The sequence below is a fragment of the Salarias fasciatus genome (genome assembly GCF_902148845.1).
Source record: "Salarias fasciatus chromosome 23 unlocalized genomic scaffold, fSalaFa1.1 super_scaffold_20, whole genome shotgun sequence".
In the NCBI taxonomy this organism is placed as follows: Eukaryota; Metazoa; Chordata; class Actinopteri; order Blenniiformes; family Blenniidae; genus Salarias; species Salarias fasciatus.
The window spans coordinates 4998205-5070134 of NW_021941230.1; the positions used below are offsets into that span (position 1 = coordinate 4998205).

General features: G+C 35.9%; 3 protein-coding genes across 3 annotated transcripts; 2 read left to right on the forward strand and 1 right to left on the reverse strand.

Moving 5' to 3' along the window:
• Positions 1-2825: 2825 nt before the first annotated feature.
• On the forward strand, positions 2826-22590 carry gckr (glucokinase (hexokinase 4) regulator). The gene is made up of 19 exons (XM_030085726.1): positions 2826-2846; positions 4607-4756; positions 6957-7025; positions 7098-7166; positions 7787-7860; positions 7949-8015; positions 9689-9742; positions 9821-9915; positions 11755-11860; positions 11949-12067; positions 12728-12826; positions 14992-15089; positions 15224-15300; positions 15400-15496; positions 15577-15680; positions 16822-16890; positions 17197-17340; positions 20355-20474; positions 22471-22590. Exons 1-19 carry the CDS (start codon positions 2826-2828, stop codon positions 22588-22590), a joined length of 1752 nt encoding a protein of 583 aa, XP_029941586.1.
• Positions 22591-27792: 5202 nt separating this feature from the next.
• Positions 27793-42174, reverse strand: rp1l1a (rp1 like 1a). The gene is made up of 7 exons (XM_030085727.1): positions 41950-42174; positions 40043-40369; positions 38848-39091; positions 33467-37467; positions 32452-33297; positions 30296-30910; positions 27793-28135 (listed from the first exon to the last, which is right to left on the reverse strand). The coding sequence occupies exons 1-7, from the start codon at positions 42172-42174 to the stop codon at positions 27821-27823; spliced, it is 6573 nt and encodes a 2190-aa protein (XP_029941587.1). The 3' UTR covers positions 27793-27820.
• Positions 42175-54483: 12309 nt separating this feature from the next.
• Positions 54484-58360, forward strand: c23h8orf74 (chromosome 23 C8orf74 homolog). Its single transcript, XM_030085728.1, has 5 exons — positions 54484-54531; positions 54633-54816; positions 56486-56700; positions 57969-58109; positions 58166-58360. The coding sequence occupies exons 1-5, from the start codon at positions 54484-54486 to the stop codon at positions 58358-58360; spliced, it is 783 nt and encodes a 260-aa protein (XP_029941588.1).
• The last annotated feature ends 13570 nt before the right edge of the window (positions 58361-71930 follow it).

The following is a 71930-nucleotide window of genomic DNA, read 5'->3' on the forward strand; positions in this document are numbered from 1 at the left end:
CTTTTTTTGTCTTCCTTTTTGTATTTTAATGGCTATTTTTGGGGGGTTCTTGTAAACAACTTATATTTGTGTCGTTTTGGTGTTCATTTTATTCATTTAAATGTCTCTTTCCCTTTATTTTTGCATTTTTTGTGAAAACAAATCATCTGAAATGTAGTTATCTCTCATCATAATTTAAATGTTTCCTTTCCACGACTGTTTTTTAATCCTACTGTCCCATTTTTGTATTTTTTTATGGTCATTTTGGGAATTTTTCTCGTCTTTATGGTTGTTTTGTGTTGTTTTTTTTTTTTTTTTTTGTTCACTTTTGTCTTTAAGTATTTATTTCTTTGTCATTCTGGTTATATTGCATTTCTTCACCATCACTTTTGTTTTAGTTCACCTATAGTGATGATTTACTCTTTTTATTTGTATTTAATCTGTCTCGCTATACAGTTTTATATCTTTTTTTAATGTTTTTTTGTTTGTTTGTTTTTTTACAGTTTTTTATAGTTTTGTAGTTTTTTGTGATCATTTTCTTAGTTTATGGACCAGTTTTGACAATCTTTATTCACATTTCTGTCTTAATAATGTTCGAACGTTCATGTTTCTTCGCTCTCTGGGATTATTTTGTGTATTTTTATCTTTCTGTGGCACATTTTTATTCATTTTTAACTGTTTTCAGAGCCCGAGATCCCACCGATTCTGAGCGTGAAAATATTGACAGGGCAGCAGATTGTGGAGTCTAATATGTCTCTCACTGCTTGGAGGAACGCCAGTGGAGAACATGCATCACCCGAGCCCATTATTCATGAAACCAGACATCTGCGGTGCCGTTTGAGCGTTAATGTCTGAGTCAGAGCTGAGCGTGACGGAGAGCGGCGCTCCGTCGTGACTCCGTTATCTGGAGGTGGTGTCGCATCGTGCCGGATTCCAACTGAAGAGATCGAAGAAAGTGTCTTTACACTGCAAAAAAATGCAGAAATTCAAAATCTCACCAAGTTCATTGGTCTTGTTTTCAGTCAAAAAGTCTCACCTCACTTGATTTCAGATCAATTTAAGACAGAGAGACTTATTTCTTGATGTAAAATTCCTCTATCCAGATCTCTTTTTGTCATTTTTTTCATGTACTGTTGAGATCTTGTATTTTTGCCACATTTTTTACAGTGTATGTTGTTTATCTTGTGTTTAATCAACAATTATTGAACATTTTCTTCCATTTCTACACCAAAACCTTTATTTTGACACTTATTTTTCCGCGTTTCCTTCCAAAAGTCTCATTTTTGCAGGCGTAAATCCACTTTTTATCCTCCAAAAGTGTCACTTCAATAAATAAACTCAACTAAATTCAGATATTTGGAACTTTAATTTTCTTATACTGCAAAAAATCAACATCTTACCAAGGCGATTCATCTTGTTTTCGGTCAAAAAGTCCCGTCTCACTTGATTTCAGATCAATTTAAGACTCAATTCAAAAACTTATGTCTTCATTTAAAATTCTTTTATCAAGATCTTTTCAGTAAAATGTACTTATAGCTCATTTAATTAGTTTTAATGCAGCCATTTTTGCAGTGTATTATTTGTATCAACATGTTTTTTTTTGTGATGTCAGTGTTTAACTAGGATCTTACTTGTTTTGTCGGACGTTTTCTACATTTAGAGCCTTGTTAAGTTCTCTCATCCATAGTTTAAACTAGTTCTGCACTGTAAAAACTGCAAAAATTCAAAATCGTCCCAAGTTCATTGGTCTTGTTTTCAGTCAAAAAGTCTTGTCGCACTTGATTTCAGATCAATTTAAGATCATTTCACTAGTTGCAGGAGTCATTTTCTTTCATTTAGTGTTGATATCTCGCATTTAGTCCACAGTTTTTTTACAGTGTATGTGGTTTTTCTTGCGTTTAATCAACAGTTGTTGAACATTTCCTTACATTTCTACATGAAAACCTTTATTTCGACACTTATTTTCTTCCAAACGTCCCATTTTTTCAGCCATAAATCCACTTTTTATACTCCCAAAGTGTCGATCCATTAAATAAACTCAACAAAATTCAGATATTTGGAACTTTACTTTTATTACACTGCAAAACATCAGCATCTTACCAAGTTGATTCATCTTGTTGTCAGTCAAAAAGTCTCATCTCACTTGATTTCAGATCAATTTAAGACAGAGAGACTTATTTCTATCTTCTCAGGCCGCACGGTGGCGCGGTGGTTAGCGCTCTTGCCTCACAGCAAGAAGGTCCTGGGTTCAAATACCGGCCGGGGCTCGGGGCCTTTCTGTGTGGAGTTTGCATGTTCTCCCCGTGTGTGCGTGGGTTCCCTCCGGGTACTCCGGCTTCCTCCCACGGTCCAAAAACATGCATGGTAGGTTAATTGATCACCCTAAATTGCCCCTAGGTATGAATGTGTGAGTGAATGGTTGTTTGTCTATATATGTCAGCCCTGCGACAGACTGGCGAACTGTCCAGGGCGTACCCCGCCTTCGCCCACAGCAGCTGGGATCAGCTCCAGCCACCCGCGACCCCGAAAGGGATGAAGCGGCGGAAAATGAATGAATGAAAAAGACTTATTTCTTGATTCAGAATTCTATCAATTTCTATTCCAGTAAAATGTACTTAAGAGTAATTTTGTTTAGTCTTGATATCTTGTATTTTGGGAGACCATTTTTTGCAGTGCTGAGCTGGGATGAAGACATAAATCAGCATTTCACAGGTGTTTTTGTCGCCATGTGATCCTCTGGTCTCAAAGGTCTGGAAGTGACCTTTGACACCTCTTGTTAGAACACATGTGTTTCAAAAAGCTGCGCTCGGCAGTTTCCAGGCAGGGAGAAGGACGCCCGTGTCACCATGGCGGGATCGCAGTGGGAGGTAGGTGCAAGAAATCTGAGGCGGCGGCGAGTCGGTAACAGAAAGATATCTGCAAAGCTGGGAAATGCAAGTTTTATGAAGTTGTTGCAATGCTTTATGGGAGTTTTTAACCACGTGAAAACGGGTCGTTTGCTGTTTAACTTGGTCAGTTTAGTACAATGCATGAATCCAGATGTCTGAATGTAGAGCGGCTTTGCTAGAAGGCCTCTGTTCTAGGTTCTGGGTTTTGGCTTCTAGGTTTTGGGTTCTTGGTTTTCAGATCTAGGGTTTGGGTTCTTAGTTTTGGGTTCTAGGGTTGTAGGTTCTCAGTTCTTGGTTTTGGGTTCTTGGTTTTGGGTTCTTGGTTCTTGGTTTTGGGTTCTTGGTTCTTGGTTTTGGGTTCTTGATTTTGGGATGTAGGGTTTTAGGTTCTCAGTTTTGGGTTCTCGGTTTTGGGTTTTGGGTTCTTGGATCTTGGTTTTGGGTTCTCGGTTTTGGGATCTAGGGTTTTAGGTTCTCAGTTTTGGGTTCTAGGGTTTTAGGTTCTCACTTCTTTTTTTTTGGGTTCTCAGTTTTGGGTTATGGGTTTTGGGTTCTCGGTTTTGAGTTCTCAGTTTTAGGTTCTTGGTTTTGTGTTCTCGGGTTTGAGCTTTTGGATCTTGGTTTTGGGTTCTCGGTTTTTGGGATCTAGGGTTTTAGGTTCTCGGTTTTGAGTTCTTGGATCTTGGTTTTGGGTTCTCAGTTTTAGGTTATGGATTTTGGGTTCTCGGTTTTGAGTTTTCAGTTTTGGGTTCCTGGTTTTTGGGTTCTAGTTTTAGGTTCTTGGTTTTGGGTTCTTGGTTCTCGGTTTTACTTTTATCACTTTTAGGTTTTGGGTTCTTGGTTTTGGGTTCTTGGTTCTTGGTTTTGGTTTTTCACTTTTAGGTTTTGGGTTCTCAGTTTTGGGTTTCTTGGTTTTGGGTTCCCAGTTTTAGGTTTTGGATTCTGGGTTCTTGGTGGGTTTGGGTTTTGGTTTTTGGTTCTGGGTTTTGGGTTCTCTGAACCACCCTGAAGCTTTATTAGATAGACATTTTACACACTAGTCTTAAAAGAGCAACTTTAATTCCTGCGTTTGCTCAGTTTACTACAAAAACTTTCTTTCTTTTTGGCATATTTATGGATATTTTATTCTAGATGTAGGTCATTTCATTCTCTAAACCAGTGTCAAACCCAAATGTTTACCATGACCTGTAAAATAGCGCCGTATGAACCATTCAATTTACATTTTTAAAACTTCTCTTTGTTGTAGCGTAGCGTTTGTATGACAGAACTGTTTATAATTTCCTGAAATCAAACAATTCCGACTGGAAATTTTCTGCAAATTTCAACATGAAGCCTATTGTATTGGTGCTAATTACTGTCAAATTTCTTCTGAAGCTGTTGCATTATGGGTATTTTTACACCCAGAGAGCATGGCTTTGAGGCTAGCTTGCTAGTCCTAAGGTTGCTAGCTTTCATGGCATCATCACTGAGAAATTTGTTAAAAATCAGAGTTTTCTTTGACATTTTTAAAAGTTTTCTTGGCGGTTTGGCTGGCCGGATTGAAGCCTCTGCTGGGGCCAGTTTTTGGCCCACGTGCCTTATGTTTGACACCCCCGATCTCGACCGATTTATTATTTTTTTTATTTATTTATTTATTTTTAATAGAATAAAGCCAGTTTTTTGCTGTGACACTGCTGAAACGTTGCTTGTTATTGAACGGAGAAAACACTCTCAAAAGCAGCCACAACCGGGCGTTTCAGTCCCCAGATTTCGAGCCGTCCCTCCCGGTCTCGGAGAAGTCCAACCCCCTGACCCGGGATCTGGACCGGGCCTCGCCCGGACGCATCGTCCAGATGCTGCAGGCCTGCGACGCCCAGATGTTCCAGGAGGATTCAGGCGGAATCTACCAGGTACAAAATCCCCCTTGAGGACCTCTAATGGAAAAACACTGCAAAAAATGAAAGTCATAGCAAATTTTTTAGTTTTGAGTGAAAATGTCTCATTTTACTTTATTTAAGATAGATTCACTTCAAAATTATCTTTCATCAAGATAGAAAGACTTGATTTAAGAGAAGTTCTCTGAAATCAAGATGATTTTCACCTGTTCTATTGGCAGAATTTTTTTGTTGAGATACTTTTACTTTGAAATGAGTAAAAAAAAGAATCTGCCAATACTAAAAGTGAAAATTGTCTTGATTAAAGAGAAATATATATATATATATATATATATATATATATATATATATATGTATATATATATATATATATATATATATATATATATATATATATATATATATATATATATATATATATATATATATATACTGTATATATACCGTATTGGCCCGAATATAAGACGGTGTTTTTTTCCAGAAATTGCATCCTCAAAAGTGGGGTCGTATTATAATCGCGGACTTACGTTAGATGGTCAGTACACATCTGCGCCGCTAGATGGAGGCAAAATATCACTGACCAGAGAGCGAGTGGAGTGACAAGATCAAATGATCTGTTGAAAAATCACGGATCATCTGGAACAACGGGGCTCGAACGCTGGACAACTGAGCAAACAACAGAGGCGAAGTTATGATACCAACTTTAAACTGATGGTGATCAACGCAGCAGAGTCATCAAACTACTGCCAAGCCGCCAGGAGATCTGGTGGAGCAGAGCCTCGTTCTTATTGGAGAGCACAGAAAAAACGGCTACAGATGCTGACGCTATGAGAAAAGCTTTCCGTGGTCCCAAGAGTAGACGCTTCAGAGAGACTGATAGAAGGGTGAGTGAATACGTCTCTGAAAGACGGAAAGACGGAATGTCCACCACCAGAGCCTGATTCAGCTGAAGGAACTGGACAGTTATTTACATCATTTATGCAGTTTTGACCCCTTGAGCCTTCTTATTTGTTGCTTATTTTGAGAAAGAGAATACATTTTTTTATTCAATACTGTATTAATATTTTTTTTCATTTTATATCTTGTGAAATGTTATCTCAGTTGTGAGTTTTTGAGTTTAAATAATTGTATATTAAAAAGTTGTTTTATGAGTGACCTTATTGTCTTCAGCTTTTTTTTTTTTTTTTTTAACAAAATAATCTTTGAAAAATAGGGGTCGTGTTATAATCGGAGTCGTCTTATATTCGGGCCAATACGGTATATATATATATATATATATATATATATATATATATATATATATATATATATTGTAGCGACCGCGGGGGTCGCTAGGGGCGCTAGAGAGCCGCTGCCCCAGAACTGTGTGTGAAGCCGCAAAGGCTTATGGGACACGGGACTGAGTTCGGGGGCCGTTCCGGGCCATTTGTGTGTGTTTTGTGGTTTATTTGTGTTTCTTTTCATTATGGTTGTTTTGCTTACTGTTATGTGCTGTTTGTGTCCTTTTATTTGCACATGTGTCGGACCGTGGGTCAAGGGGGTTACCTGGGGAGTGACCTGGGGCCTACAGGCCGCCATGATGTTGTCTCAGTGTTGGTGTGTGAAATGCTCCCTGTGCTTAGTTGTTATAACAGTAAAGCTGGGTTGAGCAACAGAGCAATCTCCGCCTCATCTTCTTGCCTGAACTTGCCGCTCGAACGCCACAATATATATATATATACTGTGAAATAAGTTTAAAAAAATCGCCAATTTTCACTTGTTCTATTTGCAGATTTTTTTTCTTAAATGAAGATACTTTCACATTGAAACAAGAGAAAAACCAATCCAAAGCCAATACACCAAGTGGAAATTGTCGATTTTTTAACTCATTTCAAAGTAAAAGTATCTTAATTCAAGAAAACAAATCTTCCATTTTAACAGGTCTAAATTATATATATTTTATTCATTTCAAATTAAAAGTATCTTACTTTAAGTAAAAAAAAATCCACCAATAGAAGAAGTGAAAACTGTCTTGATTTCAGAGAACTTCTCTAAAATCAATTCTTTCTATCTTGATTAAATCAAATTTTTGAGTGAATTTATCTTGAATCAAATAAAATGAGACATTTTCACTCACAACCAGTTTTAAAAACTTGCTCAGATTTTGATTTTTTTACAGTGTAAATCCCCTTTAAGTGCCTCTCATCTTTATTTACTGACTGATTCTAATCTGTAGAGGCTTCTGAGTGAAGGCGTGGTGAAAACAGTAATGGAGGTCGCCAAGAGGGTGGAGATCATATTAAAGGTATTTTATTTTAACGATTTATTTTTACATATTTATTCATATTTGGCGAACAAAAAAAATTTTTTTTTCTAGGGTCCAGAGGAGGGCGCCATCGTGCTGAGCGGCTGCGGAACTTCTGGCCGCCTGGCGTTCCTTGCAGCGGTAATAGTTGCCCTACGAAAATTAACCAATCAGATTAGAGGAAAATTGAGTTCCTGGATGTTCTTTTGTTGTCAGTCGGTTTTTATTTTATTTGTATTTTTTTTTATCACTGTTTTTATTTTTTTTAGCATTAATTTTAATTTAATTTTAATTTTAATTGATTGTCATCAATGTTTTTACTTACTTTCTATTTTTTTTCTTTTATTTGCATTTTTTATTTTACATTTTTTACAGTTTTTTATTTATTAGTTTTTATTTTATTTGTATCTTTTTATTTAATTTTACTACTATTTTTATTTTCTTTACTTTTTATTTGTTTTTTATTTTTATTACAGTTTTTATTTTTTTTTAGCTTTTATTTTGTTTGTTTTTTTTAATTTAATGTCATCACTGTTTTTACTTACTTTTCAATTTAAAATGTTTTAAATTTTAGTTGTATTTTTTTATTACAATTTATGATTATTTTAGTTTTTATTTTATTTTTATCTTTTTATTTATCTTTACTACTGTTTTTATTTATTTTTTAGTTTTTATTTTATTTGTATTTGTATTTTTTTTTTTTTAAATCAACCAATCAGATTAGAGGGAAATTGATTTCCTGGATGTTCTTTTGTTGTCAGTCGGCGTTCAACCGGGAGCTGCGGCGGCTGGACCGCCAGCCGGTTTATTCCTACGTCATCGCCGGGGGAGACAGGTTGGTTTGTGAGGGTGGTGTCGATTCGGTTTGAGTGAAATTTTTTTTTAAATGTGGGTTTTTTTCAGTTGGGTTCTTGATTCTTCAGGGCTCTGTTTACGTCCCAAGAAGCTCCTGAGGACGACGCTGGGCTGGGCGTGGCCGGTCTGGAGAAGGTCAGGACAAAGCAGTGGAAAACAGTAATAAAAAAATAAAAAATAAATAAAATAAAATAAGAATAAATACGTATTACAATAAATACAAACAGTAATAAAATAAATAGAAAATAAAATAAGATAATAAATAAGCACACAATAAAAACTAATAAATATAAACAGTAATAAAAAGAAATGGAAAAAAAGATAAAATAAAAACAAATAAATAAAAACAGTAATGAAAATAAAAATAAAAAATACACATAAAATAAAAATACAAATAAAAACAGTAATAAAAATAAAAATTACAAATACAAAAAAATTACATATAAATCAACACAGTAATAAAAAAAAGAAAAAAACAAATAATTTAAAATAAAAAATATGAATAAAATAACTAAAAAAATAAAACAGGATTAAAAATCAATCAAATAAAAAATACAAATAAAATCAAAAATAAAAACAGTAATAAAAATAAATACAAATAAAACATACAAATAAACTAAAACTTATAAATGAAAACAGTACTGAAAATAGATAAAAATACAAAATACAAATGAAATAAAAACTAAAAAAACCAATAAAAACAGTAATGCACATAAAAATAAAAACTACAAATAAAATAAAAAAACTGATAAATAAAAATAAAAAAATTACAAATTTTTTTTTTTGTTTCAAATGCCATTTTTCAAAAAAAAAAAATTGACATTTATTTTGAAGGGCTTTCAGGCTCTTAATTTGACAGCAAGGTCGCCTACACCGCAGCGAACACTGGTCTGAAATCATGACCTCTGACTTTTTTAAATGTTGAAGAAATACCAATTTTGCAGGGTATACCAGTCATTCTTAACAAACAATGACTTTTATTTTGAAGGATTTTTTTTCTAATATTTTGAAAGTATGTCAATCCCAACCCTGGCCATTCCTTCACACCCATTTAAAAGGTTTTAATTGTCAATTTTAATCAACAATGGCTTTTATTTTGAAGAAATTTGGGGATTTTACATTGAAAGCCAGCTAACCCCTAGCCTAGTTTCCACTCAAATATCCAGTTTTTATGTTTTTTTCTGTCATTTTGAATAAGAAAGGGCTTTTATTTTGAAGAAATTTGGGGATTTTGTGTTGAAAGCCAGCTATACCCCTAGCCTAGCTTCCGCTCAAATATACATTTTTTTGGTTTTTACTTTCAGTTTTAATTAACAAGGACTTTTATTTTGAAGGAATTTTCTGATTTTTATCTTGAGAGCCAGCTCATTTTTAGGTTACTGTCATTTTTTGTCAATAAGAACTTTTATTTTGAAGAGATCTGGGGAGTTTATATTGAATACCAGCTAACGCTTAGCTTAGTTTCCACTTAAATATCCAATTTTTAGGTTTTTACTATCAGTTTTAATCAACAAGGACTTTCATTTTGAAGAGATACAGGGATTTTACATTGAAAGCCAGCTAATCCCGACCTAGCTTCCACTTATTTAAATATTGTTTTTAATCAAAAAGGACTTTTATTTTGAAAAAAATTGTTTTTAAAGGTAGGCAAACTGGTTTGATTGACAGCTGCTAACAGCTGAATGTGCAGTCTATTTCCATATATGGTCATGACGGTCACATGACTCTGTGAGACAGTAGTGAAAAAACAAAACAAAAAACCTTTCCTATCTTTTCTAACCCTAACCCATTGTCTTGTTTTTCTGCAGGTCTGTGAGGGAAAGAAGCAGGTTTTGTTCATCGGTATCTCCTGTGGCTTGTCTGTAAGTAAACCCGACTCCCATGATGCCTTGCTGCGTTGATTTAAGATCGTTAAAGTGTTTTCTTGCCGGTTCCTCCAGGCGCCGTTTGTCGCCGGTCAACTGGACTTCTGTCTGCGGCGCCCGGAGGTCTACACCCCCGTCCTCATAGGATTCAACCCGGCAACTCAAGCAAGGCACGTTTAAAACTATAGAGTGTAAAGGAAAGATGGGCGGAGCCAGCGTGACGTCACCCAAAGACTATATAAAAGATGGGCGGAGCTAAAGTGATGTCATCCATAGACTGTTTATAAAAGATGGGTGGAGCTTACGTGACGTCATCCATAGACTGTATATAAAAGATGGGCGGAGCTAACGTGATGTCACCCGCAAAAGATGGGTGGAGCTAACGTGACATCATCCATAGACTATATAAAAGATTGGCGGAACTAATGTGACATCACCCTTAAAAGATGGGCAGAGCTAACGTGATGTCATCCATAGACTGTATGAAATATGGGCGGAGCTAACGTGATGTCACCCGCAAAAGATGGGTGGAGCTAACGTGATGTCACCCGCAAAAGATGGGTGGAGCTAACGTGACATCATCCATAGACTATATAAAAGATTGGCGGAGCTAATGTGACATCACCCTTAAAAGATGGGCGGAGCTAACATGACATCATCCATAGACTATATAAAAAGGTGCATTCATGATGGCAAAGCCAGAGGCAGACGGAGCTAGACGAAGCAGACGGCGCAGCCGTGGGGCGGAGTTATAAGTCTGCCTCCAACTCGGACAAAGCTATGTTCTCCATGTTCGTGTTTCTCATGACTCCCACAGTGAGGGGTGTCCGGGGTGTCAATGCCCCCCCGCCTGTGCCTCCTTGCCCCCCCTAGCTGTCAGAGGGTAATTTATTTTTTCTTATTAAAAACAAAAGAATTTCTTTCGTGTGTCACATTGTGTTAATTCATATTCAGTTAACTGAAATAAATAAAATGTAAAAAAATCAATAATTTTAAGTTACGTTTCGACTTCTGTCATGTGAAGCGTGCGTGCTGCTGCAAGTGCAGACCAGGCGTCAAGGGGGGGGGGGGGGGGGGGGGGGCAGACTGCCTCGCCCCCTCAGTCAAAATATAGCATTTCATTAAAAAAAATTAAGTTTTCAGTCTATTATGTCCTTAAAAAACAACAGCGAACTCGGCTGGTTGGGTCAAATCAATATGAAGTGTTGTGCTGTTCAAAATTCAAAAAAAGAGGAGACTCCAGCTCTGCTGAAGGTGAGAGCTGCTTATTTTATCATTTGTTTTTTTACTATTTGTGCTTTTTAGCAGTGTGGTTAATGATCATACGTTGTTGGACATGGTAGAACAGGCCTCTGATCTGTGGATGCTGTTTTAGTGTTGCTCCGTTACTTTTTTGCCACCAATGCGTGGCCCCCCCCCCCCCCAACACACACACACACACACACACACACACTGGGCTGGAGCCGGGACAGGGTGTTTATTTATGCAAATAAAGCCTGTTGTCATCAAACTGATGACGAGTGGGCTCGGGTCCAATCCCCTGCCTGTATGAAACAGAGAGGTGGGCCAGGTAGCCGCGGTGAGTTGCTCTCGAGCAGCTCACGCGGCTACCTCTGTGACCGATCTCGTTTGGGTCTCGCGAGTTTTCGATGCCCTCCGTAGGTCCTACGTATCAGTGACGCCGGGCCAAATCTGGGCGGGGCGGCTCAAAAGTCTTAAAGGTCTGCCTCTGGCTTTCTCATGTCGAACGCACCTAAAGATTGGCAGAACTAATGTGGCATCACCCTTTAAAGATGGGCGGAGCTAACGTGACATCATCACTAGACTGTATATAAAAGATGGGCGGAGCTTACGTGACGTCATCATAGACTGTACATAAAAGTGTTCCAGCTTTTCTCCAGTTCACCATCATCTTCACTTTTTACCAGTGTAGGCTGGAGCTTGACAAAATCGCAGGATGTCACTTCTTCTTCTTCTTGATTGGTGTGGTTAACGGTTGGATTCCTCAGGAGTGATCCCATCCCCGGGTGCTCCTTCACGTTCCTCAGCGTTGTGCGGCGGCTGCAGGAGCGAGCCGAGACTCGAGACGCCTTCCTGCTCAACCCGGCCGTCGGGGTAACCCACACACTCCGCTCTTACATCCCCGCCCTCCACTCCTATCAGTGTCAAACTCTTGAGTGTGTGTGTGTGTGTGTGCGCTCAGCCGGAAGCCGTCAGCGGCTCGTCCCGGATGAAGGGAGGCAGCGCCACCAAGATCCTCCTGGAGGCGGTCCTGTCGGCCGCGCACGCCGCCGCCTTCTCGCATCAACCCGTCACCTTCGAGTAAGACGATCGAGACGAAACCTGCCACAAATTTCACCAAGTCTGAACCACAAATAGCTCAAAAAACATGGATTCAGAGACGTTTCATTGTAAGATGCATGACGGTGGCGTGCAGATGGCGTGATTTCACACCGCCGTGAGGCGTTTCTAAGTGCTTCCCTGTGTTCGCTGACTTGGTCATGTTACTGCTTGCACACATGTCTACTCAATCTTCACTGGTTCTATCGGCACATTTTTGAACTTATTTCAAAGTAAAAGCATCTTAACATCAATGAAAAAAAATTAGTAGATCAAGTCAAAATTGTAGATTTCTTTATTTATTTCAAAGTAAAATTTATATATATATAAAAAAAAATCAGACAGTAGATCAAGTCAAAATTGTAGATTTTTTTTTTATTTATTTCAAAGTAAAAGTATCTTAATTTAAGGAAAGAAATCCGCCAATCGAAGAAATAAAAACTGTCTTAATTCAAGTAAAATGAGACATTTTCACAAAAAACAAGTTTAAAAAAACTTGATGAGAGGCTGTGTGTACCTGTGAAATAATTTGAAGTTCTTAATGTTTTGTAATTTTCTGACTCTTATCTTGCATGCGAACCTGGGGAATTCTTTGTTTTCTGGCAGATTGTAGTGAAATTAAATCAATTTGTGTTGTGACAGAGGCGTCCTGCAGCACATGAGGACATATGAGGAAGCTTTCCAGAGGACGTACACCCACAGCGAGGAGATCGCCGCCCTGGTGGAGGCCGCCGGACACAGGTAGAGGAAACACAATGAGAATTTACACTGGAAAAAAAAAAATCACTTAAAAATTATATTTCAGAAAGATAAAAGAAAGTTCAGAGAAGTTCTAAAAAAGCAAGACAATTTTCACTTGTTTCACTGTTAAATAATTGTTTTTTTTCTTAAATGAAGGCTTTTACTTTGAAATAAGTAAAAACAAAATCAGCCAATAGGAGAAGTGAAAATTTGAATTTTTTGATTTTTATTTCAAAGTAAAAGTATATTAATTGAAGAAAAACTTCCACCAATAGAACAAGTGGAAACTGCAGATTCCTCTTACTAATTTCAAAGTAAAAGTATCTTAATTTGAGAAAAATATCTGCAAAAAAAAAGTGAAAATTGTAGATTGTTTTTCACTTATTTCAAAGTAAAAGTATCTTAATTTAAGGATATACATCCACCAAAAGAAGAGGTGAAATTTGTGTATTTTTTAATTTTGTTTCAAAGTAAAAATTATTTTAATTCAATTGAAAAAAAAACAGCCAGTAGAACAAGTAAAAATTGTCCATTTTTTAAAATTTATTTCAAAGTAAAAGTATTTCAATTTAGGAAAAAAAGTTCTGCCAGTAGAACAAGTGAAAATTTTAGATTTTTATTAAATTATTTCAAAGTAAAAGTATCTGAATTTAAGGAAACACATCTGACAATAGAACAAGTAAAAATTGTAGTTTTTTTTTACTTATTTCAAAGTAAAAGTATCTTAATTGAAGAAAAACTTCCACCAATAAAACAATTGAAAATTGCAGATTCTTCTTACTAATTTCAAAGTAACAGTATCTTAATTTAAGAAAAAAAAATCAGCCAAAGAAACAAGTGAAAATTGTAGATTGTTTTTCACTTTTTTCAAAGTAAAAGTCTCTTAATTTCAGGAAAAATGTCCACCAAAAGAAGAGGTGAATTTGTGTATTTTTTAGATTTATTTCAAAGTAAAAATTATTTTTATTTAATGAAAAAAAAAAAAACAGCCAGTAGAACAAGTAAAAACTGTAAATTCTTTTAAAATTTATTTCAAAGTAAAAGTATTTCAGTTTAGGAAAAAAAGTTCTGCCAATAGAACAAGTGAAAATTGTAGTTTTTTTTTACTTATTTCAAAGTAAAAGTGTCTTAATTTAAGGAAAAACAACTGACAATAGAACAAGTAAAAATTGTAGTTTTTTTTTACTTATTTCAAAGTAAAAGTATCTTAATTGAAGTTAAAACTTCCACCAATAGAACAATTGAAAATTGCAGATTCTTCTTACTAATTTCAAAGTAAAAGTATCTTAATTTGAGAAAAATATCAGCCAAAAAAACAAGTGAAAATTGTAGATTGTTTTTCACTTTTTTCACAGTAAAAGTATCTTAATTTAAGGAAAAACATCCACCAAAAGAACAGGTGAAATTTGTACATTTTTTTTCATTTATTTCAAAGTAAAAGTATTTCAATTTAGGAAAAAATATCTGCCAGTAGAACAAGTGAAAATTGTAGTTTTTTTTTTACTTATTTCAAAGTAAAAGTGTCTTAATGTAAGGAAAAACATCTGACAATAGAACAAGTAAAAATTGTAGTTTTTTTTTACTTATTTCAAAGTAAAAGTATCTTAATTGACGTCAAAACTTCCACCAATAGAACAAGTGAAAATTGCAGATTCTTCTTACTAATTTCAAAGTAAAAGTATCTTAATTTGAGAAAAATATCAGCCAAAAAAACAAGTGAAAATTGTAGATTGTTTTTCACTTTTTTCACAGTAAAAGTATCTTAATTTAAGGAAAAACATCCACCAAAAGAACAGGTGAAATTTGTACATTTTTTTCATTTATTTCAAAGTAAAAGTATTTCAATTTAGGAAAAAATATCTGCCAGTAGAACAAGTGAAATTTGTAGATTTTTATTAAATTATTTCAAAGTAAAAGTATCTGAATTTAACGGAAACCATCTGCCAATAGAACAAGTGAAAAGTGTATTGATTTCAGATTTCATAATTTTCAAGTGAATTTATCTTAAATCACGTAAAATGAGACATTTTCACTCAAAACAAATTCAAAAAACTTGCTCAGATTTTGAATTTTTGCAGTGTATACATAAATCAGTCGGATCAGTGTGTGTGTGTGTGTGTGTGTGTGTGTGTGTGTGTGTGTGTGTGTGTGTGTGTGTGTTGCAGTCTGCGGTGCGGTGGCACAGTGTGTTACCTGGGCTGGGGCTCCCAGGCTCTGCTGGGACTGATTGACGCCAGCGAGTGCAACCCCACGTTCGGAGCAGGTGAACGGATGGAAAATCAACAAATCCAATGTATGGATGAGGATTGTTGACTGTGTGTGTGTGTGTGTGTGTGTGTGTGTGTGTGTGTGTGTGTGTGTGTGTGTGTGTGTGTGTGTGTGCGTGCGTGTGTGTAGACTACAAGGACATCCGAGGCTTCATTAACGGAGGCTACAGCAGCCTGAACAACAACGAGGGTCCTTTAAGTGATCTGGTGTGTGTGAACTCAAACGAAGCTTCATGAATCAAAGATTTATTATTGTTTTTTTTTTTTTTAATAAACGCTAAAATCAAAAATTAAAATTAAAATCAGGGTCCCGAGTTTCTCATCTCGCACGAGGATTTCCTCCGCCTCGTCCTCCCCGGCCTCACGGACCGGGACACGGTCGTCCTGCTCTACTCGGACGCCGGTGAGACCGCCTCCACTTCCTGTTCGGTTCTCGGTTCTCGTCGGGTTGCTGATGAATTCCCTCCATCCGTCCATCCATAGACAACCTCAGCCAGGTGGTGGCGACGGCGAGGAGGGTGAGGGAGAAGACGCGGGGAGTCCACGCCGTTTGGCATCACGCCGAGGGCAATGAATCGGAAGAGCAGGTGAAGTGTCTTTAATCCATGAAGCTTCATGAACCACTGTCTTTATTTCATGAAGCTTCATGAACCACTGTCTTTATTTCAAGAAGCTTCATGAACCACTGTCTTTATTTTATGAAGCTTCATGAACCACTGTCTTCATTTCATGAAGCTTCATGAACCACCGTCTTTACTTTCTGAAGCCACTAGATGGCACTATCTGTTCAAGAAATGTTTGAGAGCTCACTTCATTGTCAGTCCTTAGAACAAACAGTGCCATCTAGTGGCTTGATAAAATAAAGACAGTGGTTCATGAAGCTTCACAAACCACTGTCTTCATGTCATGAAGCTTCTTGAACCTCTTCAAGAAATGTTCAAGAAAATAAAGACAGTGGTTCATGAAGCTTCATTTGCACATCACTGGTGTTGTCCTCCAGCCTCTATCTTAGAACCTAGTGTGCCATCTAGTGGCTTCACACTGCAATAAGTCACAAACTTAACAAGTTTTTTAAGCTTGTTTTGAGTGAAAGTGTCTCATTTTACTTGATTTAAGATAAATTCACTTCTACATTATTTTTCGTCAAGATAGACTTTATTTAAGAGAAGTTCTCTGAAATCAAGGCAGTTTTACCTTCTTCTATTGGCAGATTTTTCTCTTAAATTGAGTTAGATGTACTTTGAAATATCCATAAAAAACTGCCATTAGAACAAGTAAAAATTGTCTTGATTTCAGAGACCTTTTAAATCAAGTTTTTCTATCTTGATGAAATATAATTTTAAGTAAAGTTATCTGAAATCTCATAAAATTTGACTTTTTTTTTTAACTGAAATCTAGTTTAAAAAAAAAAAACTTGTTGAGATTTTGATGTTTTTGCAGTGCAGAAAATGAAGAGTGGTTCGTGAAGCTTCATGAACCACTGTCTTTACTTTCTGAAGCCACTAGATGGTGCTATCTGTTCTAGAAATATTTGAAAAAAAATCTCTCTCTGTCTTTCATTGATTCGAAATCAAGTGAGATGAAACTTTTTGACTGAAAACAAGACAATTGAATTTGGGGAGATTTCGAATTTTTGCAGTTTTTACAGTGCAGAAAATAAAGCCAGTGGTTCATGGAGCTTCATGAAGCTCATCACTGCTAAACACTCACACCTGCTGCCCCCTGCAGGACGCCGTGCACCAGCTGTGTTTATCCACACTGAGCATCGCCTGGCCTCCACACAGCTCGCTCCACATGGTGACACACACACCACACACACACACACACACACACACACACACACACACACACACACACACACACACACACACACACACACACACGCACACACACACTTCCATGACTCACCAGTGCATGATTAATGACTGTTTTGCCTCATTTGCTCTGCCGCCCTCTTTCCTCACAAATAAACTCCAACAGTCAGGAAATAATTCAAACTATTGATTTTTTTTTTCTAGTTTTCTTGCAGATCTTGTTTTGAGATGACAGGCTGTGTTTAGATATTTCTCTCTCTCTCTCTCTCTCTGTCTCTCTCTCTATCAGCAGTGGGAGCTGTCCACCAAGCTGGTGCTGAACGCCGTCAGCACCGGCGCTCACGTCTTAAAGGGGAAGGTCTTCCGCAACTACATGGTGGACGTGCAGGTGACCAACAGCAAGCTGTACGGCCGAGCGGCCCGGCTGCTGCAGGTGGAGACTACCGCACTTCACTGGCTCTTTATTTGTTTGTTTGTTTGTTTATTTATTTATTTATTTATTTATTTATTTATTTATTTATTTACAAACTTACTTTCTTTTTCACTCACTCACTCACTCACTCACTCACTCACTCACTCACTCACTCACTCACTCACTCTTTCATTCATTCAAGTCATTCATTCACTTAGTCTTTCATTCACTCACTCACTCACTCACTCACTCTTTCATTCAGTCAGTCATTCATTCACTTACTTACTCTTTCATTCACTCACTCACTCACTTACTCTTTCCTTCATTCAGTCAGACATTCATTCACTTACTTACTCTTTCATTCACTCACTCACTCACTCACTTACTCTTTCCTTCATTCAGTCAGACATTCATTCACTTACTTACTCTTTCATTCACTCACTCACTCACTTACTCTTTCATTCATTCAGTCATTCATTCACTTACTCTTTCATTCACTCACTCACTCACTTACTCTTTCATTCATTCAGTCAGTCATCCATTCACTTACTCTTTCATTCACTCACTCACTCACTTACTCTTTCATTCATTCAGTCAGTCATCCATTCACTTACTCTTTCATTCACTCACTCACTCACTTACTCTTTCATTCATTCGGTCATTCATTCACTTACTCTTTCATTCACTCACTCACTCACTTACTCTTTCATTCATTCAGTCAGTCATCCATTCACTTACTCTTTCATTCACTCACTCACTCACTTACTCTTTCATTCATTCGGTCATTCATTCACTTACTCTTTCATTCACTCACTCACTCACTTACTCTTTCATTCATTCAGTCAGTCATCCATTCACTTACTCTTTCATTCACTCACTCACTCACTCATTCTTTTACTTACTGTTTCACTCACTCACTCTCTCACTTACTTACTCTTTCAGTCATTCAGTCAGTCATTCACTTACTCTTTCATTCACTCACTCACTCACTCACTCACCCACTCACTGTTTTACTTACTTACTGTTTCACTCACTCACTCTCTCACTCACTTACTCTTTCATTCATTCTTTCAGTCATTCATTCCCTTACCCTTTCATTCACTCACTTATTTATTCATTTATTTTCTTATTTATTTATTCTTTTGTGGCTTTTGAGTATGTAGAAATCAGCACTCTTTGGTTTTCTTTCTCATTAAAATGACAGTTTTCTCTACTCTGCAAAAAATCTAAATCTGAGCAACTTTTTTAAACTTGTTTTTAGTGAAATGTCTCATTTTACTGGATTCAAGATAAATTCACTTAAAAATTATATTTCAGCAAAAAAAGACTTGATTTAAGAGAAGTTCTCTGAAATCGCAAAAAAATTCACTTGTTCTATCGGTATTGGTATCTATTTTTTTTTTTACTTATTTCACAATATCTTCATTTGGGGAAAAAAAATCTGCCAATAGAACAAGTTAAAATTGTAGATTTTTTTTATTTATTTCAAAGTAAAAGCATCAAAATTTAAGTGCAGAAATCTGCCAACAGCTCAAGTGAAAATGGTAGATTTTTGACTGATTTCAAATTAAAAGCATCTTAATTTAAGTAAAAAAAATCTGAGAATTTAACAAGTGAAAACTGTCTTAATTTATTAGAACTTCAATTAAATCAAGCCTTATGTCCTTCTGAAATATCATTTTTAAGTTAATTTATCTTAAGTCAAGTAAAAAGAGACATTTTCTCTCAAAACAAGTAAAAAAAAAAATGCTCAGATTTGGATTTTTTACAGTGTATGTTCCCTGATAAAGTGGACAGACGTACAAAACGCAATGCTTTCATTTCATTTACTTATAAAAAACAGAAAAAAACTGTAATCTATACTCACAACATAAATCATAGTTTACCTCTTCAGTTCAGTTTTCTACTCAAAACAAGCGGAGCTGCGTGTTTTGAAGGATTTATTTCTCATATATGACTGTAAATATTACTTTTTTTCTTTTATTTTAATATTTGTATGTTTTTCTTTGTTACTTTTCAAACCATAATTGGCCGATTACCAGTGAAAAGAGTGGTGGCGTCAGGAGACATTCTGAAGCTGAGTGTGGTTCTTCCGCCATCTAGTGGCGATTTACCGGTAGTGCACCTCAGAAAGTCAGAATCTGGTCAAGTTGTTTTATAATTATGGTTTTGAGTGAAAATGTCTCATTTTAATGGATTTAAGATAAATTCACTTAAAAATTATATTTCACTTATGAATCACTTCTTCTATTTGCAGAAATTTTTCCTAAATTGAGATGCTTTTACTTTGAAATAAGTACAAAAAAATCTGCAATTTTCACTTGTTACTATTGGCAGATTTTTTTTTTTTTATTGAGATACTTTTACTGTGAAATAAATTTACAATTTTCACATGTTATATTGGTAGATATTTTTTATTGAATTGAGGTACTTTTACTTTGAAATAACAAAAAAAAAAGCTGCATTTTTTACTTGTTTTATTGGTTGATATTATTTTTCTTAGATTAGGGTACTTTTACTTTGAAATAAATAAAAAAATCTGCCAATTTTACTTGTTGTATTGGTTGATATTTTTTATTAAATTGAGATACTTTTACTTGGAAATGAGATCTACGAAATCTACGCTTTTTATTATTTGGCAGATTTTGTTTTCCTTAAATTCAAATAGTTTTACTTTGAAATAAGTAAAAAAAAAAAATCTACCAATTTCAATTTTCATATTGATAGATATTTGTTTTCAATTAATATACTTTTACTTTGAAAAAGGAAAAACAATCTATAATTTTTACTGCTCTATTGGCAGTTTTTTTTTTACTTATTTCAAAGTAAAAGTGTCTCAATTTAAGAAAATAAAATCCACCAATACAAGAAGGTAAAACTGTCTTGATTCCAGAGAACTTCTCTTCAATCAAGTCTTCTCTTAAATCAGAAGGCAAATATCTGTAATTTAAACTTAAGATTATTATTATTTTTTTTTTTTTAATTAAATTGTGCGCATTAAGTTAAATAAACTAGAATTCTTGATTTTCTTCCAGATTCTCTCTGGTTTTCCTGAATCTCGATGTGAAGACGCTTTACTGAAGGTCATCCACCGAGTGGACGGCGTCTCCGGAGACATCGCCGTCCACACAGCCGCCGCCAGGAGCCGGGAGAAGGTCTGCACTGTAAAAAAATCCACATCTGAAAAAGTTTTTTAAAACTTGCTCTGAGTGAAAATGTCTCATTTTATTGCATTAAGATAAATTCACTTAGAAATTATATTTCATGAAGATAGAAAAACTTGATTTAAGAGAAGTTTAAGAGAAGTTTCTGCAGTTAAGATGCTTTTACTTTGAAATAACTTTTTTTAAGAATCTACAATTTTCACTTCTTTTATTGACAGATTGTTTTTACTGTAATTAAGATGGTTTTACTTTGACGTAAGTTAAAAATCTATGATTTTCACTTTTCTATTGGCAGATTATTTTCTCGAATAAAATACTTGTACTTTGAAACAAAAACAAAATCTACAATTTTTACTTGTTCTAATGGTTGATTTGTTTTCTTAAAATAGGACACTTTCACTTTGAAACAAGTAAAAAAATCTACAAGTTTCAGTTATACTTTTGACAGATTTTTTTTTCTTAAATTAAGAGTTTTTTTTACTCTGAAATAAGTAAAGACAATCTACAAATTCAAGTTGTTTTATTGGCAGATTTTTTTTACTTGAATTAAGATACTTTTACTTTGAAATAAGTAAAAAAAATACAATTCCCACTTTTTATATTATCAGATTGTTTTCCCTCTAATATACTTTTACTTTGAAATAACAAAAAATCTGCAATTTTCACGTGTTCTTTTCACAATGTTTTTTTTCTTTAATTAAGATACTTTTACTTAGAAATAAGTAAAAAAAGTAAAATTTTCACTTGTTCTTTTGCCAGAGTTATTTATTTATTTATTTATTTATTTATTTATTTATTTATTTATTTATTTATTTTTGCTTAAATTAATATTTTTAACAAGAATTAAAAAAATGTAAATTTTTCACCTGGTCTATTGGCAGATTTTTTTTCTTTAATTAAGGCACTTTTACTTTGAAATAAGTAGAGGAAAACTACAATTTTCAGTAATACTTTTGGCAGATTATTTTTCTTAAATTAAGATTTTTTTTCCCTCTAATTAATATACTTTTACTTTGAAATAACAAAAAAATCTGCAATTTTCACTTGTTCTTTACACAGTGTTTTTTTTTCCTTTAATTAAGATACTTTTACTTAGAAATAAGTGCAAAAAATGTAAAATTTTCACTTGTTCTTTTGCCAGATTTATTTATTTATTTATTTATTTATTTATTTATATATTTTTCCTTAAATTAATATTTGTAACAAGAATTTAAAAAAATGTAAATTGTTCACCTGGTCTATTGGCAGATTTTTTTTTCTTTAATTAAGACACTTTTACTTTGAAATAAGTAGGGGAAAAACTACAATTTTCAGTAATACTTTTGGCAGACTATTTTTCTTAAATTAAGATTTTTTTTTACCCTGAAATAAGTAAAGAAAATCTACAACTTCAAGTTGTTTTATTGACAGATTTTTTTTTTACTTGAATTAACATACTTTTACTTTGAGATAATTAAAAAAATACAATCCCCACTTTTTCTATTGTCAGATATTTTTTTCTCTAATTAATATACTTTTACTTTGAAATAACCACAAAAAATCTGCAATTTTCACTTGTTCTTTTCACAATGTTTTTTTTTCTTTAATTAAGATACTTTTACTTTGAAACAAGTAAAATTATGTAAAATTTTCAGTTGTTCTTTTTCCAGATGTATTTATTTATTTATTTATTTATTTATTTATTTATTCATTTATTTATTTATTTATTTATTTATTTATTTATTTATTTATTTATTTTTGCTTAAATTAAGATTTTTAACAAAATTACAAAAAAAAAAGTAAAATTTGCACCTGCTGTATTGGTAGATTTTTTTTTCTTTAATTAAGAAACTTTTACTTTGAAATAATTGAAGAAAAATCTACAATTTCCCCTTGTTCTATTGAAAGATTTTTTTTTTTTTATTACAGAAAATAACATGCTTTTACTTTGAAATAATTTGTCTTTTAGCGCTGTGGATGGACGGATCTTGTCTCCTCCTCCCTGCAGGTCGTCCCTCTGGCTCTGCTCTGCCTGCTGACTGGCTGCTCCCTGGAGGAGGCGGAGTCTTGCCTCCGGCGCCAGCCAATCGTGAGGGAGGCGGTGGAGGCATTTATACAGAACAAATAGCAGCGTAGAGGCACACACTGTAAAAAAAAAATCCGAACCTGAGCAAGTTTTTAAACTTGTTTTGAGTGAAAATGTCTCGTTTTTACTGGTTTTAAGATAAATTCACTTAAAAACTATATTTCAGCAAAATAAAAGACTTGATTTAAGAGAAGTTCTCTGGAATAAAGACAGTTTTACCTTCTTCTATTGGTGGATTTTTTTTCCTTATTTCAAAGTGAAAGTATCTTAAAAAAAACAGCCAATAGAACAAGTGAAAATTGTTGATTTTTTTTTTACTTATTTTTAAGTAAAAAAAAAAGTATCAGCCAATTTCACTTGTTGTATGGATAGATTTTTTAACTTATTAAAAAGCATCTGAATTTAAGGAAAAAAAATGCAAATAAAACAAGTGAAAGCTGTAGGTTTTTTTTTTACTTATTTCAAAGTAAAAGTATCTTAATTGAAGAAAAAAATCAGGCATTTGGACAAGTGAAAATTGTAGATTTTTTTATGATTAAGTAAAATTATCTTAATTTCTGATTTAAAAAAATCTGCCAATAGAACAAGTGAGAAATGTAGAAAATTTTAATCATTTCAAAGTAAAAGCATCTTAATTTAAGAAAAAAATTTAAGATATCAAACAAGTGGAAACTGTAGATTTTTTTTAAAAAATATTTCAAAGTAAAACTATGGTAATTAAATTTGGAAAAATCAGCCGATAGAACAAGCAGAAATTGTAATATTTTAAAGTAATTTCGAAGTAAAACATGTTAAAAAAACCCAGCCAATCTCACTAGTTCTATTAGCAGATTTCATTAACTTATTTCAAAGTAAAAGTATCTTAATTTACGAGAAAAATCTTCAATCCAGTAAATTGAGACATTTTCACTCAAATCAAGTTTTCAAAAACTTGCTCAGATTTGGGTTATTTTACAGTGTAGATGTCACTTCAACTCAACTTTTTGACTCTCTCTCAACACACACACACACACACACACACACACACACACACCGAGGTCGATACTTCTTTTGCATGGTTTCTCTTTAATGTGCAGATTTTATTGTATTTTTCTTCCATTTATATAAAATCTAGTGTCAGAAAAATAATAATAGTTGAAGAAATTCCAGGAGTTTTTAATAAATATGATGAACAATGAACAGAAGCACTTTTTAAAACTCTAGAATACAATAGTTAAATTCATTTAGAATTGAAATGTTGAAGATTTTCTTTGTTACGTCTGAGAGTATTTGTGATGAATTTCAAAATAAAGTCAATTTTAATGAAACTGTCTGGCGCAAAATACTGTAAAATATTGTTTTTAAAGTTTTTTAAAAAAAGTCAAAAAGTCTTTATTATATTTCTTGACAATTTTTGGAAGGTTTGGCAGCCCGAATTGGAATCTCTTATGGGCCGGTTTTGGTCCGCGGGACTCATGTTTGACACCCCTGTGATTGAAACTGCCTCTGATTGGAGGATCAGGCCACAAGTTAAAACAAGATCTGCCATAAATATGAGCACGGTGCTCAGTTAACTGCAAAAATATGCAAATCTAAGCAAGTTTTTGAAACTTTTTTAAGCTGAAAATGCCTCATTTTACTGGATTTAAGATTTTTTTTCTTCTTAAATTAAGACACTTTTACTTTGAAAGGAGTGAGAAAAACCCTACAATTTTCACTTGTTCTATTGGCAGATTTATTTTTCTTAAATTAAGGTACTTTTGATTTGAAATAATTAAAAAAAATCATAAAATTTTCACTTTTTCTACTGCAGATTTTTTCCTTTAATCACGATACTTTTATTTTGTAATAAGCTTAATAAATCTCAAATTTTCATTTTTTATACTGGCAGATTTTTTTTCTTAAGGTACTTTTATTTTGAAATAAGTAAAAAACTACAATTTTCACTTCTGTTGGAAGATTTTTCTTCTTGAATTAAGATACTTTTACTTCAAAGGATTAAAAAAATCTAAAATTTTCATTTGTTTTTAATGTTCTTATATTAAGATACTTTTTCTTTGAAATAAGTCAAAAAAATTCTGCCAATAGAATATTTTTTTTACTTTATTTTTTATTTTTTTGTAATTTCTTTGAAATAAGTTTAAAAAAATTCTGCCTATAGAATTTTTTTACTTTATTATTTTTATTTGTCTTAATTTGTTGTAATTTTTTTTTTAAATAAGTTTAAAAACATTCTGCCAATAGAATTTTTTTATTATTTTTCTTTTTCTTAATTTTTTGTAATTTTTTAAGTAAAAAAAAAAAATCTGCCAATAGAATTTTTTTGACTTCATTTTTTTTCTTATTTCAAAGTGAAAGTATCTCAATATAAGCAAATAAAGTACCGATAGAACAGTAAAATTTGTAGAATGTTTTTTTTTTTACCTTTTCAGAGTAAAAGTATCTTAATTTAAGAAATTCGAGTAAAATGAGAGTTTCACTCAAAACAAGTTTTAAAAACTTGCTCAGATTTTAACTTTTTGCAGTGTATTTATACATTTTAACCCCCACCCGCTCACCTGCCTTTTCTTGAAAGTAATACTTTCACATTTTGGCAATTTGTTTTTTTCAAACTGAACTACCTACCAGTCACACATTGTCACATCTCAAACAGGAAAACTTTAAAAAAAAGAAAAAGAAAAATAATCCCTGAAGCGTTTTTCTTTAAGTCGATCAGATTACATCACCTTAAACTTTAACAGGCTTCGCTTGTAAGCTTGTGGTTAAGTAACAGATACAAAGAGGTGACCTTCCTAAAGCGGGGCACCTATTAAAGAAACAGAACTGCACTGTAAAAAAAAATCTAAATCTGAGCAAGTTTTTAAAACTTGTTTTGAGTGAAAATGTCTCATTTTACTGGATTTTAGATAAATTAACTTGCAAATTATATTTCATCAAGATAGAAAGACTTGATTTAAGAGAAGTTCTCTGAATTAAGACAGTTTTCACCTTTTCCATTGGCTTTTTTTCTTCTTACATTATTTTATTATTTTGAAATAAGTAAAAAAGCTACCGATAGAGCAGTTAAAATTGTAATCTTTTTTTTTTAACCTTTTCAAAGTAAAACTTTCTTAATTTAGGAACAAAACAGTTAACATAACAAGTGAAAATTGCAGGTTTTTTTCCACTTATTTCAAAGTGAAAGTATCTTAATTTAAGGAAAAAAATTCCGAATAGAAAATGTGAAAATTGTAACATAAAGTTTTACTTATTTCAAAGTAAAATTATCTTCATTTAAAAGAAAAATTACCAATACAACAAATGAAAATTGTATTTTTTTTTTACTTATTTCACAGTAAAAGTGTCTTGATTTAAGAAAAAAAATTACAAATAGAAAATGTGGAAATTTAAAAAGAAAAAGTTGGACTTATTTCAAAGTAAAACTATATTAATTTAAGAGAAAAACCAACCAATGGAGCAAAATGAAAATTGAAGATTTTTTTTCACTTATTTCAAAGTAAAAGAATATAAATTTAAGAAAAAATACCAATACATACAAATTAAAATATTAATTTTTTTTTTACTGATTTCAAAGTAAGTGTCTTGATCTAAGAAAAAAAAGGCAATTTAACCAGTGAAACATTTTTTTTTCACTTATTTGAAAGTAAAAGTGTGTTAATTAAAAAAAAAACAATAGAACAAATAAAAATCTTATTTTTTAATTTATTTAAAAGTAAAAGTATCTTAATTTAAGAAAAAAAAACAAAAACAACTACAAATTGTAGGGCATTCTTTTTCTTGTTTCAAAGTAAAAGTATCTGAATTTCAGTGGGAAAAAAAATCCACCAATAGAAGAATGTACAGTTTTCACTAGTTCTGTTGTAGATTTTTTGTTGAATTAAGATACTTTTACTTTGAAATAAGTAAATATATTATACCAATAGAAGAAGTGACAACTGTCTTGATTTCAGAGAACTTCTCTTAAATCAAGTCTTTTTATCTTGATGAAATATAATTTTTGAGTGAATTTATTTTAAATCAAGTAAAATGAGACATTTTCACTCAAAACAAATTTAAAAAATCTTGCTCAGATTTTGAGTTTTTGCAGTGTTTTTTGTCCACGAGGTACTCAGTAAATAGTTGGCGAAACTTGAGTTAGTTTAATTCAAAATAAAATACATATGTATCACATGTTTACGTTTTTCGGCAATCAACACAGAAGAAATGGGTGGTTTGAAGTTTCAGGGTTCTACGGTCGCCGTGGCGACTCCAGGAGGCGGAGCCATAAAGTGCTTCAAGTGTCCATAAGAGTCCTTGCTCTGGCAGCTACACTGAAAAAAATTCTACATCTGAGCAAGTTTTGAAAACTTGTTCTGAGTGAAAATGTCTAATTTTACTTGAGTTAAGATAAATTCACTTCAGAATAAAATTTCTGCAAAATAAAAGACTTGATTTAACAGAAGTTCTCTGAAATCCATAAAATTTTAACTTGTTCGATTGGTAATTTTTTCTCTTCAATGAAGACACTTTTACTTTGAAATAAGAAATAACAACACTTGTTCTATTGGTAGATGTTTTTTTTTTCTTAAAGATACTTTTACTTTCAAATAAAAAAAAAAAATGTAATTTTCACTTGTTCCATTGGCAGATTTTCTTTCTTAAATTAAGGTACTTTTACTTTGAAATAAGTAAAACAAAATATACAATTTTCACTTTTTCTACTAGCAGTTTTTTTCTTAAATTAAGATAGTTTTACTTTAAAATAACAAAAATAATTCAACAATTTTCACTTGTTTTATTTGCAGGTTTCATTTCTTAAATTAGGATACTTTTATTTTGAAATGAGAAAAAAATCTTAAATTTTGACTTGGTCTGTCATTTTTTTCTTAAATTAAGATAGTTTTACTTTGAAATAAAAAAAAAATCAACAATTTTCACTTGTTTTATTTGCAGGTTTCGTTTCTTAAATTAAGATACTTTTATTTTGAAATAAGTAAAAGAAATCCACAGTTTTCACTTGTTCTGTTGTAGATTTTTTTGTTGAATTAAGATCCTTTTACTTTGAAATAAGTAATTATACCAATAGAAGAAGTGAAAACTGTCTTGATTCCAGAGAACTTCTCTTAAATCAAGTCTTTCCATCTTGAGGAAATAGAATATTTCAGTGAATTTATCTTAAATCTATTAAAATGAGACATTTTCACTCAAAATCAGTTTCAAAGACTTGCTCAGATTTGGATTTTTTGCAGTGTATGTCCCTGCTCAAAGGGGGTTTTTGGGGTAGTTCTGGACTAGAGTTGGGTCTAGTAACGACTCAGCAGTTCTCCATCTCCTCGCCAGTCTCTTTGGGTTTGCGTCGTTTCACCCTGGCCGGCGACCGGCTCCGCCGGTTCCCTGTCCCGCCGCCACCGCCGCCCATTTTGGGTACTTCCATGGCGTCCACGGTGTTCGGGGCATCGGCGTCTTCCTCCTCCATGGACCCAGGCTGGGACTCCACGGAGGTCCTGGTGACCTGGTGGAGGAGGGTCCCGTCCTCTTCCTCCTCCACGGCGGCGTCTTCCTGACGTTTGGCGCCGGCGTCCGAGTCTTCCTCGGCGTCTTCGGGCTCCTCCCCTTCGCACGTTGGTTCCTGACAAATCAACACAAGGTGTCAAATTTCAAATTTCTACTTTAGATGAGACGGTTTGTGAGCAAGATCCAACCTCTGCTGGGAAAAAGAGAAGGTCACGCAGAAAAGCTGTAATACCAGGGAAATTCCAGCAGGGGGCCATGATGTTGGTTTCCCTTTGGAACCCATTCAAAATTGCTGATTTCCATTTTTTATATACAGTCTATGGATGACGTCACATTAGCTTCGCCCATCTTTTATATAGTCTTTAGATGACATCACGTTAGCTCCGCCCAAATTGGTTGACGTCATATTAGCTCCACCCATCTTTATATACAGTGTGGATGACATCACATTAGCTCCGCCCATCTTTTTATATACAGTGTGGATGACGTCACGTTAGCTCCGCCCGTCTTTTATATACAGTCGATTAATGATGTCATGTTAGCTCCACCCATCTTTTATATACAGTCTAGTGATGACGTCGTGTTAGCTCCGCCCATCTTTTATATAGTCTATGGTTGACATCACATTAGCGCCGCCCATCTTTTATATACAGTCTATTAATGACGTCATGTTAGCTCCGCCCATCTTTTATATACAATCTCGTGATGATGTCACATTAGCTCCGCCCATCTTTTATATACAATCTCGTGATGATGTCACATTAGCTCCGCCCATCTTTTATATATAATCTAGTGATGACGTCACATTAGCTCCGCCCATCTTTTATATACAGTCTAGTGATTACGTCATGTTAGCTCCGCCCATCTTTTATATACAGTCTAGTGTATGACGTCATGTTAGCTCCGCCCATCTTTTATATACAGTCTGGGGATGACGTCACGTTAGCTCCGCCCATGTGTTCCAGCAGTGGAAGCTTCTTGTTGCTGCCAATCAGAGCAGATTGGTTCAGGCTTCTAATTGGATGGTCAGATTATCTTCTCCCTAAGGCTTAGAATTAGCGGCGAGGCTGCAGTCGGTCAAACTGCTCTTTCAGGAACAGGCAGACGCAACACGATCAGGGACTCAGAGGTGTTTGGACACGAGAGATTCCACAGAGGAAGGAACTACACTACAAAAATAAATAAATAAAATCTGACCAAGTTTTTTAAAGTTGTTTTAAGTGAAAATGTCTCATTTTTCTTGATTTAAGATAAATTCACTTAAAAATTAAATTTTGTTGAGATAGAAAGACTTGATTTAAGAGAAGTTCTCTGAACTCAAGACAGTTTTACCTTCTTCTATTAGTAGATTTTTTTTTCGTTGAAGTAAGATACTTTCACTTTGGAAAACGTCAAGAAATCTGCCAATACAAGTGGACATTGTGTTAAATGAAATCTTTTTATCAACATAAATTTTAATTTTTAAGTATATTTACATTATATCAAGTAAAATGAGACATTTTTTTCTCAAAACAAGTTGAGAAAACTTCCTCAGATTTGGATTTTTTTTACAGTGTATAAACAAGCTACAACAGAACAAGCTACTTGATTTAAGATAAATTCACTGAAAAATTACATTTCAGCAAGATAAAAAGATTTGATTTAAGAGAAGTTCTTTAAAATCAAGACCATTTTTTACTTGTTCTGTTGGCAGATGTTTTTAAATCATTTCATAGTAAAAGTATGTGATATTAAGAAAAAAAATACCTGTAGAACAAATGAAAACTGTGAATGAAAAAAGTGAAAATTGTACATTTTTTAATGTATTTCAAGAAAAAATATTTTAATTTCATCATCAAAATCTTCCAGTAAGACAAGTAAGGATTCTAGAATTTTTTTTACTTGTTTCAAAGTAAAAGTATCTTAATTTAACTTACAGAAATCGGCCAACAAAAGAAGGTAAAACTGTCTTGATTTCAGAGAACTGCTCTTAAATCAAGTCTTTATATTTTGATGAAATAGAAATTTTCATTGAATTTATCTTAAATCCAGTAAAATGAGACATTTTCACTCAAAACAAGTTTAAAAAAAACTTGCTCAGATCTGGATTTTTACAGTGTATCAGCTAAACCCACATTGGTCAAATCACCTCCAACCACCAAAACCCGACGAAGGATCTAGCACTGGTCGCTACCTTTGGCGTGGCGTCTTCCTCCTCCGCTGACTCCGCCTCTCCTCCTTTGGCATCTTCATCATCCTCATCCTCGGCTGATGATGACTTCCTATTTTCCTGAACTTCCTCTTCTTCTTCTTCTTCTTCTCTTGATTCTGATGTTTCTTCAACCTCCTCCTCCTCTTTCTTTTCATTTCCTGCGGTTTCTCCTGAAGCCTCCTTCACTGTGTTGCTGTCGCTCTCCTCTTCCTCACTTCCTGTTTCTCCATCATCCTCTTCCTCTTTTTCTTCATTGGTGTTTTCTTCCTTTCCTTCCGCCTTTTCTTCTTCTTCTGCGATCGTCTCCTCCAAGACGACGTCGGCTTTGACTTCCTCCTTGGTCTCGTCCTCCTCCTCTTCCTCCTGAACCACCTCCAGACTCCTCTCCTTCTCCTCCTCTTCCTCCTCCTCCTCCTCTTCCTCGCCGTCCCCGTCCGCTTCCTCCTCGGGTTTGGGTTCGGCGGGCGGAGCGGGGACGGGGTTCTTCTTCAGCTGGAGGATCTTCAGCAGGTCGAACTCGATCATGACGGGGGCGTCGGCCGCCGCCGGGTTCTTCCTGAAGGGCCGGGCGGCCATCTTCTTGCGGACGCAGGCATCGCACGGGCAGTACTCGTCGTCGCTCCGCTGGTCGCTGAAGTCGCCCGTCGTCTCGCCATCGCTGGCCGAGTCGGCGGTTTTCACCGATTGGTTCTTCATCACCTGCGAGCAAAATCAGTAATTTCAGACATAATAATAATAATAATAATAATAATAATAATAATAATAATAATAATAATAATAATAATAATGATAATAATAATAATAATATAATGTATATATGCTAGTGTATATCTGTTATTGATTTAATTATATCTGTCTTAAATTAATATTTAAACTATATTTAAATTGTCGTTTTGTTTATACACTGCAAAAAATCCAAATCTTAGCAAGTTTTTTTTTTGAACTTGTTTTGAGTGAAAATGTCTAATTTTACTTAATTTAAAATAAATTCACTTAAAAATGATATTTCATCAAGATAGAAAGACTTGATTCAAGAGAAGTTCTCTGAAATCAAGACAGATTTCACTGGATTTTTTTTTCTGAAATTCAGATGCTTTTACTTTGAACCAAGGAAAAAAATTCCTACAATTTTTAGTTGTTCTTTTGCTTTTTTTCTTAAATTAAGATACTTTTACTTTGAAATAAGTAAAAGATTTAAGAGAAGTTCTCTGAAATCAAGAAAATTTCACTTGCTCTATTGGCAGATTTTTTTTCTTACTAATTTCAAACTAAAAGTATCCTAATTTAAGAAAAAAAAATCTGCCAATAGAGCAAGTGAAAATTTCTTGATTCCAGAGAACTTCTCTTAAATCAAGTCTTTCTATCTTGATGAAATATAATATTTGATTGAATTTATCTTAAATCAAGTAAAACGAGACATTTTCACTCAAAACAAGTTAAAAAAAAACTTGCTCAGATTTGGATTTTTTGAAGTGTACCTTTTATTTAATTATATCTATCCTAAATTTATAGTTAATTTCTGTATGTATGGTTGGGCCTTGTAAATTCTCATATTTTGCATTTCTTTTCCATTTATATTTCTTTTGTCTGTGCTGCTTAACATTGTAATTTGCCCCTGTGGGACCAATAAAGGACTTTCAACAACAACAACAACAACAACAATAATCATAAGAATAATTAAAGCTGCAAGCAGCATTGGTCGGGACCAAGCTGACCCGCCGTCCTCGTACTGTACTACACTGCAAAAAAAAAATTAAAAAACTCTGACCACTTTTTTAAAACTTGTTTTGACTGAAAATTTCTCCTTCAACTTACGATAAATTCCCCTTAAAAATATATATATTTCAGCAAGCTAGACTTGATTTAAGAGAAGTTCTCTTCATATTCATATTCTCTTCAGATTTTTTTTTCACTTACTGTATTTCAAAGTAAAAGTATCTTAATATCAGTAAAAACAATCTGGCAGTAAAACAAGTGGTAATTGTAGATTTTTCTTTACTTATTTCAAAAGAAGTCTCTTAATGTAAAAAAAAAAAAAAAAAAAAAACCAATAGAAGAAGTTAAAACTGTCACAATTTCAGAGAACTTCTCTTAAATCAAGTCTTTTATTTAGCTGAAATACAAATTTTAAGTGAATTTATCTAAATTATGTACATTTAGACATTTTTACTCAAAACTAGTTCAAAAAAACTCGCACAGGTTTTTAATTGTTGCAGCGAGTGACTGAAGGCGTCGCTCACCTTCAGCATCCGCCGCCTCTTCTCCGTCATGGTGGACTCCCTGGAAAGATTCGCCCCCAGCGGTGGCGCCGGCCGGGGCGGCCTCCCCGCCCGGCCCGCCCGGCTCTGGATCTTCTTCATCTCCAGCTGGACGCTCTTCTGGATGCGCTGGCTCACCTCGTCCCTCAGCTCGCCGATCATGGCGTCCAGGACGGCGCTGTCGTCCAGGTCCCAGCGGACCTTGAACTCCGTCATGGCGTCCACGTAGTGGCCCATAAACTGCTTCTCCAGCTTCTTGAGGAGGTGCAGCACCCACACTGGGTCCGGGTCTTGGGACAGTCTTTTGGACAGCGGCGCCCGGACCACGGTCGGCGGTGTACCCGAGCTCGAGTCCTCGACGTTCTCCTGCTCGTTATCGGTCGGCGTCTTGGAGTCGCCATTGGCCGAGCTCTTGTCTGAAGATGAAGGTTCGCCCGTGGCTTTTTCCGGATGTTTCTCTTCGGCGTTTGTCTTCCCTTGCTCCTTGCCCTCGACCGCTGTCGCCTCCGCCTCGTCCTCGTGAAGAGAATCGGTTTTATCCTGAGGGGTTTCGTCCCCTCCCTGATTTCCGTTCTCGCCGGAGCCGCTGCTCATCCCAACTCCGGAAGACGACCTCGGCGGCGTCACCTGATCGGCCGTGCCGCCTTCAAGGTCCCTGGGTTCGGTCAGCCAGAGGGATTGGAGGATAGCCATGATGTCCCCGTACCGTGGTACATGGTCCTTCTGGAGGTCGGAGTTCACTGCAGGCTCGATCAGCTGGAGCTGGGCCAGACAGTCCAGGAGACCCCGTGCTGACGTGCTCAGTCTGCGACCGTAAACTGGAGACACCTAAAAAGGAAAAAAAAGTATATATTTTTTTAAATCTACACATGTAAAACAAATCATTTTTGCCCATGCCTTTTGCTGGCATGCTAACAAAGGTATTGGCCAAAAATGGTTTGCCTGCAGGTAACAATGCACATCTATATTCATATATCATAAAAAATGGAATGCTGACCTCAGGCATGCTCCGACATCGACCGAGGGAAGAGCTGAGCAGAACCTTCATCACGGCTGCAGAGGACCGCCAGTTCTTGGGCAAAGACTCATTGGTCGTCCCTGAAGCCTCCACTGGAGCCGGTTTCGACCGGCTCTCCTCACATTGCACTTCATCCTCCTTCTCTTCCAACTCCTCAGGTTTGGATTTCTTCTCATCCTCTTCTGCTTCATTATTCTCAGGGTTCTTCTCTTCCTTTTCCACTTCTTCTGTCATCCCCTTAGCCATCGGTTCTCCGTCCTCCTCGTTCAAGGCGTCGTCCGGCGTGAATGCCCCGCCGTCCGCCGGGATGCTCCTCAGCCAGTCGCTGACCACCTCGTTCGGCGAGGCGTTGGGCAGGCAAGCCGGCGTCAGCACGTCTTCCCGGTCCGTCGCCGTCCTTACCTTCCCGCTCTTTTCGCTCCTGCACCTGCCGCTGGCTTTGCTGGCTTTCGATCTCTGGCTGGCCGGTCGGGCGGTGACCATAGTCTCCTTCAGCAAGTCGGCAGCCGACAGGGTACTCTCACTGCAGGCATCCACAGGACAGGGGCTTCCGGTTCGGGTACTCTTCTTCTGAGAGTTGGACGATTTCACGCTGCCACTGTCGCCCTCTGCATTTGATCTGGCTTTGGAAACCTGGACCGGCTTCAAATAGTCCGGCTTGATCGTATCTTTCTCTTGACTTCTCTTCGAGGCTTTAGACTTTGACTCCGACTGAACCGAAGCTACCGATTCGGGCTTGAGACTGCAGCGGTTCTGGGAGTTCACGCTGGCCGCCTTATTGCTGGAAAAGTCTTCCTCCTCTTTGGCCTCGTTGTCCCGGTTTTTGGCATCATCGTTTGTGTCTTCCACGATCCCAGTTTCTGATTGGGCATCGTTCCCATCTTTGTTGGAACTCTCGCCGTTGGGTCTAGGAGTTGATGCTTTGACGCTGCATTTGCAAGAAGACCTGTGAGACACGCTGCTTTTGACGGAAATCACGCTGATTGCACCCGATCGCTTTAGCTCCAGACCCTCTTCACCTCCATCCTCGCCCCCTCCCGGTGTTTCAATTATCGGGATTTCGACCACAGGTATGTTGTGAGATGAAGGGCTTTTGGAATTTTGAGAACGACTGGATTCTGATCGTTCCTGCTCCTTGTTCGAGGTTGAATCCTCCGGAGTCGACAACTGCCCCCGTTTCCTCGCTTCGCTCTCGGCGTTTCTGCGAAAAGAGACGCTGGATTTTCCGCTGTCCGACTCGGCCGTGTCTTGATCTTCTGGCAGCCCGAGCGAGACGGAACCTGATGAATTCCGACTTGCCGAATGTCTTTTGGAGGAGGACGACCGGATGCTGGCCACACCATCAGATGCCCCATCACCTTTCAGATCTTCCTCCTCCTCGCCATCCTTGTCCGTCTTTGCTGAATTTGTTCCACAGCGACATTTAGATATTTCTGATTTGACGGAGATCGGGGACTTAGCATTCGACTGTCCAACACCGGGACCAGGCGACAGCTGTTGCGCAGAGGACCGAGACCTTGTGGGAGATGCAGCGGGAACTCTCGGTGACAGGGTTCCAGGGGTGAGTGAACCTTTGGGCGACAACATTTCAGAAGCTACTTTCTCATTTTCATCACCATTCTCTTCGTCATCCATATCTTCCGGAGTTTTAATCGTCACCACATTTGGACTTGAAGGTTTCTTGCTAGAACTTGATTTCTGAGAAGTGCCTGACCTCAGGGACGATCTAGATTTTACAGACATTGCACTCGGCACTCGGTCTTGGTTCTGACCTGTATTCGGTTTTGGGTTTAGAGATGCCACCGTGTGGTTTGACTTCTGGGACTTGGCAGACTTGGCAGAGGCGTGCGATTTCGCCGAAACGGCACTGGTAGGCCTGTCGACAACATCCTCAACTTCTGCTTTGGTGTGGTGGGACTTTGCTGAGGAAACTGTTTTCCCCGATAAAACACTGGCTGAACGGTCTTCTGCTTCTTCACCATTTCCTTTATCATCTTTGTGACAGTCACACTTAGATTTTGTGGAATTATTTGATTTTCCAGATTTCCCAGACACCTCACTCGCTGCCCTCTCTTCTCCATCTCCCCCGGGTTCTGACTTGGGAGAAAGTGACCTCTCCGATGCCTTGTCAGATTTATTCTGGGATTTTTTAGACTTAACAGACAGATTGGACTTTGCAGACACTTCACTTCCTGCTCTTTCCCCTTCCTGTGTTTCTCCCAAGTCTCCATTCACTTCTACATCGGGCTCTTCCGCTGCCTTTTCACACGGAGACACAGGTTTTTCACATTGACTACAAGTTGACCTGCCAGATCTGCTGGTTTTTGCCGAGACGTTTGATTTGGTTGACACAGTGCTCTCAGGCCTTTCAGCCTTTCCAGATTTGACAGAGAGGCAACTGGGAGCTCTTTTATTCATGCCGTCCTCTGGCTCGTCACTCGGGGAGGCAGTTTTTGTTCCTGACTGACAGTTGGACTGATGCGACTTGATTGAAGTGCCAGATCTGACCGACAAGGAGCTTGCTGTTCTGTCTCCCTCTGGTTCTTTACTCGATTTGACACCATTATCTTCAGATGTGCTTTTGTGGCTCCTATCCTCTTCCTTGTCTACCATCGCACCAATATTGTCATTACAATCAGATTTGTGTGATTTGTTGGACCTTTGGCTCGTGGCTGAAGCAACACTCGGCGCCCTTTCTTCATCCTTGGTCTCAGGATTGGACGTTTTGGATGCTCTGCCTTCTTGGACATTTGAAGCAGCTGAGCAGCGCCCACAATCCGTGAGGTTGGTCTTGTTGGACTGCGTTGACACGGCCGAACCATCCGAACCCGAATCCTCGCTGCCATTTCTGGTGATTTCCTGGTTTCGGACGGGCGATGCGGGTTTAGGAGACGCCTGATTGGAACGATTGGACATCTGAGACGCCGTGCTACCAACATCGGAGTTGAACCCACGCTTGCAGCCGCCGCAGTTGGAGCAAACGCCGGACGACTTCTTAGAGTTTGCAGAAAGTCCTGAACGGGCGGAGGAACCACTAACAGCCCGGTTGTCCTCTGATTTTGGGTCGTCGGTTCCATGTTGCAGAAGATCGTCGTCCCCATCGTCCTCATCCTCCTTGAGAGACCGGAGGACATGAGATGAGCTGCTGACGGCGGAAATTGGTCGCCCTTCATCTTCCTCCTCCTCCACCTCCTCCTCCATTGGGACCTCGCCCGGCTTCCCGCCGTCCACGGCGATCACCTCGCTGCGGCTGCAGCTCCGGTTGACCTGGCAGATTTCCACGCAGGTGTCCCCGTCCCGCTCCACCTGGACCCGGTGCTCCACCTGCTCCGTCACGCAGGTCGTGGTCTCTTCCCGAACCAGCCGGCCCTGCTCCGAGCCCGAGTCCGAGAGCCGGGCCCGGCATCGCACCACCCTTCTAGAGTTGCACGACGAAGACGAACTCGAAGAATGGGTCTGTCTCGCCGCGGACGGACGCGGAGGCGGGTGAGGAGGAGGATGATTCGCTGGGTTTTCCCACAAGTCGTACTTCTGGTCTTGCCGATGGTAGCAACACGGGCAGTGGTTCCCCTCCAGGACGCACGATTGGCCGGAATAGTCCATCCCTTCTGGGTCAAACATGGCCGATTCGGGGTCAGAACAGCTTTCGGATTGTCCCTTCTGCAAGTAATGAGACTGTCCTTCGCTCAGAGCACAGGACTCATTGGTCAGGGACGGGGACTTCCTGATTTGCGTGGACCACTGGAGTGTCTCGTCGTTGTGGAGGCGGAATCGCACCCTCATCTCCACCGAGAGGCTCCCGTCCTTGTTGACCAGGACGCGCTTCTCGATGTCGTCGTTGACGATGGCTGGACGGGGGTGCGGGTACGACGAGCCGGCGCCGTACGACTTCTCAGAGGACAGGGAGAATCGGGTGGACCGGTTGGACGAGTCAGACCGAGGGTGGATGATGCTCTTCCTGGTCTCCAGACCGAAGTTGACTGGAAAGGAAACGCAGGAAAGCATCGAATGAATAACAATTCAGGAGGAAAAATATCTTTACTCAGAAAAACATCAAAATCTGTGCAAATATTTTAAAGTTGTTTTGAGTGAAAATGTCTCATTTTACTTCATTCAATAGAAATTCTGGGAAAAACCAGGAAAAAAATTCCCGTCTTATGGGAATTTTCTTAAAATTCTTTTGCCGTAACGCTGAGTAAAGTCACACCAAACCATTCCTGAATTAGTAAGTTAGAAATATGTGAATTTAGGTAAGTTTTTTTTTTTTTTTTTTTTTTTTTTAATGAATTGACACTTTTGGAGGATAAACAGTGGATTTATGGCTGAAAAATGACACATTTGGAAGGAAAAATGGTAAAAATAAGTGTCAAAACAAAGGTTTTGCGGTAAAAATGGAAGAAATGTTCAATAATTGTTGAAAACATATGAATTTTGTTGAGTTTTTTTTTCAATGAATTGACACTTTTAGAGGACAAAAAGTGGACATGTGGCTGCAAAAATGAGACATTTGGAAGGATATATGGGGAAAAAAGGGTCAAAATAAAGGTTTTATTGTAGAAATGTAAGAAAATGTTCAATAATTGTTGATTAAACACCAGATAAACAACTTACACTGTAAACATTTTTTTAGCTCAAATACAAGATATGAACAAGAAATGAAAGAAAATAAATAAAAATAGAATAAAATGAAATTGACTTTTTTCAAATTAAAAGCATCCTAATTTAAAAAAAAAATATTGCCAATAGAACAAGATTTTTTTGCTTATTTCAAAGTAAAAGCATCTTAATTTAAGGAAAAAAAACAATATATCAATAGAACAAATAAAACTTGAAAACGTTTTAGTCATTTCAAATTAAAAAGTAATAGTAATTTCAAATTAAAAGCATCTTAATTTAAGAAAAAAACTAAATCTACCAATAGAACAAGTGAAAATTAGTTTTTTTTACTTATTTCAAAGTAAAAGTATTCTAATTTTAAGAAAAAAATCCACCAATAGAAGCTAAGAAAAAAATCCACCAATAGAAGCAGTGAAAACTTTTTTTTTAACTTATTTCAAAGTAAAAGTATCTTAGTTCAAATAAATAAATATGTCAATATAACAAGTGAACGTTGTATTTTTTTTTTTTATTTCGAAGTAAAAGTATCTTAATTAAAGTAAAAAAAATCCACCAATAGAAGTCAAAACTGTCTTGATTTCAGGGAACTTCTCTTAAATCAAGTCTTTTATTTTGATGAAATATAAATTTTTAAGTGAATTTATCTTAAATCCAGTAAAATGAGACATTTTCACTCGGAACCAGTTTTTTAAACTTGCTCAGATTGTGATTTTTTTTTTTAAAGCGTATTGTTGGCAACGTACCACTCTTCTTGCTCTCCAGGCCCTCGCTGTACTGGCTGGCTCTGGACTGGGCTCCGTGAGGCGGGGACCGGGCTCCCTGGGTGGCCGGGGACCGGGCGCCGTTCCCGGGCGTCCGCGGTCCCAGACCCGGGGTCTTCTCCTCGGAGCTCTTCCTGAGGAGGCCGGCCAGCGTCGGGCTGAAGGCCTCCCGGCCGACGCACACCAGGACGCCGGGGCAGGTCATCAGGCTCTGGACGCTGTCGATCTGGAGCACAATACACACAGCGTCAGGGGATGACACACTGTCAAAAATCACAATCTGAGCAAGTTTTTGAAACTTGTTTTGAGGGAAAATGTCTTATTTTACTTGATTTAGGATACATTTCTTAAATTAAGATACTTTTATTTTGAATAATTTAAAAAAAATCCAGAATTTTCACTTGTTCTACTGGCGTTTTTTTCTTCTTCTTAAAATTAAGGTACTTTTATTTTTAAATAAGTTAAAAAAAATATATATATACAATTTTCACTTGTTCTCTTGGTAGATTTGTTTAGACGTAATTCAGATACTTTTACTTTGAAAAAAGTAAAAAAAAAAAAGTACAATTTTCATTAGTTCTATTGGTAGATTTTTTTTTCCTTAAATTGAGATACTTTTACTTTGAAATAATTGAAAAAAATCTAACATTTTCATTTCTTCTATTGGCAGATTTCTTTCTTAAATTAGGATACTTTTATTTTGAAAAAATATTCTTCAATTTTCACTTGTTCTGTTATTAGCTTTTTTCCTAAAATTTAGATACTTTTACTTTGAAATAAGCAGAAAAAAATCTATAATTTTCACTTGTTTTATTGGTAGATTTTTTTTCTTAAATTGAGATACTTTTACTTTGAAATAAATAAAAAAACTACACTTTTATCTTGTTCTACTGGCAGTTTTTTTCCTTAAATTAAGGTACTTTTACTTTGAAAAAAGTTTAAAAAATTCTACAATTTTCCCTTGTTCTCTTTAAAAATATTTTTTTCTTAAGTGAAGATACTTTAGCTTCGAAATAAGTTAAAAAAAAAAAAATTTTCACTTGTTCTACTGGAAGTTTTTTTTCTTAAATTACTTTTACTTTGAAATGAGTAAAAAAAAATTCACTCAAAGTAACTTAAAAAATGGTTAAGATTTTGACTTTTTGCAGAGTAAGTTTACAAAAAAAAAAATTCTGACCTTGCGCCCCTCGACGGTGTAGAGCCTGCGGACGTGGAACCTCAGGGCCTCAGACGCCTCGTCCAGGAAGGCCCCCAGGCTCCTGGTGGACCGCCGGTTGAGAACCACGCTCCGCCTCACGCCCGGCTCGCTGTTCTTCACCAGCAGGACGCGCCGCTGCCGGTAGGGGAGGTGGGCGTGGCCTGCGGGCGGGCCCTCGGGCCGGGGGCGGGGGCGGGGCCGGTCGGAGCAGAGGTAGCAACCGCCGTCCCGGAGCTGCTCCAGGTGGCGGATGGCGTGCGTGCCGCGGGGCGTGGTCACCGTCCGGACGCCGAACGGCAGCGGCACCTGCAGGAGGATGCATGGTCAGTCTAATACACTGTAAAAAATGAAAATCTGAGCAAGTTTTTTTAAACTTATTTTTAGTGAAAATGCCTCATTTTAATAGATTTAAGATAAATTCACTTAAAAATTATATTTCATCAAAATAAAAGACTTGATTTAAGAGAAGTTCTCTATTTGTTCTACTGGCAGTTTTTTTTATTTTTTTTCCCGTAAATGAAGATACTTTTACTTTGAAATAAGTAAAAAGAATCTACAATTTTCACTTGTTCGATAGGCAGATTTTTTGCTAATTTCAAAGTAAAAGCGTCTCAGTGTTTATGCGATTATTTGCGATTAACTGAAGAGAAATTATGCAATTAATTGCGATCAACTGAAGAAAAATTATGCGACTAATTGAGATGAATCGAAGAAAAATCATGTGATTAATTGCAATTAATCTCAGAAAAAAAATTTGTGATTAAAGCTAGGGTTGGCAATCTTGGAAAACTAGCATGTAGCACGAATGTAGCATCTCCCAAGGCTCCGCCCAGCTCCCACCCCATTGGAGGAGCTCCGTTGGGAGCAGAGACGCAGAGACGTTCCGGGCGTGCGGTGCGCGCGGCACTTCCGCGTCCAGTGTGTTCCTGGCGTAACCTGTCCTCAGTGCTTCGTTTCTTCGTTTTTCTTTATTTGCACTACGCCAAGTTATGGCGCACTCACCGGTGAGTAAACCCCCAAACATTCTTCTCCGTCATCCTGCAACGACGCTCCGTCCTTCTACGCGCGCACTGAATCAGGGTTAGGGCTAGGTCAGTGCACGCCATTGACATGTACGCGCAGGGGGCAGGTCGAACGGCGAAGGGATTTGATTGGTTTAAAAAAAGGTGTCCCGTTAAGACGATTGGTTGCTGTTTTTCCCGTTTTACTCCTGCTGTAGATAGCGGATATTTTCCAAACTACTTTAAGAACACACCATGAATTGCTTCCCATCGGGTCATAAAGATCATTTTAACCAGTATTTAAAAAAATGTATCTCATTCAAATCGCCAACCCTAGCTTTAATTGTGATTAATCAAAGAAAAATTATGTGAATAATTGCGATTAATTGGAAAAAATTGGATTAACTGAAGAAAAATTATGTGACTAATTGAGATTAATCAAAGAAAATTCATGTGATTAATTGCGATTAATTGAAGAAAAATCATGTGATTAATTGTGATTAATCAAAGAAAAATTATCCGATTAACTGAAGAAAGATTGTCATTAAATGCGATTAACTGAAGAAAAATTATGTCATCAATTGCGAATCACCGAGTAAAATTTGTGCAATTAATTGCGATTAGTCGAAGAAAAATGATTTGATTAATTGTGAATAATCATAGAAAAAAAATGCGATTATTTGTGATTAATCGGACAAAAATCATGCAATTAACTGCGATTAAGACATATAATCATTGCCCTGAAAAACATATTTCTATATATTTTTTCAAGGATATTCATCCAGCTGCTGTCTCTGGTCTGAGTTTCTGACCCAGGATCATAAAAACCTCCTGTCGGCTTCAAAAGACCCCAGAGTGCTTCTGATTGGCCGCCGGCTGCCTGACCTTCTGGGAAAGGTCGTCCAGCAGGGCGTCGAAGCACTTGAAGCTGCGGCGGTGGACGGCCATCCTGACGCCCCCGAAGCGGCTGTCGCCGCTCTTGTAGAAGGTGATCCGCTTGGCTGGGGTGCTCAGGTGGGCGGGGCGTGGCTGGGGGGGCGGGGCCGGCGGCGGCGAGGCATGTTTAGACGGGGGCCGAGGGTCCCAGGTCCCCGAATGGACCGGCTGCATGCTGGGAACTCACGCCAACCTTGGGGGTAGACGGGAAAAAATGTAATGAATAACCAGAAAAAAAAATGAGCATTTCCTGAAGAAAATGCAAGAAAATGATAAACTGTGAAGCAGAAGAAGAAGAAGAAGAAGAAACGTTTACAAAAGCTGGAAAATTTGAAGAAAAGCTCAAATAAGTTAAAAAAGCTAAAAAGTTTCAAAAGTTTATATGAATGATAAAGAAGTTAAAAAGTTGACAAAAACATGAAGGAAGAGTGTAAAGTTGAAAAAATGGAAAATGGTTTGAATTAGCTGAAAAAAGATGAAAACTTTGAGAAAAAGCTAATAAACAGGTTGATAAACAGCAAAAAGCTGAAAAAGTTTGAAAAAGTTTGAAAAAGTTTGAAAAAACCTGAAAAAACTTGAACGAGGTTGAAAAAGTTGAAAAACGTCGAAAAAAGTTGAAGGTTAAAAAAATGAAAAAAAAAACTGAAAAAAGGTTGAAAAAGTTGAAATAATGTTGAAAAAATAAAAGCATTTTCTGACGAAAATGCAAAGTGTGACTGCTGAGCTGAAAGCGCCAAACTGTTGAAAAAAAAAAGTTGTACAAAGCTTCAAAAGATTGATATGATTCTCAAAGAAGCTAAAATGTTTAGAAAAAGGTGAAGGAAGAGCGTAAAGTTGAAACAATTTAAAATGGTGTGAAAAAGCACAACAATTTTGAATAAAGCGCAAAAAGTGGAAAAATTAGAGAAAAGTCAAAGAAAGCTAAAAAAAAAAAAAAAAGTAGATAAAAGTTGAAAAGGTTGAAAAAGTTGAGGAAAAGTTAAAAAAAAAACTGAAAAATGTAAATGAAATTTGAAAAAGGCTGAAAAAATAAAAAAAGCTGGATAAAGTTCAAAAAGTCTGAAAAAGCTGATTAAGCATGAGAAAGTTTGAACATTCTGAAAAAGGTTGAAAAAAACTCCAAAAACTTGAAAAAAGGCTGAAAAAAATAGATAAAAGTTGAAAAAGTTTGAAAAAGCTGAAAAAGTAAAAAAAAAAAAAAAGGTTGAAAATCTTGAAAGAAAACTGAAAAAAAGTTCAAGATAAGAAAAAAAAAGCTTCACACAACAGGTGTGTCTGTTGCCATGGAGACCAGCTGAACCCTGCAGCCATGACAGTGAATCAGCACTTTTTCACCCAGTTTGCATGTTTGAAGAAATGTCGTTTCTCCAGAACCCAGAGGTGAAATTAAAAAATCTTTTTTTCACAGTCAGCATCAGAAGCCTTTCATGGATTTATTTTGAGATTTTCATGTCTGTAGGATCATCCAATCAGCCACACCGAGCGTGTAAACATGAGTGAACTTTTGGATTTGAGCGAGAAAATCACTCCAAAATGCATTGGAGTGGATGGGAGAAAATCCTCCACTCCCTTCAAAAAAATGCATCTGGAGAGATAACCGTTTGAGATAGAGACACAATGAATACACTGTGAAAATCACAATGAAAATACCTACGTTTTGATGTGGAATTTGTGAAGATTGAGCCAGAAATGTGGCCTTTACGATGTGAGAAAACCTTTTTTTTCCGCTAACTGCCACTCTGCCACTTTACCCCTCTCCAATACACATCCATTATAAACTCCAAAAAAAATGGCTGAAATTCTTACAAAACTTTAAAGCTCACAGTTTGAATTTGGTAGAAGATATTGAAATTAGGTTTTCACATCTGAACCGAGGACAAATCTGCAAAAGTTTTGATATTTTAATGACGTCTCTACAACAAAGTACAGCAAGGCACGATGGACTTGTTCAGGGATGAAATTTTTAATTCAATTTAAAATTTTGGTTTTAAAAAATATATATACAATATGAAACAGGATGAAAATACATCTACACACCAATCTATATCGATTTTTAAGACAAAGCGTTCCAAAACGGGCTATCCTTAGCCCATATCAAGAAACCCTATTTATTCTTTTTCCTATTTATTCATATTTTTTATTCACTTTTCAACATTTTGTTTTAAACAACACTACGATAGAACATCAAATGTAGGAAGAGCGATTTGATTAAAAAAAAAGACTAATAAAATTAATTTGTACAAAATGTACATTTAAATTGTATTTATATCTGTCAGTGTGTATTTATTTATTTAATTATATCTGTCTTAGATTTATTTGTAAATTATATTTCATTTATTTCTGTCAATTTATATTTATTTAATTATATCTGTCTCAGATTTATTTGTAAATTACTTTTAATTTATATATGTTACTTTATATCTGTTATTTATTTAATTATATCTGTCTTAAATGTATTTGTAAATTACATTTAATTTATATTTGTTACTTTATATCTCTTATTTATTTAATTATATGTGTCTTAAATTTATTTGTAAAATATATTTAATTTATATTTGTTACTTTACATCAGTTATTTATGTAATAATATCTGTCTTGGATTTATTCATAAATTATATTTAAATTATATTTAATTTTGCCGGTTAGTTAAAATCTGTTATTTAATCATATCTATCCTAAATTTATATTTAAATTTTATTAAATTTTTCTATATATGGTTGGAGTTTGTAAATTTTCACATTTCTATTCTTTTTCTTTTCTCTGTGCTGCTGGGACACTGCTATTTCCCTCCTGTGGGACAAATAAAGGACTTTTAATTCAAATTCAATGAGACCAATTAAAAAAAACAAAAAATTAAATAAATGAAGTGCAAAATCAAATCAAGGTTCAAAAACAATGTTTTTTGCACACAAAAAAAAAGAAAAGAAAAAATAAATTCTATTTAGAAAAGACGTAAAAAAGTGTCTGTCCTGCTTCTGAACTGCCATAAAAACTGAAAGTGAAGTGATGGATTGTGATCAGTCTTTGTTGTGTCGGCGGAGAGAGTGAAGGTTCACCGGGAGGCTTAACGGCTTTTTAAAGTCCCGCGGGGTTGGGGACGGCGGGTTAAATCGCAGTGGGAGCCGGAGACACTTTCAACGTGACTCTGTGCTTTTTTTTAATCCGATGTCTGTCTTCACTCAGTGTCACACCTCAAGATCCCCCCACCCCCACCCCCCGAGGAAAAAAAAGAACATTTACACTGTAAAAACTGCAAAAAAAATCTATATCTTACCAAGTTTATTAGTTTTGTTTTCAGTCATAAGGTCTCGTCTCAATTGATTTCAGATCATTGACTAGTTTCAGGAGTCATTTTATATCATTGACTGTTGATATCTTGCATGTGAGCAACACTTTTTTTTACAGTGTATGTTGTTTGTCTTGTGTTTAATCAACAATTATTGAACATTTTCTTCAATTTTTTCACCAAAACCTTTATTTTGACACTGATTTTCTTCCAAATGTCTCAATTTTCAGCCATATTTCCACTTTTTATCCTCCATAAATGCCGATTCATTAAATACATGCACTTAAATTCATATATTTACAACTTACACAGCAAAAATTCAAAATCTTACCAAGTTCATTGGTCTTGTTTTCAGTCAAAAAGTCTCCTCTCACTTCATTTCAGATCAATTTAAGATCATTTCAGTGGTTTTAAGAGTCATTTTCTTTAATTTACTGTTCTTTTACTGATTTTTTTACAGTGTATGTTGTTTATCTTGTGCTTAATCAACACTTATTGAACATTTTTCTTTATTTCTACACCAAAACCTTTATTTTGACACTTATTTTCTTCCAAATGTCTTATTTTTTTCAGCCATAAATCACTTTTAATCCTCCAAAAGTCTCAATTCGTTAAATCAACTCACCTAAATTCATATATTTATAGCTTACTTTTATATACTGCAAAAAAAAGTGGATTTATAGCTGCAAAAATGTGAAATTTCAAAGAAAAAATGGGAAAATAAGTGTCAAAATAAAGGTTTTGGTATAGAAATGGAAGAAAATGTTCAATAATTGTTGACAATTGTTGATTAAACACAAGACAAACAACATACACTGTAAAAAATGTTCGCCCGAATACAAGATATCAACATTATATGAACTTATTTTGATTTTTTTGCAGTGTAGTTCAGGTTTCTAGATTGAATTTAAGTGATGACGTTACACTGTAAAAACTGCAAAACTCTAAAATCTTACCAAGTTCATTCATCTTGTTTTCAGTCAAAAAGTCTCATCTCACTTGATTTCAGATCAATTTTAAGACAGAGAGACTTATTTCTTGATTTAAAAAGATCTTTTTTTTCCCTGTAAAATGTACTGAAAATGTCACTAGTTTTAACTCTCACTTTCTTTACTGTTGATATCTTGTATTTGAGCTACATTTTTTTTTTACAGTGTACAGATTGAAACAAGCTCCTTATGGAGAATAATTGTATATATTATGTGAAATATTAATGGATCGACTCTTGTTTCTCACTAAGAGACATAACATTACAGACCGATGTTCCACATTTGGGGATTAAGCAGGTGTTAAATCCGTCCTCTGCAGGAGGAATTACGGCTCGACTTTAATCCAGCGTCACGTCAAGTCACGGCTTTAAGACACCCTTTAACGGCCGAATCGCTGCGTTTACATTTACACAGTATTTCACCTGTATGTTACACTGCAAAAAAAAAAATCAAAATTTTTAAACTTGTTTTGAGTAAAAATGTCTCGTTTTAATTAGTTTAAGATAAATTTGCTTAAAATTATATGTCATCAAGATAGAAAGACTTGATTTAAGAGAAGTTCTCTGAAATCAGGACAGTTTTAGCTTTTTCTATTGGTGGATTTTAAACTTATTTCAAAGTAAAAGTATTTCAATTGAAGAAAAACAGAAGAAGTGAGACATTTTGACTCCAAAAAGTTTAGAAATTTTTGAATTTTCAGATTCAGATTTGGATTTTTTTACAGTGTACCAAGAAGCTACAACAAAACAAGCATCTTGATTTCACATAAATCCACTAAAAAATTATATTCCAGCAAGATAAAAGATAATTTCCACTTGGAAGATTTGTAAAAATATTTCAAAATAAAAGTATCTTAATTGAAGGAATAAAAAAATGCAGCAATAGAAGAAGGTAAAACTGTCTTGATGTCAGAGAGCATCTCTTGAAATAAGTATTTTTATGTTTCTGAAACATAATTTTTAAGTGAATTTATCTTAAATCAAGTAAAATGAGACATTTTCACCGAAAACAAATTGAAAGAAATTTGCTCAGATTTGGATTTTTTTACAGTGTACAGAAAAGCTACTGCCTGGAGACTCACTGTAATAAAATTAAATGGTTTTCTCATGATTTAAATGAACATTTCTTATATTTTTTTACATGTCGGAAGCCAAATCTGCAAAACCGGTTTCAACAAAATAACAGGATTTCCTGAAACGCTACATTTTAAAAGCGGTAATCCAGAATCAAACACAGTGAAACTGAAATAAATGACTTTACCGAATAGTTGTTTTTCTAAAATAGACATTTTGACATCTATTAAGACAATAAACGTTTTATTTTTCTACTCACGTATCCAGGAATCATGGTCCAGACAGGGTTTTAAAAAGAAGAGGTAGAAAATAGAAATCTATGGAGGGGCTGGCCTGTCCACTCACTAACCCTGACTCTGTGTGTGTGCGCGTGTGTGTGTGCGCATGTGTGTGACGGCGATCTCCACGCCACGGGTCCGACGGTAAGACGGCAGGAGGTAATCGCGGGGGGGGGGGGGGGGGGGGGGGAGGGGAGGCTAAGGATAGAAAGAAAAGCCTCCTTAAGAGACAGTGTGTGTGTGTGTGTGTGTGTGTGTGTGTGTGCGCACAGATAACTCTGATAGATGTGAAACACACTAATTATGTTCAAGAATGTATATGTGTGTATACATACATACATACATACATATATATATATATATATATATATATATATATATATATATATATATATATATATATATATATATGAATTTTGGTGAGTTCATTTCGTGTATTGACACTTTTGGAGGATAAAAAATGGATTTATTGCTTAAAGAACGAGACATTTGGAAGAAAAAGATAGGAAAATAATTTTCAAAATAAAAGTTTTTGTGTAGAAATGTAAAAAACATGTTCAATAATTGTTAAAACATATCAGTTTAGATGAGTTTATTTAATAAACTGACACTTCTGGAGGATAAAAAGTGGATTTGTTGCTTCAAGAACAAGACATTTGGAAGAAAAAAAATAGGAAAATAAGTTTCAAAATAAAGGTTTTTGTGTAGAAATGTAACAAAATGTTCAATAATTGTTGATTAAATAGAAGACAAACAACATACACTGTCAAAATGTGGCTCAAATACAAGATATTAACAATAAAGTAAAGAAAGTGAGTTAAAACTAGGGGAGGACTTTTGGAGGATAAAAGGTGGATTTATGGCTGAAAGAATGAGACATTTGGAAGAAAAAAATAGGAAAATAAGTTTCAAAATAAAGGTTCTTTGCTTGTTTAAAACGGGCGTTTTTAACGCCCGTTTTTCAGTAAAATGGGCGTAAAAAAATGTGCGTTTTTTAATAAAACGCATGTGTTTTACGCCCGTTTTATTAAAAAACGGGCATTTGTTTTAGAGCGTTCTATAGCCTTCAGCAAACACACGGCAAATAAAACGCGCGTATTTTATGCCCGTTTTATTAAATAACATTTTTTACGGCGTCTTAAGGATCAGACGCGTTGGGATTAGTGGCGAATTGTGACTCCTTTGGCTTTCCATAAAGAGCAGGTATCCGAAACATGCGTTAGCATCGGCAATCGAAAAAACACACGCGAAAAAAACACTGCGGCTTCCTGTAGCTCTCGTCACACTGCTGCCTAGACATATAGACATAGATATCTAGATGTAGGTGTCTAGATACACGTGGAGGCTGAGCGGACCGTGATGAAATATTGGTGAAACTAATGAGTTTTTGGACGATTAAAGCCGTTTTAGGAGCGGCTATACACATGCCCAATTGCGCCGCTCGATTTTGGATCTAACTTTCTCCTGAAGCACTGTTCGGATCAGCAAAGCCTTCTGGGTATGAGTATATTGTTCTACTTCATTCCATAAACAACGTGAAAACTGTTTAAACCGAACTTTTCTTTTAAATTGATCTGAAATCAAGTGAGATGAGACTTTTTTCACTGAAAACAAGACCAATGAACTTGGCAAGATTTTTGAATTTTTACAGTTTGTTTCCAGTACACTGCAAAAACAGGCCATGACTCAGCAGTTTTGTTAGCTTAGCGGTTAGCATGTACTGGAATTTCCCTTCATAAAGCAGAAAACCTGTTTATTTCATGAACTGAGACTTTCGGGGGATAAAAAGTGGATTTCTGGTTGGAAAAATGAGACATTTGGAAGAAAATAATGGTTTTGGTGAAAATATTTGATAATTGTTCAATACTTGTTGATTAAACAATTAAACGCAAAAAGTTGCGTATGGAATCGTTTCTATGGATTGGAAATCGAAGCGCTTTAAAAGAGTTGTGTTTTCCACCGTTTCCGTGGAGACGGAGGCGAAGCGCTTTCAAGAAGTTGCGGTTTTCCGCCGTATCCATGGAGACGACTTAAAAAATGTCATTTTCCCTGGCGACAGACTGTTTTCAAAAAGTTTACTTTCCCACCATTTCCTTAGAGGCAGAATCAGAGCTTTTTCAAAAAGTTCCACCTTCGGAGCCATTGTCATGTAAACAGGGTCCGGAAACTCTGAACTAAAGATGCTATGAAGAACAATCATTGCAGGTACAGTTGTCGAAAATAATTTTTTTTTAACAACATAAAAACAACAATAAAGCATAATTGATTATTGTGCGCTGTTGCTATTTATAGATTTCCAGCACGTGTTTATATTGATTCCATTTGAATTTTTATACCATAAACATTTTTATTTTTATAAATTGTTTCAATTTTCCAAATTTTTTAAATTTTATTTAACTTGTTTTTATTTTCCAAATTTTTAAAATATACCTTGTTTTAATTTTCCAAATTTGTTTTAATTTTATTTAAATTTTTAAATTTTCCAATTTTTCTTTTAATTTAAGTGAACATTTTTAATTTTTCAAAATGTTTTAATTTTATTTAACTTATTTTTATTTTCCAAATGTGTTAAAATTGAACGTAACTTTTTTAATTTTCCACATTTTTTAAAGTAATTTAACTTGATTTAATTTTCCAAATTTTTAAAATTTAACTTGTTTTAAATTTCCACATTTTTGTTAAATTTAGTTTAACTTTTTTTAATTTTCCAAATTATTTTAATTTAATGTAGCTTGTTTTAATTTTCCAATTTTTTAAATTTATGCGAACTTTTTTAATTTTTCAAAATGCTTTTAATGTGTTAAAATGCGTTTTAATTTCCAAATGTTTTTCTATTTAATTTACCTTTTTTTATTTCCCCCCCCAATTTTTTTTTTAATTTAACTTGTTTTAATTTTCAATTTTTTTAATTGAACTTTTTTTTTTTAATTTACCAAATTAAAGGACTTAATATTTATCTGACTGCTTTTATCAATCAATCAATCAATCAATTTATTTTTGTATAGCCCAGTATCACAACAACAGTTGCCTCAGAGGGCTTCAAGATGTTACATTGGTTGGTAAAAATAAAAACAGTGAATAAGCATCATGTTAATATGTCAAATTCACAGTAATGAGGCAAAACGAAGCAACCACCGCCTTAGACCCTCACATCCGGCAAGAAAAGACTCCAAAAACCCAGTGGGAAAAGAAGAAATCTTGGGGAGAACCACAGTATGGAGGGATCCCTTTCCCAGGGACAGACAGCTTTGGCAACAGCTAGCATGAGACAATAAGAAGTAACGCCCAGTCCGTTGGACAGTCCAGCACAGGAACTAGGGATCCCAGAAGTAGAACCGAAGCCAATTTTTTCTATTAATGGAAAAATTAGCCATGAAAGAGAGTTTGACTCTCATCAAATTGTTGACCATTATAATAAATTTTATATTGAATTCATTGGAAACTTTGATTTATTTTATGCTTTTATTGATTAAAAAAATTAAATGAATTTCACTTTCCGGCTTCATATTACTCAACTACTTTTCTAAATGCTTACAGTATTCAAGAAAAGAATAAAATTTTGCCAACTCAAAACATATAAATAATCTATATTTTTCAAAAAAAATTTTATTCCATTTTAAGTGCTAATATCATAAAGAAAAATCAGTTTTCAAGGTCTCAACTAACTTTAAATGCTTTTATATTTGAAAAATATTCAAACTGAAAGGCTTACACTGCAAAAAATCAAAACTTAACAAGTTTTTAAAAGTTGTTTTGAGTAAAAAAATCTCTAGTTTTATTGGATTTAAGATAAATTCAATTAAAAATTATATTTCATTAAGATATAAAGACTGAATTTAAGAGAAGTTCTCTGAAATCAAGAATAGTTTTACCTTCTTCCATTGGTGGGATTTTTTTTTTCTTATATTAAGATACCTTTACTTTGAAATGAATAAAAAAATCTACAAATTTTCCTTGTTATGACAGCAAATTGTTTTTACGTATAAAAAAAATCTACAATTTTCACTTGTACTATTGCCAAATTTTTTTCTTAAATTTTGGATACTTTTACTTTGCAGTTATTTCAAAAAAATCGACTATTCTCACTTGTTCTATTGGCAGATTTTTTAATTTAGTTAAGATACTTTTACTTTGAAATAAGTGCAAAAAATCTACAATTTTCACTTTTTCTATTTACAGATTGCTTTTTTTCTCAAATTAAGATACTTTTACTTTGAAATAAGTAAAAGAAATATAGAGTTCTCACTTGTTGTTTTTTCAATTGAGATACTTTTACTTTGAAATGCGTAAAAAAAAAAAAAAAAAAAAAAAAACAGCCAATAGAACAAGTGAAAATTTTCTTGATTTCAGGGAACTTCCCTTAAATCAAGTCTCTCTATCTTGATGAAATATAATTTTTTAAGCAAATTTATCTTAAATTAAGTAAAAATGAGACTTTTTCACTCAAAACAAGTTTCAAAAACTTGCACAGATTTGGATTTTTTACAGTGTAAAAAAAAAAAAAGAAAATATTGACGTAAACAAAGAGGCAAACATGAAATTGTTGCATAATGCAGAGTTATGTAAGTCGTTCATTAGTTGTGTCTGCTTCATGGCTTCAGTGACAGACAGGAGTGTGTGTGCGTGCGCGCGTGCGTGCGTGTGTGTGTCGGGACACCTGTTGACAGGTGGGAGAGGCATCAATGCAAAACATATCCCTCTGTGTATAAATCACTGTTTACTGGTGTGGAGCGTGCACGCACGCACGCACGCGTACGCACGCACGCACGCACACACGCAGTTTCCATCCAGCTTAAGCCGACGCTCTATTGGCTCAGTCAGCAGGACAAAGGAAGAAGAAAGGGGAGAGATTATGAGGCGCGTGGCCTACTTTTCACCTGCTCCTCTCATCCCATTAAGATTTAACAAAATAAAAGCGCTTTTTTAATTTCATTTTTTTATTAAATCAATCAAATCTGGAGCAGACTTCAACAAAATGGCAACAGGTGGAAGAATAATAATAATAAAGAGAAGAAATAAAGTGGTCTTACCTCTTTTGATACATTAATGGAGATTTGAGTTTAATCCAGGCGACAATAAATAAATAAATAAATATACAAATAAATAATAAATGGAGAGGAGGTGATGATTGGATGATGAGAGGTGGAGAGGAGAGCGCGAGGAGCGGTGCGCCCTCCAAGGCTCTCGGCTCCGTCTGAGCGCGTGTGCAGGCATGTGGCAAGTGCGCGCGGCTGCGAGGCAGGAAGAAGGAGGAAGGAGTGCTTTCAAAATAAAAGACATCCGGCACGTCTTGAAATCCAGAGAACGTGTAATTTAAGCACGAAAATTATTGATTTTATATTCTAAAAGTGTAAAAGCAGTAAATTGTGACTGTATAAACTCATTAGATGATAATATTTTTATAATCTGAACTATTTATATCTCATATATCTACTTTTATAAAAGATTTCTTTTGAAAAAATAGCAGAATACATTGTTTTCATTGTAAAAATATGTTATACTTTTAAATTAGTGCATATGATTATTTAAAAATATGGGAAAACAGAGATTTACAGCAATTTTTTTTTTAAATCCAAATATGTTGTTATTCTTTTAAATTAACTGAATTCACAGTTTAGGTAACAAAAAAAATGAGCAAGAAAGTTTCTTTTAATTTTAATTTAAATCAATTTGAATGTTGACTATTGGATCGAAAATTGCTGAATCAGTGAATAAAAATAATGTGAGGTTTGAAGAATAAAGTTCTGTCAATCAGATGATGGGAACAATTGGATTATAGAAGAATTTCATGAATAAAACATGTAGATACAAAGTTTAAATCACATCTAATGAATCAATTTTAATCAAAATTCACTGATTCAGTCCACCTATGAGATTTAAAATTTTCTCTTACATTTGAAAACTGAACTATTGTTAATCAGGAACAGAAATCAGTCATTTATGCAAAAGTTTTGTGCTTAAAAATATAGCGATATGAGGTTTAAATAAGGCAAATGTGCCCCATATAAATCAAAATTACACAATTTGTTTTATTAATAAATGCTGTAACATTTTGAAACTCAACTACTGTAAATGTTAGATAAACGGGAAGTAAAATAGGACAAATATAATAAACTTTATTGCATAAAACATGTAGATATGAGCTTTAAATCATACAAAATGAGCCAGAAAGTTGCATCAAACTCAAAATTATGAGTGGAAATAAAAAAGAAGCTTCACTTATTCTTTAAAAGAAACATATACTGTGCAGGCTGTAACTTTGTGAAGCTTTACAGGATTAAAATCTGCTACAAATCCCCTTATTTTACCTTCTGCTTTATTCTTTAGGAGGGTAAACAGAACAGGGGGGCGAAAAGTGGGATTAAGATGGATTAAATGTGTCTAAACCGTCTGGTTTGGGATTTAAAAAGCATCTAAACGAGTCAGTTTTTAAATTAGTGTATTAATTTAAATCATAATTACGTTTTATGGTAAGTTTTAGCTAATAAATAAAGTAAATAAATCAAAATAATCACGCAGGAACGACTTCCGGGGTTTGAACGCGGCGTCATGACTTCACCATGCAGACGTCTGGGTTCGCAGTAAACAAAACAGGGGTGAAAAGTGGGATTAAGATGGATTAAATGTGTCTAAACCCTCTGGTTTGGGATTAAAAAAACATCTAAACGAGTCAATTTTTAAATTAGTGTAATAATTTAAATCATAATTGCCATAATTACGTTTTAATGGTAAGTTTTAGCTCATAAGTAAGTAAATAAATTAAAATAATCACGCAGGAATGACTTCCGGGGTTTGAACGCGGCGTCATGACGTCACCATGCAGACGTCCGCGTCCGTTTCCATAGGAACGGAGCGTCATGGAGTCTCTCTCGGAGGGAGAAATAGCGGAAATAGCGGGTCTACAGGTAGGCTGGTAGATTTAAGTGACTCAGAGTGACTAAATATGAACTTTATAGAGATAAAAAAATTGAAAACAGGAAGAAAAAAGTCACGTGTGTGTTTACAGAGAGAGGAAGGCGCGCGGAGGCTCGCGTGTCTCTTCTCCTGGACTGAGTTTGATGACCGTCGCTGCGGTTTGCAGCAGGAGTTCGTGCACGACGTGGTTGCGTTCGCTGCAAGCAGAGGATTCTCTCGAGACAGCGTGATCCGGGCTGCACGCGCAGCCAAGAGCATCTTCCCCCAGCTGCACGGTCAGTAGGAAGCACGAAAAAACTTTACACATGTCAAGTTATTGCTCATAAAATGGAGCTTATTGACAAATTCTTCTCTCAAAAAGTGAAATACTGCTGTTTAAATATTTAAATCATCGTAATTTGCACCATAAACATAATTTTTATGAAGTCCATATCCTATTTTTTTTAATTGTTTCGAAATGATTGAATGAATTGATAGTTTTGGTTATATACATGGTATAAAAAAACTAAAAAAAAATTACAAAAAATCCAAAGATCATTTCAAAAATAAATGTATCACAATATCAACAGTAAAATAAATGAATGAATAAATATAAATTTCAAATATTGAAAAAATAAATGTATGACAATATCAACAGTAAAATAAATAATTGAATAAATGAATGAATGAATGAATGAATAAATAAATAAATAAATAAATAAATAAATAAATAAATAAATAAATAAATACATACATAAATAAATAAAAATATTATAATCTAATTAAAAATTACTAATAATTTTACAGTTTGTCAATTGACATTGAAGGTATTGATTATTTTACATTTTCAAGTTTTCAAAATTCATCATCCATGTTTCATCAACAGTGAACTGTAGTTTTAGTTAATCAGTGAGTTACTTTATATTGTTTCAGATAATTAGATCATTAGATGAACTCATTTTGATTGTCTTGTTGTTTGTTGTTCGATGTGTTATGTTTAAGCCTGTAGTTTAAACTGTACTACTAAGTTTAAATGTTGCTTGTGTTAAAAAAAAAAAATAATAAATAAAAAATTGAGACATGATCACTCTTACAACCTCTAGTAGTTCTTAAAGAGGAAATCAAACTTCATATCTTCAGCTCATAACTCCAGATGAGAACTGAAGTTACAGGAAACCAACCAGGCATTATTATCTTTGAGCAATCAGATCATTAAATAGCCATGAATTTGTTTTAGTGTCTCTTTCAGATGGAGTAATTTGACTTCTTTTCTCCAGTTTATTTTGAATATACGTATGGAGTCACAGGAGTGCCATAATAACACATAAATGGGTTAAAAAAATAAGAGAATAAATGTATAAATATACACACAAAAAATAAATCTGTTAAAAAACAGAAGGGAATAAATGTGTAAATAAATAAATAAATAAATAAATAAACAAATAAATAAATAAATAAATACATAAATAAATAAATAAATCAGTTAAAAATAAGGGAATACATTTGTAAATATAAAGATAAATAGATAAATAAATATATAAATGTTTAAAAAATAAGGGAATAAATGTGAAAATATAAAGATAAATAAATAAATAAATAAATAAATAAATAAATAAATAAACAAACAAACAAACACTGCCTTTACTTTATCTTTGATTGACAGCTCAGTCCATCAACACCAAAAGCAAAATCAAAATGGAAATAGAAAAGCAACAAGAAATGGCAAGATAGAAAAACAAATGGAAAAGTAAAGACAGTATTTATTTATTTATTTAGTTATTTATTTAATCATTATATTTTTCTCTTTATGTTGCTACATTTATTCCCTTTTTTTAAAACAGATTTATTTTTTATTATGGCGCTCCTTTGACTTCATATATAAATAAATTTACATTTTCTCAACAAACATCTCATCTCGTTCATTTTTCTCATTTAAATTCAATCTTTTCTGCTGGTCTCCATCAGACCTGGATGCAGACAGACTCGTGTCCCTGTTCAGGGATGTCCTGCCCGGCCTGACCCCCGTCCAGCAGTCCCAGCTGGTCCGGTACCTGGCCCACACCCTGGTGTCCCGGCGGAGGCTGCTGGCGGCGGTGGCGGTGGGCGGGGCTCCGTCCGTGACCATCAAGAGTCTGGAGGTTGGGGTGGAGCTACCTCCTGCGCCCTGCCCTCTAGAGGAGGTAAAGGGAATGGCACGTTGATGATTTTCAATTCAATTCAGCTTTTTTTATGCAGCGCCAATTACAATGTAGTCACTTTTAGAGAGAGAAAACCCAAGATAGCATGAGCAAGTAGAACAGACGGGAGAAACTGCAGAACCAGAAACCTGCAGAACTTGGCGCCGAAGAGGAGAAACCTGATTCTCTGAAATCAAGACAGTTTTCACTTGTTCTATTGGCAGATTTTTTTTTCTTAAAATCAGGACACTTTTACTTTGAAACAAGTTAAAAAAAAATTTTTTTTCTACTTATTTCCAAGTAAAAGTTAAGTTAAAAGTTCTTAAAGGTGCATGGAGGAGTTTGCACGTTTTATGCGAAACAGCGCCCCCTGCAGGCCTTGGGCGTAATGCAGCTTAGTGAAAAACTCGTCCCTGTGGCTCGCGTGCACGGAAGAAGGGAACTCCGTCTTCGCTCGTTTAGTAGTGCTGGAGTAAGATTTAAGTTTCTTTTACCTGGTGGAGTCTGTGCTGGAGTTGTGGCAGTGCTAGAAGCCAGTCTTTTCTTACTTTCTGGAAGATCCTGCTCAGTTGTTGCTCACTAAGCATCTGGCGGAGTAATGGCGGACAAAGCGAAACTTATCCAGCCGGAGCGCGCATTACGTCATTCCTTTCAAATTCTCCCCAAAAACATGCTGGTGCCGGACCGGCACTGCAACTTTCAAGTGACAATTTAGCGCTGTTAGAGGTACTTGTAATGAATATGTCAGGGCACATTGTACACATCATTAAAAATGTGTAACATATTTATGGTGGAAAATAAGTATTTTTAAGGTTGTAAAACTCCTTAATGCACCTTTAATTTCGGACAGAAATCCACCAGTAGAGCAAGTGATGATTGTATTTAAAAAAAAAAACTCATTTCAAAGTAAAAGTATCTTTATTTAAGAAAAAAAATGATCAATAGGACAAGTTAAAATTTGAATTATTTTTTTTTACTAATTTCAAAGTAAAAGTATCTTAATTTAAGAATAAAATCTACCAACAGAACAAGTGAAAATTATATATTTTTTCATTCATTTCAAAGTAAAAGTATCTTAATTTAAGAAAAGAACGAACACTGTGAATGAAATGAAAACTGTCTTGATTTCAGAAAACTAACTAACCAACCCTTCCCTCAAAACAACTTTCAAAAACTTGTTCAGATTTAGATGTTTTCGCCGTGTAGATTGGGTCCACATTGTCTCATTCGATCAGCTGTTCTGACTGATTCACGGTTTTCTGTCCCTTTAGGGCACCGATCTGCACGAGTGGGAGGCTCAACGGCACGAAGACGGACTCGGCTCGGAGCTGGAGCAGAAGCAGGAAGAGCTGAGACGTCTCCGGGACGGACCCCGAGTCTCTCTGAAGGACGTTGACGTCCCAAGCGATCAGGTGAGGGGACACTCACTGACGTCTGGAATCGGCTTGACGTCTCAACATGTCCTCAGGGCGCGGCGGAGTTCGTCCGTGAAGCGGTGAGGTCGGCGGGAGGTCAGATACTGGAGAACCTGAACCGAGAGGTCCATCTGATGGGAGACATCCAGGAGCTGACGCGTCAGCGGCAGGCCGCCACCACCAGCAGAGGGCGCCAGAGCGACAGCCCACAGGCCAAGCAGCAGACAGCAAAGACCAGGAAGCAGTGAAGGAGACAGAAATGTTGGTGTTTAAACATCAATACTCGCAAATAATAGAAAATAATTGTAAAAAACAAGTTGAAAGATTACTTGATCGCTGCCTGTTTTTCCAAAATTAAACATGTCATCATCTGCATATCATAAAATCAACTTATTTTAAAGCACAAAAACTGATCCCAAATTTTTTTTCAGTGATATTTGACCCACGCTCCAACCTCTGCTGGTAAACAGTGAAGATAATGGTGAAGAAAAGCTGTAATACCAAATCGCCCCCTGCTGGAAATTCCAGCAGGGGGCGATGATGTTGGTCTCTCATTGGAACCTATTCAAAAATTATGATTTTCAGAGAGTAAATAAACACATGCAGCTCCATGTTATGGTCTCTATCACTAGTTTCTACAACCAGACTCTGATTTTCATATAAATCCTTTGTTGGTTTGATTGTAAGGAGTTAAAGTTTAGCATAAATGGGCCAATCACAGCGACTCCTCTGTCCACGTGATTCGGTCACATGACAGGCTCCACCAATCACATTTACATCTGGTTTACAGTGTTCAGTATGGAGACGTCCTGCTCACATCCTCAAGACGGGATTTCAGAACGTCACGTTAGCTCCGCCCATCTTTTATATGCAGTCTATGGATGATGTCACGTTAGCTCCGCCCATCTTTTATATACAGTCTTTTATTTATTTTTTTCATTCATTTCAGGCGATTAACACTGCAAAACAAAACAAAAATTCCAATATAATAACATAAACACAGAATGCCTGAAAAAGGGGAGTAGGAGGAAGAAAAGTCTAGTGATGATGTCACTTTAGCGCCGCCCATCTCTTATATACAGTCATGGATGATGTCACGTTAGCTCCGCCCATCTTTTATGGGTGACATCACATTAGCTCCGCCCATCTTTTATATACAGTCATGGATGATATCTCGCTAGCTCCGCCCATCTTTTATATACAGTCTCGTAATGTCACGTTACCTCCGGCCATCTTTTATATAGTCTATGGATGACGTGACGTTAGCTCCGCCCATCTTTTATATACAATCTATAGATGACGTATAATTTTTTTAAATGTTGTGTTCAGGTGCTTCTAAAACCTCGGTTCTTCCTCTCACTATCCGGTCCTCATACTTGACCTCTGAGGTTCCCACAGTCCAGGAAGACGTCCACGAAGACAAATGGACGCACGAGAGACGGCGTGTCCGAGCGCCCGTCTGTGGGAAGTTTTACCCGAGGAGTGAAGCGCACATGTTTTCCATTTGGAACCCGACAATGAAAGAGTCTAAGAAGAGTCGATGAAACACATGTCCGACGGTTCCTGACAATAGAAGCATTCATGACTGAAACTCTGGGGGTTTTTTTTTCCCTCTCTTCATACCTCTAGAAAAGCTGCCGTTTCCTCTTTTGACTGAAAATGCAGAAAACTATTAATGATAAGACATGGAGGAGAAGGACAGTGTTGCCATGGAGACGAAAGCGACAATAGAAGTCAGGAGATCCGACCTTGCTCTGGAGAGAAATAATTCCCAGCATGCTTCACTGCATCCCTCAGCAGCATCTTCAAACGTCCTGAAGAAAAGAAAACACATCTGGGTCCTTATATATCATCATTCAACATATGTTCTTTGGGTTTTTTTTCACATTTTGAATGGATTCTTTCTACTTTAGGACTTGTTGGCGTCATCGGTCCTTCATTGTGGACCCTGGACTCTTTCTCCATCTATTATTAAATACATCCCAGCATGCTGCTAAGCATTGCCGTCTGAGGAAAGGAAACAAGTCGTTAAATAATGTTAAAGTATTGAAATAATGCAATTACATTTCTGTCATATTTAAATTCAAATATATATGAATATGTAGACTAAATCAAAACCATTTGTGTCTATTATATTGTCACCACTGGCAAATTTAGAAATGATGGATATATATCTATCTCTATACATCTCTATCTATTCATCAATCATCCATCTACCTATATGTCTATCTATTGATCAGCTATCTATCTATCTATCTCTCTCTCTATCTATCTATCTATCTATCTATCTATCTATCTGTCTATCTATCTATCTATCTATCTATCTATCTATCTATCTATCTATCTATCTATCTATCTATATATCTATCTATATATCTATCTATCTGCAGCCGTCTACCTCCATATATCTTTCTGTCTATAGCTATCTATCTATATATCTTTTTATCTATCTATCTATCTATAACTATCTATCTACCTACAGTATATCTATATATCTATCTATCTCCCTGGTAGATAGTAGTATGATAGTAGTAGATGGTAGTCTGCTCTATTTACCTACCTAAACTTTTTTGTTTTATCTTTTTCATGCCCCCCCCTTGTCTCCCCCCCACCCCCCGCCCGCACCCCCCCCCCACCGCCGCTGCCCTTCATCCAACAACAGTCTATCTCCACCCCTGTTAACCTGCACGAAAAACTCCAAAAACTCGAGAGAAATTAAACATTTGACACAAATGAATAAAAAAAAAAAAATACAAAAGAAAATCAGTTGAATATGAAGTTAAAACAACAATGAACATTCATTTCAAAAGTCATTTAAAAAAAAAAGAAAAAAAACCCAACAACTTTATCTCTGTGCTTGGAACAGTGTTTCGCTTTAACACTGAAATAATTAAAACGATGAAACAGCGCCACCCAACTAAACCGGTTAAACAGGTAGTGGCGGGTGTTGGTACTGCATGCTGTATGAAGCACACCTGAAGTCAGTTTGTTCATTAACTAAATCCGGGAGGAAAGAAGAAAGACACCTGAAAAACTCGACGTCTAGTTGTAATTCAACATATTTTACTACTAAATTAATTCAATTAAAATAGTTTAGGCCTTCTAATGTTGTCTCCACCTCGGCTTATTTTACTGCTGAAGAGAGTCGAGGCACAACTTTATCTTTGCCCACAAAACGAACTTTTTCAAAGACAACAGACGGATTAAACTCGGAATCTTGGAAGGAAAGACGAAAACGAGAAGAATTCAAGCTTCAAAATGTGAGTCAATCCAGTTTTTCTTAGTTTCCTCGTGTTAAGTTGTACTTGTGATGCGTTCAAGGACACGGATGTTTGTATTGAAACGTCCACGTGAGTTAATATAATCAAGCAAACACACATTTAATGAATTTTTCTTTATTAAAAGTGAGATATTTTTCTTTGTTTGTTTCAAAAACAACTGCAGGTAAGTTAATATTTGACACAAAATGTAGAATAACTGCAAAAACAAGTGCATTTTAGAGAGTAAATCCATGATTACACAGGTAAAACATGCAGATTTAAAAGAAAACTGTGTCAGTATTCTTAATGAAATCGCATTTATGAGTGAATTAGTGTCTTATAATTGCCCGCGAAGTGAAAACCGGTGACAGATGTGATTAAGTAAAGTGGAGATGTGTGCATTGCTGCTGTAATTAAGATGAAACTGTGAACCTCGCCCCTGCTAATTAATGTACAAGTGATTCATCCTCTGTTGCATGCTGGGAGATTAATCTGTGTCTGCCTGGTATGGCTGGATGGGCTTCTGGACAAATACACACACAGTGTATGCATGTTTTTGGAGATTTTGATAGGACCCTAAGTAAATTTGGGCTGGTTGTCACTATTTTTTTTTTTAGTTTTTAGGAACCTTTTCCAACCATTTCCATAATATCTGAGCCATATTGACCATACACTCAGAAAACTGCTCCAACTGGACTGAACACACTCTCCTGAATCCCAATCTTAATTTTACATCCAGCATCCATTCAGCTCTGTGAAACTATATATATATATATATATATATATATATATATATATATATATATATATATATATATATATATATATATATACATTTTTCTATGAAATTGTACATATCTGTTTAAAATTTATATTTAAATTATTTTTGATTTATATGTGTGTATATCTGTTATTTAATTCTATCTGTGTTAAATTTATATTTAAATTTTTTTTATATTTCTTTTAGTCTATGTCTGTTATTTATTTAATTCTATCTGTGTTAAATTTATATTTAAATTCTTTTTGATTTATTTATGTTAGTTTATATCAAGTATTTAATTAGACCTGACTTAAATGTATATTTAAATTATATTTAATTAATATCTTTTTGTGTTTCTGTTATATTGTACAAATATTTAATTATATTTGTGTTCAATTTATGTTTAAATAGTACACATTTTCACTTGTTCTACTCGAAATTTTTTTTTCCTTATTTCAAAGTAAAAATATCTTAATTTAGTGAAAAAATCCACCTATAGAAGAAGTTAAAATTTTCTCGATTTCAGAGAACTTGTCTTAAATCAAGTGTCTTTATCTTGATGAAACATAATATTTAAGTGAATTTATCTTAAATCCAGTAAAATGAGACATTTTCACTCAAAATCAGTTTAAAAAATTTGCTCAGATTTCTAATTTTTGCTTTTTTCCTCTCCACTTACAACTGGCAATTAAATATGCAAGCTTACAAGAAAACCTCAGTGTGCTTCCATAATATAAAACAAACCATCATCCATATAGAGTTTTAGCCTTAACTGATTTATATTTGTATATTATTTTATTTTATATTTCTGTATGTTTGCATATATATAATTGTTTTATGAACTTATTTTCCCATAAATATTTTAACCTGGAAATAGTCCCTTTGTGTCTCAAACACAAACATTTAAATTGCTAAACTCCAACTGTATTTAAGCTCCGACAAGCTCATAAAAAGTTTCTGTTCATGTTCTGTATCTTTGATTTTCAACAGAAGAACACAAATTTGCGTTTGCAGATTTTATTTTTGTCACCTGAACAAGTGAATTTGTAGAAAAAAAATCATAATTCTTTAAATATTTAAAAAAAAATAGTTTTTTTCCTGCATTAAACATGTATTTATTAAATATCATAATATAGATTTTTTTTGTTGTAGTTCTCGCTTCACCCACCCGGTGGCAGCAGACGCTTACAAATCCACAAAATCATCATTTTATTTTACTTGCTGGACTTGATTAAGCTTCATTTTTTTGATTTCTGTATGAATATTTTGTTGAAACATGTTAGAAATGTGTTAAAGTAATTGATTTACATGTTTTTTATGAAGAAAAATTACTTTAAATGCTTAATTAAAGTGTTTTAGGAAAGATTTAGGCAGGATTTACGCTTCTTGTAGATTGGATGTCTGTTTTATTGTTATTTATTTGTGGTTTCTTTTACATTTTTGGAGGAAGATATTCTTCATTTCATGTGGCACAGACTGGAAATCACTGCTTTTCCTCATCTTAACCTAAAATAGTCACATCCTACAGTGTAATTTGCATTTCTTTTGCTCACCATCTCACTTCCTCGTTGCATTAAAACCAGTGCTGTTGGTTTTAATCGCATTAATCATGATTAATTCCTGGAGGGCCGTCAGTGATTAATTTTTCAAAGTTGTGATTAATCGCAGGATTAAGGTTAGAGATTGAAAATGGGCTCAAAGAAAATAAATAATGGAGAAAAGTCATTTTACCATCAATGGGACATTGTTTTTGCATCACAGGTGCATTATGGGACATTGTTTTTTGTACAGTTGCTTTATGGGACATTGCTTTTTCATTACAGATGCATTATGGGACATTGTTTTTTCTTCAGGTGCATTATGGGACATTATATTTTTCCAATCCTGTGCAGTACAGGTGCATTATGGGACATGGTTTTTCCATTCCTGTGCAGTACAGGTGCATTATGGGACATCATTTGTCCATTCCTGTGAAGCACAGGTGCATTATGGGGCATCATTTTTCCATTCCTGTGAAGCACAGGTACATTATGGGACATTGTTTGTTGTACAGGTGCTTTATGGGACATTGCTTTTTCATTACAGATGCATTATGGGACATTGTTTTTTCTTCAGGTGCATTATGGGACATTATATTTTTCCAATCCTGTGCAGTACAGGTGCATTATGGGACATGGTTTTTCCATTCCTGTGCAGTACAGGTGCATTATGGGACATCATTTGTCCATTCCTGTGAAGCACAGGTGCATTATGGGGCATCATTTTTCCATTCCTGTGAAGCACAGTTGCATTATGGGACATTATTTTTCCATTCCTGTGTAGCACAAATGCATTGTGGGTCATTGTTTTTCCATTCCTGTGTAAGACAGGTGCATTATGGGACATTATCTTTTCATTCTTGTGCAGTGCAGGTGCATTATGGGACATTATTTTTCCATTCTTGTGCAGGTGCATTATGGGACATTATATTTCGTTTCTTGTGCAGTGCAGTTGCATTATGGGACATGGTTTTTCCATTCTTGTGCAGTACAGGTGCATTATGGAGACATTGTTTTTTGCAGTACAGGTGCATTATGGGACATTATTTTCCATCCCTGTGGAGTACAGGTGCATTATGGGACGTTGTTCATTACAAATTCACAAATTGTTCGATTAATTACAATTAACTGCGGTCAGAGTTGTGATTAATTAGTTAATTTTTTTTTTAGCTGGTTGACAGCACTATTTGAAACACAAAAATCTAAATATTTTCCCTTTTTCTCAGATAAATTGTTCCAAATCAGGTAAATTTCTGGGTGTAAAAACAATTATTTAGAATGTTTTGGGATTCATTTCTAGTTTAAAGCCCTCGCCTTGATTTTTTTCCCGTCCGCACGCCGCCTTGCTCGTCCTCCATCCGTTTTAATAGATTTTTTTTTTTTTTTTTTTATTGTCGCTGGGGAATAGAGGTGGGTGAGGGGTTAATTACAAACAAGCCGACGGGGTCAGAGGTGTGTGTGTATATATATGTGTGTGTATGTGTGTGTGGAGGAGGGACGGCCCGCTGGTAATGGGGGGGCGGATTCGAACACGCATCCTTGGGAAAAAAAAGAAGGGGGGGGGGGGGGGCGGGGGGGAGATTTATCCAGTGACACGGCGACAAATGGCGGGCCAAGGCCGTGTGTGTGTATATGTGTGTGTGTGAAGCATATTATCACTGAGTCAGGCTCCTTTTTTCACTCCTGACATCCAGCAAAGAGACTCTTGTTTCTCTTTTATTATTTTTTTTCCCCGTCCTATCTATCTTTAATCCCCGCCCCTCCCCCGCAAGGAGTATCCCCCCCACCCACCCCACCCTCACATATTACACCCCTGTAAGATAAGACGAGAGAGGAGGACTGACAGGAAAACCCCCAAATTAATTTACAAGCCCCGATAGAAGCCGGTCTTTTATACAATACGAAGCAAGGCCTTGCTATCTGTGTAATTATAGGAAGAGACCTCGATCCCTCTCTACTTCTTCTTCTTCTTCTTCTTCGTCTTCGTCTTCGTGATAAATGTAGCGGAAGAAGCCGAATCGCAGCTTTTTTAGCGCCTCGGATGAAGAAATCAGTTCAGGTTTTTCTTTATTTCTTTATTTTTTTTTCCCTTCAGTTTCTTGCGCTACACTGTAAAAAATGGGAGCTAAAATATAAGATATCAACAGTAAATGACAAAAAAATGTGTTTTTTACAGTGTGTAAAAGTAAGTTTTACATATATAAAAATAAATTCAAATAAATATTATAAAAATAATATAATACTAGAATTAAAGGAATATATAAAGAACACTGTAAAAAGTGTGTCTGAAATGCAAAATATTAACAGTAAATGAAAGAAAATACACAAACTGCTTCTATATAGACAAATATTGTGTTATACATACAGGTTATTATTCAGAATTTCAGCTTTTGCACAAGTTTTCTTAGTTTTTTCACCTTTCTGTCTCATTTTATGTAAACAAAATGTCATTTTTTTTCAGTTAATTCCAAACTCTAGTGTTGAATTTCCCCATAATTCAAATGAAACCCTGAAACCTCCACATATTTGCTTCAAAATACGGAATATTATTAATGAAAGCGGGATAAAATTAGATAACAGGTGAAAATCCGTCACTGCTTCTTGAACGTTTTCGCCGTTTTTGTCCTCGACTATCGTGACGTGATGATTGTTAAAAAAGCGCCGCCGCCGGATTCTCCACGGCCAGCGGCGCTAATAGGCTTACAGCCCCGCACGAACCCCTCCAGTGGATTAACGGCGATCGCTTTCTCCGCCGTTCATTAGAAGACAGAATCCACTACAGGCGCTTTGCTCTGGATCCCCCCCCCGACAATCAACCCCCCTAGACAAACGAGCCGGCGCTCTGTCCAAACGCCAGGTTTGGTTTTTTTTGTGCGTGTTTGAATAATTAAAAGAGAGAAAACGTTTAAATGTTGTGAATCGTGACGTTTTCACCGGAAAGCAGAATGTAAATATCAGCCGTGATTCATTTCCAGAGAGCAGGAGTGGATCTGTTGGCAGAGCCGTACAATTTATTTATTTATTTTTTGTACAAACACATTTTATTTACATTTTTTTGTAGTTTTTTTGCATTTATTTTTCATTTTTTTACAATTTAAAAAAAAAAAAATTGCATTTCATTTTTACAAACTATTTTTTTTACAAACTAATGCAGAATATAAATATCAGCAGTGCATCATTTCCAGAGAGCAGGAGTTACAAACATTTTTTTTGTACAAGTTTTATTTTTTTTTTACATTTTTTTTTTACATTTTTTTCGAACAGTGTTTTTACATTTAGTTTTTACAATTTAATTTTTTTTGACATTTTTTTTATTTTTATTTATTTTTTTAATAAGGACATGTAAACACAGAACCAGACAATAAGCCGAAGACATGAACACAAAACAACAACAACAAAACAACAACAACAACGACAGAGAATCAAAACGAGGCGTTCTTTTTTTGTTTCTTCTTTCCATGTTCCGAAAAAAAAAAATGGAGTGGGAGTAAGTCAAGGTCTGGTGAATCAAGCAACCCCCCCCAACACACACACACACACACACACACACACACACACACACACACGCACACGCACACGCGCACACACAGAGAACCCGCCTCAGCACTGCGGACCACCATCAGCCTCATAAACATCCCTGTAAATACTTTAGTACCTCTGTCATTTATTTTAATTATGTAACGTATAACACGGCCGCCGCCCCCAACCCCCCCTCAATGTTTTTCCCTTCTTAATATATTGCTTTTTTACATTGTTATTTCCATCTTAATATGTATTTTTTTTTATTTCAATTTTTTTTATTTATTTTTTAACCTTTTTACTTCTAATTTTTTTGGGTAATTTCACATATACTTTTTTTTATATTTTTACTTTTAATGTTTTATTTTTTAAATTTTTTTTCTTTGTACCTCAGGAATGCCTTTGCTGTGTATATTATATAATAATTACTAAAGCTATAAATATATGTATAGAAATGTTTCAGTTTTCTTCTGAATGGCTTGTTGTTGAAATGTGAAAAATTATAAAAAAAAAAGCACTTAGATTTTTATGTTAATTCTGTAAATCCTCGGTCATATTCATGGCGTCATTGCTATCATGTTATTTCTTTCCCTTTATACGTCTATATTTTACACTCCTGACTTTAATCTGCTATTTTTGTTTTACTATATTTGCACCATATGTTGTTTTTCTTGTGTTTAATCAACAGTTATTGAACATGTTCTTCCATTTCTTCATCAAAACCTTTATGTTGACACTTATTTTCTTCCAAACATCTCATTTTTGGAGCCATGAATCCACTTTTTGTCCTCCAAAAATGTCAATTCATGAAATAAAGTCACCAAAATCCACATATTTTGAACTGAGTTTTTTGTACTACACTTGTCAATAAACCTGTTTTTGATTCTGTGAAACGTGGCAGAGCTCCATCAGAGGAATTGCTTTGTGTGTGAATCCAAACGGACAAAGTCTGCAGCTTTCAGCGGATTTATTTATTTATTTTATTTATTTTATTTCTTTTTTCATTCTTTTATCCAAAAAGCTGAAAACTCCATTAGTCCGAGTCGGTCGCGCTCCAAGCGCCAGACAGCTCTGTAAATCAGCCTGAAGAAAACAATATGGGTAGTGTCTGGGCACACACACACACACACACACACACACACACACACACACACACACACACCCGAGGGGCCGGGCTGCTGCAGAGTGAGACCAAATGCTCCGATCCAGGTCGAACTAACCACTGACATGTGCACCTGTCAGACACGGGCTGCTGGAGGTGTGTGTGTGTGTGTGTGTGTGTGTGTGTGTGTGTGTGTGTGTCAAAGTGTGTGTGTGAATCTCTTATACTGAAAATCCAGAATATTTGCTCAATAGGACGAGATCTTTCAGCCCGTTTGCTCGAATCAGGACGACTCTGTTGTGGAAAAATGGATTCTCACACAGTGATACGCACACATTTTTACACACACACACACTCACACACACACTGAGAAATTCACGGGCCGTAAAGTAAATGGATTTGGAGTGTGTCCGCCCCCGTCCTAATCTGTTGGGCCAGTAAAGGGCTTGACTGAGGCCCGGCAGGTGCGAGACACTTGTCTGAGGAATGCTGGGAGGTGGTGGTGGTGGGGGGCGGGGGGGTAGACCCTCGGACCTCCCACCAGGACCCAGCTTCCTCTGTGTGTGTGTGTGTGTGTGTGTGTGTGTGTGTGTGTGTGTGTGTGTGTGTGTGTGTGTGTGTGTGTGTGTGTGTGTGTGTGTGTGTGTGTGTGTGTGTGTGTGTGTGTGTGTGTGTGTGTGGTGTGGGTGGTAGCCAACCAGCCACCACCTGCTCTCGGCCCTAATTTCAGTAGATTTTTTTTTGTTATTTGTTCTCAGGACCAGAACAGTCGTCTGGGGTTCGGTCCAAAGGGTGACGCGTTGAAACTCACATCTGAGATGGGTTTTCTGGACCCTGTCAGGATCGGACGGGGAGCAGCAGCCGGAGGAAAATGCAGTTGGACACAAAATATAAAGACCTACTAGATATTTAGAATTAGAGACAGTGTGGTTGAGGCTTTAAAAGCTGTTGTTTTAAGGCCAACAGTGTCTATCAGGGACCAATCTGGACTCGACTTTGGCTTCTCGAGACAAAAACCTACTAGAGAAGTGCAACATCTACAAGAACGTAAGTGAAAACCGTTGTGGGCAAGTGTGAAACCCTTCTGGAAACAAACAAAACCCTTAAAGACGAGTGGGAAACCCTTCAAGACGGGGATAGACTCTACTAGATAATTGCAAAACCCTACGAGTCCAGTGGGAAACCCTTCTAGAAACGAACAAAATTCTTCTAGAAAACATCAAAACCCATTTTGGGAAATGAAAAATCCTTCTGGAAAAGTAAAAAAAAAAACATCCAGATGATTGGGGAACCCTTCTAGAAAGGAATAAAACCCTTCAAGATGAGTAGGACACCCTCATGGAAAGAGCAAAGCCCTTCTAGAAATGAACAAAACCATGTTTTAGAAACGCAAAACCCTTCTGGACGAGTGCAAAACCTGTCCAGAAACGAGCCAAACCCTTCAAGAGACTGACAAAACCCTTCAAGATGAGTGTGAAACCCTCTTAGAAAATAACAAAACCCTTCAAGATAAAAGTGAAACCCTTCAAGACAAGTACAAATTCCACTAGATAATTGAAAAACCCTACTAGTCCTACTAGTTCAGTTGGAAACCCTTCTAGAAAAGAAAACAGTTTTTCAGAAATACAAAACCCTTCTGAAAAAGTAAAAAAAAACAAAAAAGTCTAAATGAGTGAGAAACCCTTTAGAAAAAAACAAAACCTCTTAAGATGAATGGGAATCCCTTCAGGACAAGTACAATCTCTACTAGATAATTGCAAAACCCGACTAGTCCAGTGGGAAACCCTTCTTCAAGAGAAGAAAACCCTTCAAGATGAGTGAGAAACCCCTCATGAAAATTTGTAAACCCTTCGAGAAAAGAACAAAAACCTTACAGAAAAGAACAAAGCCCCTTCTACAAAAGAGCAAAAACCCTTCTAGATCAGAAAAAAACCCTTCTAGAAAAAAACGAACCCCTTCTAGATAAGAACAAAAACCCTTCCATAAAAGAACAATTCCCTTCTAGAAAAGAGCAAAAACCCTTCCAGAAAAGAGCAAAAACCCTTCTAGATCAGAAAAAAACCCTTCTAGAACAGAACAAACCCCTTCTAGATAAGAACAAAACCCCTTCTAGAAAAGAGCAAAGTTCTTCTAGATAAGAACAAACCCTTTCTAGAAAAGAATGAAAACCCTTCTAGAAAAGAGCAAAAGCCCCTTTAGATAAGAACAAAACCCCTTCTAGGAAAGAACAAAGCCTTTCGAGATGAGTACGTACTCTTCTAGATAATTGCAAAACCCGACTAGTTCAGTGGGAAACACTTCTAGAAAAGAAGACACATGGCACGGAAACCTCCGTCCCCTCGGTCCAGACCGGACTGGGCCAAAAGGCCTTCTCCTGCTCTGCCCCTTCTACCTGGAACACACTGCACCCTCATTCCTTTTGGAAACTTTAAATTGTTGGCGAAACAGATGCTGAAAGACTCTTGAGACCGGCAGTATTCTAATGTTTTACGTTAGTTGTTTTGTTTCTCGTTTTTAGGGATTTTTCCATCGTTCGTCGTCGTCCTTTGTGCCGACAGGTCCCCCTTATAAAATGAGACCCTGGATCTCAAAGAAAGGTTGAATAAAAATAAACAACAAGACCCTCAAACGAGTACAAACTCTGCGACACGATCGCAAAACCCTACTGCTCGAGTGGGGAACCCTTTCTTGATTCAAAGCAAAACCATTGTAGAAAAGAGCAAAACCCTTCAAGACCCCGTTTACACAGTGTTCTCAGATCTTCTGCAGCATTTTGTGTGTTACTTTACTAGGCAATGGTGCCCGGGGACAATTTTTTGAAAACGTTCTGAATCCAGATTCTCCAGGACTTGGCAGTTTTAGAGTTGACAGTCACCGTAACGGTGTATTGTTCTGTGGTGTATTGTTGTGTGTGTGTGTGTGTGTGTGTGTGTGTGTGTGTGTGTGTGTGGTTTAAAAAAACAATCAGCATCGACTGGTACTTGAAGACAACACGCCGCCCCCCCCCAGCCAAGTCCCCCTTCTCCCTGGTCTCCTGGCGCTCCAAACCCCATTAATTCCCGTCTTATCAGCGCGGCGCCACGCCGCCGTCAAACCGCCGTGAATCAGCAGAAACGCGCCGCCACCGCCGCCACCTCTTTAATGTAGATTAATGCCACCTGCCCGCGTCCGGCCTGCCTCCAATTAGAGGCAATAATCAGCTCGGCGCTCCCGGCGGGGTGGGTAATAGATACTGGGGGAGTTTGCGGGGCGTCGATGTGTTGTTCTAACCGGACACAGGTAAAGGGGTTCGAACCGCTGCGTTTTATTTCCCCCGGTGTCACAGTGATTGATGGTGGCGAGCAGAAACGGGTGTCTGGCATTATTCCTACCATTCCCCCGCCCGACGGATGGCTTGACCAGGCTGTAGACCGGGCAGGAAAACCCTTTAGGAGGAGCGAGGACCCTTGAAGACGAGCCCCAAATCCTTCTAAAAAGAACAAAACCTTTCGAGATGAGCGCCGAACACTTCTATAAAAGAACAAAACCCTTCGAGACGAGCGCCGAAGCCTTCTAGAAAAGAACAAAACTCTTCGAGACGAGCGCTGAACCCTTCTAGAAAAGAACAAAACCCTTTGAGACGAGCGCCGAACCCTTCTA

Excerpts from the sequence above, each read along its gene's own strand:
- c23h8orf74 (XM_030085728.1), top strand. The coding sequence starts at position 54,484 with ATGGAGTCTCTCTCGGAGGGAGAAATAGCGGAAATAGCGGGTCTACAG. Across the intron at positions 56,701-57,968 it reads CGCCCTGCCCTCTAGAGGAG|GGCACCGATCTGCACGAGTG; the intron begins GTAAAGGGAATG and ends CTGTCCCTTTAG. Across the intron at positions 58,110-58,165 it reads TTGACGTCCCAAGCGATCAG|GGCGCGGCGGAGTTCGTCCG; the intron begins GTGAGGGGACAC and ends ACATGTCCTCAG.
- rp1l1a (XM_030085727.1), bottom strand. The coding sequence starts at position 42,174 with ATGCAGCCGGTCCATTCGGGGACCTGGGACCCTCGGCCCCCGTCTAAA. Across the intron at positions 39,092-40,042 it reads ACACCGTCGAGGGGCGCAAG|ATCGACAGCGTCCAGAGCCT; the intron begins GTCAGAATTTTT and ends ATTGTGCTCCAG. Across the intron at positions 33,298-33,466 it reads GATGTCGGAGCATGCCTGAG|GTGTCTCCAGTTTACGGTCG; the intron begins GTCAGCATTCCA and ends TTTCCTTTTTAG.
- gckr (XM_030085726.1), top strand. The coding sequence starts at position 2,826 with ATGGCGGGATCGCAGTGGGAG. Across the intron at positions 2,847-4,606 it reads TGGCGGGATCGCAGTGGGAG|TCCCCAGATTTCGAGCCGTC; the intron begins GTAGGTGCAAGA and ends CGGGCGTTTCAG. Across the intron at positions 15,681-16,821 it reads GCAATGAATCGGAAGAGCAG|GACGCCGTGCACCAGCTGTG; the intron begins GTGAAGTGTCTT and ends TGCCCCCTGCAG.